Source organism: Coffea arabica, chromosome 1e (assembly GCF_036785885.1).
Source record: "Coffea arabica cultivar ET-39 chromosome 1e, Coffea Arabica ET-39 HiFi, whole genome shotgun sequence".
Classification (NCBI taxonomy): domain Eukaryota; kingdom Viridiplantae; phylum Streptophyta; class Magnoliopsida; order Gentianales; family Rubiaceae; genus Coffea; species Coffea arabica.
The window spans coordinates 53,844,184-53,913,017 of record NC_092311.1 but is presented as its reverse complement, the minus strand read 5'-3'; the positions used below and the strand labels follow the sequence as shown (position 1 = coordinate 53,913,017).

Below are 68,834 nucleotides of genomic sequence, written 5' to 3'. Positions count from 1 at the left end.
GTTCGACTTCTACATTGTGCTTTGTCAGCATGCATTAACTTAAGTTATTTACTTTTCCGTGCCTTCACTCTGAGGTTTTTTCATTTCTCTAAAAATCTTTGTTTGGCTCTGACTCCCTTCAGGAGGCAGTTTTTATTAATATCAGTTGCAATTGTTTTTCTTTTCATGGTGACAGAAATTATGGGGTTTTGCAATTCACATATATGAGCAAGCATATATGCTATGCAAAGATGAATTGTAATTGGAGGGAAGGGCTTGATTTAGGTTGAAAAATGTAATTTTCTCCTTTTGCTAAATGCTACCATAACAGCACAGTGGTAGAGCCTGCCCCTAATGATTTCAAATCATTATGCCTGGGCTTTGAGGGCTCTCAGCCACATGAATAGTTCATTGTTCTTATTGGAATTCTAAAAATTCCTTAAGTAGAGAATGCTGTAAAAATAAACGGGCCATGGGAGACTTTTGAAGTATTGTAAAATAAATGGACCTGCTAATACCTTTATGTTTTTGTCACTACTGAATACTGCCCTTGTCTGGACGTCTTCTGATCCATTAGTTTTCATGTTATCTCAGCTTTTCATAATTCAGGCTATAGTGGTAATTAGGTAATGTGAAACTTTCTCAAGTGGCCAGAAAAGTATTTTACAGAGCTAATCTAATCAATCGATTGTTGCAGGTCAAAGATTTGCTTTGAGGGAAGGAGGGAGAACAGTTGGTGCTGGTGTTGTTTCAAAAGTACTGACCTGAGGTATGCATGCAATGGAACTTTTATGTCCTTTGAAGAGGATGAAACTGAAACTCTGGTTGATATATTTTGAGAAACCTGACATATTGGTCAGTGCATATGTAGACACGTTTTTCTTGGCTATGTGAAAACGATTGAGCAGAGATGAACGTGATTATACCTTTTCAAAGGCTCCACCATTTGTGGTTCTGGCTTATTGGTCAACATAGTTGTGATTGCTTTGAAATGTGATTGTCTGTATCATTAATAAGCAATTTTCTTTTCTAACAGTACTCATGGTCCTCGCATTGACTTGAGCAAGCGGGAAGATTGTTAATGCCGTCGTGTACTGCGTGCGATGATGGCATGTGTCGATTGAAAAGTTAAATGCGTGGATGTTCTACAAACTATCCTATGAAGGGTGAAAACTGAATTTCTAATTTATTAAGTTATTAAATTATTAAGTACCAAAACATTTAGGTTATTACTTATTTTTGGGAGTAAATTTTGTAGAGGAAATTTAGTGCTGTTTAATTAATTTAGATGTTCAATTTTTTGATATTGAATGCTATTAAATATATTAAAGTTCAAATTTATTAAGTTTAAGTATTCAATTATCCTAAAAGGCCTCTATGTCAACGAGGGACCAAGTCACCAAACCGCATATAGAGGCCCCTGTGTCAACCAACAAGGACCAAACGGTACAGCAGTAGGCTCCTAATTTCTAATCCATTTTTGGCCAAGAAGTAGCGTGGCAGTCGAGTATTGCTAGTGACCGGACGCCAATGAAGTAGCATAATGATTTTGGACTCTAATGAAGTAGCACAATGATTTTTTACTTGAGGACTTCGGTGTGTACAAAATCTTCAGCATTTATAATAGGGTTATTATCACCTAATTTTTTAAAATCATATCGCTACTGTCAATTTACTCTGCTGTTATCTTTTAGTCATTTTATTCTCGTAGGTAATTCAATTCAACATATTAACAAATTTTAGATAACAATACCTTTTTACTTTATAGCATTATTACTTTATCCCTTTAACTTATATGTTCTAAAAGAAAAGTTGGCCATAGATTGTAAATAGTGAAACAGATATTACAACCTTTCAGTTAAATTTTTTTCTTCAAAAAAGGGACATAGTCTTCCAATCTTCAAACGAGTATTCAATTATCCATTCCCTTGCGAGATAAGATATACTATTACAACTGTCAAAATAAGAAGCAACTACGCATCCAAAATCTTGAAAGCCAGAATAGACGACGAGCCCAAAAAGTTCCATATACATGATGCAATGTCCTTTTCCCTAGTGTTACACATGCCGAGCAAACTGCAAAATTTAGTTGAATGATTAGATGCGGATTTACATTGTTTCAGGTAAAGAGCAACGAAGTTGGTCCCTGCTAATTCCTTCGACAAACTGGACAGACTGGACTTCTAAGAACTTCCAAATCGAACTCATACGAGCCTAAGAACAGCCACGGTCATTATAGCAGCAGCTCGGAAGTATATGTCTTTTAAGCTTTTGTCCAACTTATTCATAATCTCCTCCTCTCTCACATCCAACTTGTTTGAATTCTTGATCGAAATAACAGTGTCTCCCAATCTATTTACCGCCCAAGAAAGCCAAACAAGTCCAATACCCAACCCGGTGTTCAGGAGTTTGGATGCACAGAAGGGTACCCTAGCACAGGCTACTTTGCAGACAACTGAAAAGAGAACAGCAAGACCAGTTCCAGCAATGCTAGCAGAAAACTGTGTGAGAGCCTTTGGCAGTTCGGGACCTGATTTTTTAAGTGAAAGGATTGCAGTTCTCCCATGTAGCTTCTTGTCAACGGTCAACGAGAGAAGGCTTTCGCATGCATGGAACAAGTTCTTTCTGTAAAGTTCCCGCTCTTTTACAGCTTTCATATTGCTCTTTTTATTCGAAGTCGCCTTATACTTAACTTTCTCAGAACTATGAAACAATAAGATGTCAGAGAGAGAAACCAAAATATAATTGCGCAGGATCAGGCCCACGCTCATTTAGGCTAATAAAATCAACACTACCTCTTAAGAATGATATAGTGAAGTTACGATTTTCAACTAGAAATAAACACACCTTCTTCGGCATGTTTTTACTTCCTAGAAGACCTACAGGCAGCCCAAATGCAAGTATTTACATTTACGTTTAGTGTAGTTTCACATATATGCATAATCATATGTTTCATGAAATGATGCACATTGCATGTGAGCAGAAAATGAAGTGCATGACATCACGAAAATAGATATTTACTACAATTCATAGTGGTCAAACTTTCAAGAATCTCAGATTTTTAGTGAAGCTATTGGAGTATGCTCTTACTGGGATTTGTCTTGATTGACATTCTGGACTAACAGGAAATAGTCTGAAATGGAAGGGTCATCTCAAAAATGAACAAACCATCCAGACCTTCTGTTTACTTAACTTATAGATTCTTTAGTGTAAAAACCTGAAGCACTGGAACAGTTAACTACTAGTAAAGGCTTAATGACCAATGCATTATGACACGCATTCAGGACAAAGCATCGATTGCAAGCTGTATGTCAACATGTGAAACTACTTGTAATTTATTCTGATTGCACAAGTAATACTGTTGAACTGAAGACTTAGAATGTACATAAAAAGGTACTATTGATAAATTTTTGCAGTCTGTAATAGGTTTTTTTGATTATATATGAGATGTATTCTCTTGAATTTGGTGGTTACTGAAGTTTCTCTCACATCAGAACTAATTTGTCATTTCCATTTCACAAACTTTGGCCTTAATTAACACATTTAGTTTCATATCGTTAACACAAATTAACACAAAAACCAGAAAATAAAAAAGTGAAAGCAAAGTGCACAACTTTGAATGGCTAACGCATAAAACTACCTCTTCACAGTTCCAAACTTTGGAGGTGATCCAGTAATATCATTCCTTGGTGCTTTTCTGGTCCGCCTGTTTCATAAGTTGATTGCAGCACAGATCATAAATTACAAGCAAGAATATGGGCGATTTGTAAAACTCCAGTAGGAAGATGCAATAAAGTAGATTAAGGGGGGAAAAGGAAAAAACTCACTAAATTGTCAACATGTCTCTAGAATGATAATAAAGTTTGCAGAATATCAGAACACTAATGTCCTATAGAAAAACTTAGTTACGAAGTAAAAGCAGCTATTGGTACCTATCAAAGTAAGGGACCACCATTTGTTGCTTCTTCAACTTAATCGAGTTCTTTGACAAGTACAACTTAGAAAGAGCAGTAAGTATATCCTCCATCTCAGTCCCAGAGCTGGCAATTGAAAGTCGGTCATCAGGATGATACGGGTCATAAGTAATTTCTGAAACATGGCCCACATCCCCCGCAAAGAGAGGTTTCTCAGACAAAGTTTCACTACTTAGTGAGACTAGAGAAGGCTGAGCCTCGGAATCAAGAAAGGTCCGCCCATAAAAAGGTAAGACGGGTTCTTGAGGCATATGCAGGGTTGGTGCTTGAGGTCCCACCAAATCATAGAATAAAGTTAAATCTACACCACCTCTTTCTTCTTCATTTAGTCCAGACATGAGGTATCTCAGGACCCTCTCACGTATGATGCATTGATTGACAATCCCCGAGCTGAAGAATAGAGAGTTGGCAGGAAGGTCTGTTGTCAAACAACACAATGATACAGATCTAATTAAGCACCACGCAACTGCAAAGGCTGCCAAATCTAATCAAGTGCATGATATGGGAGTAACATGTTTAATCAAACTATTGGCTGAATTACAAAGATAATATCATGCATTAAAAGGCACCGGTTTTTGCCAGGGAATTTAGTACGGTACAGTGCATGAGTCCGTCCCGCATGTACTTAGAGGAATAGCACTGCTGTTTATAATGTTCAATAGAGACACATACGACAGGTTAAGCAAGGCTGAAGAAGATAATGCGATAGTGAATAGTATACCTTGAACATCAATGAGTAGAGGTCTTCGAGGAGTTGAGTCAGCCCTGAAGAATTCATTACTGTCCAACATGCCAGTCGATGGTTTTGATTGATCCTCTGTCCAATGCAGCCTTGGTTTGTAATACCATGGCTGCAAAGAACCCTGATAGGATCCAGTGTTTGTCAGGAAAGGTTGATAACCCTGTGAAGAAATCAGCAGACCAAATCAATAATCCGCTTTTGCATCAATAGTCACTACAACATAATCTGATTGTCATCAAATACAGATACTGTTAATCTGCAAGATTTAGATCTATACAAATTTCAATCCGGGCTCACAGATGTTTATGGGTGGCAATAGTGGTATAAAAACAATACAGGAAGGAAATTTGTAAGTGATAAGCACCTCTTATCCACTTGACAACTAACAGCGTAGCAACCTACAATAAACCAAAAATTTTGAACATGTTGAAACTAGTAATCAAGTCCAGCACTGGGAAGGGAGCTCAGTGAGTTGAATTTGAGCTGAAATAAAGCAGACTTTAAACATAAATTGCAAATCAGCAGTTCTCCAAAAACCCATAGGTATTCAATAATAGTAAAAGAACATTATGAGAAAAACCAGCAAAATCATAATAGGCCAAATAAGAGTAGGAATGAATATGATTTTAAACATAAATTGCAAGCCACCCACTGGCCAAAATTGGATGCCTGCAGATTCACCGGCAAACATGAAAACGGGCTTCAACCCAACAAACAACATCCAAAAGGAACCACCCTTTAGCGTTAAACACAACACACTCAACCACCAGATATCAATCTGTATTCCCAATTCCCATCTTTTTAGCCATCTGGAATTACACATAGTATATATGTATAATCAAAATTTCAAGAAGAAAGCAAGAAGGGGGAAAATTTTGAGTAGAGGATGATAGGCTTACCTTAAAGACCCTGCCTAAGCCTCCTTGTTCAGTTGGATGGACAAATAGCCCGGGATGGGAGCCATGTGAAGCCACCAAGCAAAGCTCTGCCATTCCTCAGAAACACCCACAGTATTCGGGAACCCTTCTTCTTCTCTTTCCAATAGCTTCTGATATCAAAGTCTCTGCCTTTTTGCTTTGGATTGCTCTGTCCCTCCCTGGGGTCTGAAGACTCTGAACAATCCTATCTTGGACTCATCCTCCCTCGCACCTCAAATTCCTGTGGATTTTATTTCAATTTTGAACCCTCGGATAGGAAATAATAACGTCCGCAATGTTTTCTTTAGGAAATAATAAGCAATAACCCTCAGACGAAGTGAAGTCATATCATGGACAGGAGAACCTCAACCTGTGACCCAAAATGGCTCATGTGGGGGCAGCGGAAACTGTTGCCAGGTTGGATTCTGAGTCCAGACAAAAAAAAAAAAAAAAAAAAAGGATCCGATTTGGTTTTTTTTCCCCCCTTTGTTGGATTAACGATTACCGCTCGATGACTTTTCTTTGGGGGTCCAGTTACGTTTAAGACAAATTTTTTTTTTTTTTTTTTTGTCAACACAGAGGTGTCCCGGTCAATCCTTACGGGGTCCGACTAATCCCCTGCGATCCGGGAGAGGAGGCCCCACTCCACTCCGGACACGGTAACTCCAGGCAGACTCGAACCTTGGTTGCCCAACGCCGGACAACGCCCCTAAAGAGGAAAGCGTGACCAACTGAGCTGCCTGGGGCAGTTACGTTTAAGACAAATGCAAGTAGAAAATAGGGCTCACACTTGGTAGACCTATGTTCAAAAATACAATAACTCAAATTGTGGCAAGTTTTCTCGTCTAGTGGTGCAGCACAATCTAGACTATTAGACATAATCAAGATAGGATCATCAAAAAATCATCACAATTAGAGTGTTGACCGCTTTTTTTTAGTTTTGCAATAGTCCTTCCTTGTTCTTGCTTGAATATTTTTTATTTAATTTTCCATAATAATTAATAATATATTTTAATAATATATTTTGATTTTCAAATTAGATAAATCATCATTATTTATCTATAAATTTGTTGGAACAAAAAAAAGGCTCGGCTCAGTACTGACCGGGCTAGGCCGTGTCAATAAGAAGGGCCTTTCAAACAAAATCAATGCAAGGGGATGAAAATAGTGTTTACTCAAGTTTTGGCCATAAAGTAGAAACTAAACACTCTGTTCTTTATTATTTTATCATGGATTTTTACTAATGCACTTGCATTTGGCTTCTCACGCAAAAGCATGACACTTAATGTGATTATTATAGGTTACCTTTTGGACAGCATTTCCAATTTAATAAATTAGTTATATCACATAGGTCATTGATATTCCTTGTTTGATTTTGATAAGTATAAACTAAATCAAAGGTCCCGTTTGGCAAGTGATTTTTTGGGCGTTTGTCTAAAACTTTACTGTAACTTACTGTAGAGTTTTTAAAACAAATTTTTGAAGTGTATAACTTTTTGAATATTTTTAAGTGTATAGTTTAAAAATTTTGAAAAGTTTTTTTAGGTTACTAGCTAAAGTTTTTAAAAAACTTGTAGCAGACAAACTTGGTAAAACATTCAAGTGCCAAACAGGGCAAAAATTAGTTTTGAGTTATCGTACAATGTCTATAAAATAATAAAGCATATGTGGAGTTAATTTGGTATTAACTTTATCCATTAATCCTTAATTACCAAAATAACTACTAATTGGCATAATTACCTGAATAACTATCAATTCGTTAAAATTTTTTATAAATATTAATTTATTCTAAAATTGCACACACATGAGTGCGCCTTTAACACTAGTATAAAATTGAAGCACCACTATGTAATATAAATGCATATTTATCGTATGAAATGATAACTTTTGTTGATTTTGACTAGCTTCTGCCTCACTTTCAATAATTGAATTTTGCAAAATCTAAAGCGCTTAGATAACAACGATGTAGATGTAAATGTGATAAAATTTGGACAATTAAGATTCATCCAAATTATAAATTTAAGAAGATAAATGACTGTTATAACAAGAATATCATGTCTATTAATCACAAAATAACATATATGTATTAGATAGAATAATCAATATTGGTAGAATATATGCTTCTGTAAAAAAAATGTTTATGGCGAAATATTTCACATACAATTGGAAAAATCATTCAAAACGCCATTTTAACTTTGCCAAATGAATTTTTTGATCATTCATTTTGAAAATAATGATAACTTTATATCCATCACAAAATCATGTTGGTAAATTTTGATTTCAACCTAAATTTTTTAGTACTTTTTACCATAAATCCGGTCCCGTTTGGCAATGAGTTTTTTGGGTGTTTGTCTAAAATTTTACTGTAACTTATTGTAGAAGTTTTTTAAAAAATTTTTAAAGTATGTAAATTTTTGAATATTTTGAAATGTATAGTTTAAAAATTTTAAGAAATTTTTTGAGGTTACTGTAATTAAAGTTTTTAAAAAACTTGTAATAAACAAACTTGACAAAAAACTCAAGTGCTAAATAGCGCCTCTATCACATGACAAACACATAATCATTTGTTTAGCGGCAAAAAAGTTAGATTCCATTTGTATTTAAACAAAAAAATTAATTCATATTTATTTTTACCTCTAAAAGAAGTTTTGACCCAAATCATATTCTTTTTTTTTTTCAAAAAAAGTGGAATCTTATCTGGTCTACATTCAATTTTGTCACTAAAAGAGTGGGATCTAATCATTTTTTATATAAAAAATATTCATGTATGGGTCGTATGATAATTTCCAGCTAATTAAATATTAAAATTTTAGATTAAAACCACATTTTACTAAATTGAGCTTTTAAAGGACATAAAGTTAACATTGATGATCAGGCAGGCGGCGATCACTGCTACTGGCTTCGTCTACGGAGATGGAGTGATGGACGCATTCGGTCATCTCTCCCGCGAGATTAACTTCCCACCAGAGTCGTGAGATGATGATGCACGCTTTCAACGGGAAACTCGTAAGTTTCGTTTTGCTTTTGACTAGAGGGAGGTAGAAAAGCATGTCGGGGGCAGAGAGCGACCAATCACCGGCATCCCAGCAGTCACCAGGATTGAGGCCGTAATACGTTCTATCATACACCTGCCTGTACCTGATCTCACTCGTCGAGTTGATAAGTCAATAATTTCCCGACAGCTTCATCTATCAATAATTCAATATATGTATAGATTCTCCCACTTACCAGCTTATCAACGGTTCTTATTCTCCTTCTCCCATTTCCCCTTTCTCTTTGTTTTTTACTGCCTCTCTCTCTCTCTCTCTCCGCCCCTCTCCGTCCTCCCAGCGAGAGAGCCGAGAAAGTGCATTTCGCCTTCCAAACTGAGCCGAGTCTCTCTCTAATTCCTTCCTTCCCCTTCAATTGAAATTGCAGATTTTTAGTCAACGTAACATATCCTAGATTTCCTCACCCAATTTTGCAGATTAAAACCTCAATCAGTAATTCTCACTCCTCATTTCATCCTGATTGCCCTTCAAAACCCTAGATCTAATTTCAATTCTTCCAAATTCCACCCGAATTTTATATTGCCTGCTAATTCTACGAGTAATTTGCGCGCATGGTGGGGATGGGAAGGGTTTACAATGGAGAAACCTCCAACCCGTCGTCTTCCACAACGGCGTCAACATCGCCGCCGCCGGTGACGACGTCGACGTCGATCACGGAGACTGTGAATGGAACGCACGATTTTAAGATCACGGGGTATTCCTTGTCCAAGGGAATTGGGATTGGCAAGTACGTAGCGTCTGATATTTTCATGGTGGGAGGCTATGCGTGGGCGATCTATTTCTATCCTGATGGGAAAAGCGTGGAGGACAATGCGACGTATGTTTCCTTGTTTATTGCGCTAGCCAGCGAGGGAACGGACGTTAGAGCGCTGTTTGAACTGACGCTTATGGATCAGAGCGGGAGAGGGAGGCATAAGATTCATAGCCATTTCGGAAGGGCTTTAGAGAGTGGGCCTTACACGTTAAAATACCGCGGAAGCATGTGGTTAGTTTTGGTTATTTTTAATTAAGTGCCTCTTGTATTCATACTCATTTATTCTCATGGAATGTTGTGCATTTGCTTGTTAATTGGACAGAGCCTGTGTTTTTGGTTGCATCTAATTGCTGGGATTTCATGGCTTCTCTCACCCTTTATCCCAAAATTAATTTGTTAAGGGAAAAGGTGGTGGTCACCTCATACTAACTGTAGCTGATGATTTGATCAATTTTTTTTGATCTGACTGTGTTTGATTGAATATTCTTCCCCAACTTGAAAGTAGTAAATGTGATGATTTTGTATTTCGTGGGAGGAGTCTGAGGCCTGACATTATTAACTCTACCGGGAAATGACAGACATTTACGTAATAGCTTTTAAATGCGTAAGGTCTGTGTATTAGTACTGACCCAAAAAATGTTTCCCAAGTCCATTTCAGAGGGTTTGGTTTCTTCTTTTTATTTATTTGTAAACATTTGGCATTAACATGATAGGTTGACTCTGTGATTTTGAAGAACAAAATACGTGCTTTCCTTTGTTTTTTTTGTTTAAACCTCCTTTGGCTCTTTGGGCAACTGCTTGCTACTAATTTCCACTCAGACTGTTATTGCAGTAGTAGGTTTTGGATTTCTTTAGCTCACTGTCAATCTAATGCTGTTGTACAGCACGATCACAATAACATTGTGCCATGGCAATTTGTTTTCCAAAGCATAAGCACTACTCTGTCTCCACTTGGATCGTGTATTGGTAGATTCATCATCCTTTCTAGTTCCATTTGAAACACATCCTAGCTCTCCATGAAACGCTTATCTGATAGACATGCTGAAGAGTAGCCGTCGAAAGTTTGACATTCATGGGACCGCTTTGCCATTGAATTTGAGGCAGTATAATGCGACTAGATGATGAAACTAATGTGTGATCATTTTTGGTAATTACACAAATTTTAGGACTGCGGGAATAGGACAAATTGATACTTGGATGGGTGTATGATTGTGTTAGTTTGTCTGTGGTTCCAACTCATATCAATGGTTCTGCTTGGGTTTTAGTCTGAGCTATATATGATCTTCATTATCAGCTCACACATGATGAAGTGCCTTGTTCTTGATTCCAATATTATATAAACAGAAGTATGTTAGTAGTTGTTTAACTGTCATTGCATGGGGAAGAGATATCATGCTTGCTTTGTCATGATTCTACTTTCAAAGAACTGTGGCACGTCTTGTCTTATGATGGGGCTAGTGATGAATGATTCTGATGTTTTAAGAGTTGGAGTCTGTTGGCTGCATGGGATAGAACTCTCATGGTTTCGTTTTTAAAGTTAATCAATTTGGTTCTAGAATCCTCCTCCATAGCTTTTATTCTGTTTGTTTATCTCTCTTTTTTTCTTGGGTATGACTGGTAAATTGCTTTTGGTTTAATCATTTAATGGTTTTTTTATTGTAGGGGCTATAAGCGGTTTTTTAAGAGAACTGCACTAGAAACATCAGACTATCTGAAGAATGATTGTCTTCAGGTTCATTGTTGTGTTGGTGTAGTTAGATCCCAAACTGAGGGACCCAAAATCTACTCTATACCGCTTCCACCTTCGGACATTGGTCAACATTTTGGGCAGCTACTGGAATGTGGAAAGGGAACTGATGTAAATTTTGAAGTCAATGGAGAAAAATTTTCTGCTCACAAGTTGGTTCTTGCTGCGCGCTCACCTGTATTTAGAGCTCAACTATTTGGCCCAATGAAAGATCATGACACACAATGCATTCGAGTTGAAGACATGGAAGCTCCTGTTTTTAAGGTCTAGTGCCTATAATTCTTCATTGTATTTTAACTTATTCTTTTGACAGGAAATCATTTGTCACCAAGATTTTTTTTCTATTTGTCTACATGGTACTTTAAATATATTGTACCTTCTTTTAAAGAAAGAGGCCTCCTTTTGTGTTTGATTCCCAATGCAATGTCTTCTCTCTTTGAACCAGAACTTAGATTTGTGAAAGAACAGGCTTATGATAGCCCGCCTATCATTATCCTGTTGTAATTTGTACAATTTGCCAAAGTTTATTTTGTTTGGTAAATGTATGGTGATAATTTGGTTGTTCTATTTATACGATGCTAATAAGAAAATCTCTGGAGCAATATTTTCTCTTGAATTTTGCTACCACGATCCCTACCCAAATCAGGTTTTCAGAGGTCTGAATCATCATAAAATCTGCCATCCATTGATGATGGAGAGTTATCTTATTTGATGCTTAGCTTTATCTGATGTTTCCATGCTTTTCTGTCAAATACAAACTTCTAATGATGTATGTATTCCGTACTAGAAAATAGGATTGTGATAAAAGAGAAGAGCTCATATTCTGCTTCTCTCCAAGTACAGAAAATATGCTACATTTCCTTGATTCTGAAGGTGCTGTATCTGGTGAAGACGTCATGACTCATGGATTACTTATCTTCTTTTTCTTTGGTTTTACAACTTATATGCCTGCACGTTGTCTTGATATTTGCTATATCTTCAGCCTTGGTAGTACAGGAATACGTTTATGTAGGTAGACCAAGATAGTGATACTTATGCGTTTGAAAATGTGCCAAAGTCTCCAACAAAGGCACATTTGGTGTGAACACTAGGACACAACTTGTTTTTATGTGCTTGGCCAAAATCTGACTTGTTTTTATTTTAAATTGACAAAGGCTATCGAAATAAATTTGACTTGTTTTTATGTGTTTTTATTTTGTCAATTGACAAAGGCAATCGAAATCAATTTAAAATAAATCTTTACTCTATCCCGGAAATCTAGTTCACGGAAATATTCTCTATGGAAGGTGCTTTATGAAAAATAATGCAGCTTTACATGGATTTAAAGGGTGCCATATTTGACTTTCTTGGTTGTATGCCTGTTTAAGAAAAAAGGGCCTAATACCTTCCCATTTTCCCGTTAATGAATCAATTACTGCTTAGGTGTTCTGTCTATGATGGGGTAAACCGTGCTTATCAAATTTGTTGAACTTTTTTTTACCTTTGGAATGTGCAGAATATAACTTAGTGGCTGATGTGGATCTATTTTGTTTTCTGAAATTTTCTGTTTCCAAATTTATAGTGACAATGTCAATCCTTTGAAATTATGCTTGTTGAAGGACCTGATTATTCATTTTCTTCGTTAAAGTCAACTGAACAGAGCTGTTGCCTTTGTTTTTACTTACAGGCTCTACTTCATTTCATATACTGGGATTGCTTACCTGATATGGAAGAACTTACTGGTTTGAACTCAAAAGGGGCTACAAGCTTGATGGCTCAACATCTGCTTGCTGCTGCAGATAGATATGGTTTGGATAGGCTCAGGTTGATATGTGAAGCTAATCTCTGCGAGGATGTTGCCATAAATACTGTTGCTACTACGCTGGCCCTTGCAGAGCAGCATCACTGTTTCCAGCTGAAGTCTGTATGCCTAAAATTTGTTGCCATGCCAGAAAATCTTAGGGGTAATTTCTGTCTTTATTGGAAAGCATTATGATACTTCTCATTTTGTGCCTTCGTATATTTTCAAATACTTGAAATGTTGTGAAGGGGTATAGAGTCAATTTATTATAGGCACTGCCGATGTGCATACATCTTTTTACTAGATTGTGAGGATGAGTAGTTTTCTAAAAAAACAATGCTGCTTGATTGGTTTGCTCTCTCAATAAGTGAAATTGGCTCAAGTATCTGGCATGTCTGAATGGTTGTTATCTGGTGTTAATCAGTCATTAGAGCAGTTTTCTTTGTATGCTGTTGCCAACTAAGCTGGGGTCATGTGCAAGAACAATTAATTCAATAGCTATTTATAGGTCCTAATCATCTACTGCCATTTAACAAATCTGTTTCTGGGGAGGCTATTTGTCATAGGAAATGAGGACAGTTTTGTAAACCTGTTTTCAGTAATTGAAGCTTGATTTAAGACAGATAAAACAATTTAAAAGTTCAAGGTTAACTATCTTGAATGTGTGTGTCTCTTGATGGAGATTTAGTGAAGACTGATAATTTGGTATTAGTTGAGTTTCATATGCATAGTGAGACTTTTCTGTACAAGTTTAACTAATCTGCTCAAGTTTGTCTTTTGCAGCTGTTATGCAGACAGACGGGTTTGAATACCTAAAAGAAAGTTGTCCGAGCGTGCTCACAGAATTGTTGGAGTATGTAGCTAGGATCAATGAGCATTCTGTCAGTGTGAACAAGCAATTGACTGATGGTATATTGGACGGGAGTGATGTCAATGGTCGGCGGGTGAAGCAGAGATTGTAGTAGATCTTGCAATTCAACCATCCTCTGTAGGTTAAAGAGAGTAGTTGAAATCAGTTTGCAGGGTTTAGAGAGACAATTTTCTGAATGCAGCTTCTAGATTGACAAAGTTGTAAATGTAGTGCCTTCCCTGTGTATGTGTCATGATCTTGTTACAATTCTGGAGTGTCGGTTTTCTCGAATATCAGAATCTTTAAACGCATTACGTTGTGAGTTTGTAGATGTATGGTTCTCTGTAATATTAGGCCATAAATTTAACAAGCTGTTGACTCTTTTAGACGTGGACAAGTATTTCTTTGGCATCAACGCAATACAGTGCAGACGGCTGCAGTTATTCCTAGTCGGCTGCGCTTTAAGCTTGGCTGTAGGTGTTCATGTATTCCTAGTCGGAATAATCAATCTCAACGTTATGTTGTTTAACCACTATTTCCTCTCGATGACAAGAGGGGGTGTGTTTTGAAACTGGAAATTTAAGTGAGCTTATTAAGAAGTTGCATGAATGAACTAGGAATCAAGGAACCTCGTGTGGTTGGCCTTTCTATAGCTTTTGTCCGCTTGATCTTAGTCGGGACTCGGGAGCCAAAACATTTGTCCTTCTATTGCTCGGTGGAAAACCATTTTACAGCAAAGGAAGAAGTAAAATGACTTTTTATTTTGGAGAAGTTACATTTACACACCTCTATCTTAAATTAATACCTTCAAGGCTTAATTGAGTGCATTGATGTCTTTTAGCATTAACACGTAATGCCGGGATTTGGGATTAGGGGGTGTAATTAAACATTCTCCTTTTAATACTATCTTTTCCCACTCAATTACAGTGGTATTCCGTGAACAACAATGTCACCATTTTGGGAATTCCCACTTTGATGCCCGTTTGAAGCTTAACAAGTAGAGGGTTGGGTTGGGTTGGGTAATAAGATATGATTGATTATAAATAGGAGATTCTAAATTCAAAACATCTTACTTATTAAAAAGAAAAAAAATATATATCACAATAATGGCTCGTGAGGATTTGATTTAGTATTAAACAAGATTTTCACTTTGTTTGCAATTTTGGACTATAATTTTCGAATAAAAATTTTTATTTTTATATTGAACACATTTTTCAATAATTTTTTATCTCATATAAATCAAATTGTTATAATATATTTTCTTATAAAAATTCAAAAGTCGCAATCCAAAAGAGACCAAAGGGAGGGGTTGAGTGGTTCGGGAAGGAGGGCGTGTAATTAGGGATGGCAACGGGGCGGGGTTGGGGCGGGGGACCCCTCCCCCATCCCCCGCCCCGCTACCTACAAACTCCCCCCCCTCTCGCCCCGTCCCCCGTCTCCCACTCCTCCCGCCCCGCCCCCGCCCCGCCCCGCTTCCCCCGCGGGGTTAATAAAATTTTTCCCGCTAGGTTAATAAAATTTTATTATAGTTAAATTTTAATAAATAATCAAGTACTAAAATATCAACACATCATCAAGTTATTATTCATTTTAATTTTACAATTGAAACTCATAAAAACAATCAAACAAAAATTATTTGAATACAATCCAACATGATGAAATAAATACAATTAAAATAGTTAAGTTTTCACTTTTGGTACAAATACAATCACTAATTCATTATTGTGTTTGTGCTTTTTTTTTGAGAAAAAGTGTTATTCTATTAAGTGTAATTATAAATTTAGTATAAATGTATTAGTAAATTTAGTATAACTAATTAATAAATTCTATTAGTAGACATCTCTAATTATTCGTATAATTGATAATATTAATTATATTACATACACTAATATACATTATATAATACATCTAACTAATAATATCATTATCATAAGTTTATAACTAATTAAATTACATATTATATATAATTATATATTTTTTTTTTGCGGGTGGCGGGGCGGGGATATACTCCCCCGCCCCCCGCCCCGTTTCTAAACGGGGGGAAAAAATACCCCCCCGCCCCCGCCCCATCCCCCGCCCCAACCCCCGCCCCGAGAGCCCCCCGCGGGGCGGTTGCCCGCGGGCATCCGCCCCCATTGCCATCCCTACGTGTAATTGAGAAGTCTGGATCCTTCCACTTACAATTAAATAGAGAGAGAGAGAGATATTGAATAGGGAAGAGACCCGTCATTTGGCAAATTATGAGAGATAAAAAAAAAAAGGAGAAAGTACCATTGAGATCTTGTTTTGGAGTGTGGTGTTTTTGTTAAAAAAAAAGAAAAAAAAAAGCACCTTTGACAGCACTTTTAGGTCGGTACGAGTTGTGATACTTTTAATAGAAAGTAATTTTCGATGCTAAAAGTATTTTTGAGTTATTTGGTAAACATCATTTCATAAACAATTTGGTGCTTTTAGAGTAGTTTTTTGTGCTTAAAAATATATATTAAATTTATTATTTCATCCTATATTATGAACTAAATAAAGAGATAAATAAACTTAAAAATTTTAAAAATAGCACATTATCTAATACGATAAGTACTCACTAAACTATGTACCCAAACAATATATTTAAAGTACTTAAAAACTCAATAAGTGCTTATATTAAAAGTTCTATCAGATGAACTACTTTTCAATAAGTTATCTCAATTTCAAATGAGCCTTTAAAAGCTTTATCGGGAAAATATTTTTCAATAAAATACTGCAATTCCAAACAGGCCCTTAGCTGAAATTTAAATTTAGTACTTTTAGAATTATTTTTGTATTTGAAAAAAATAAAACTTTAAATTTAATCATTTCATCCCAAATTTAATAAAGATATAAATATATTTTAAAAATTTTAAATTACGCATTCTCCGATACAAAAAGTATTTATCAAAGTATGTATCCAACAAACGTACATATTTAAGGGGGGAATTCTGACAAAAAAAGACAAAGACGTAAGTCGGGGGGGAATTCTGGGGTAAGTGGGTCTTAGTTAAGGTCTAGTAGAAGTTTCCCTTCCTACCTTCCCGTTGTCCCACATCGATTCTAAGGGGTTTGAGGGTTGGGTAGTTAAGTCCCCAAGGTTGCCTCAAGAGTTGCCGGCTTTTGAGGTGGACTTTGGGATTAGGTTTAATTGTTTTACTTGAAAAAGTCTGACAAAAAAAAACAAACGTACATATTTAGAAGTGGAAATGCATTAGGGTACATACTATCGACTCAGTTGTCTGTCTGGTGTCTTCAATTAGCAAATCCTGTGAGGTTAGCCCTTGACTAAAAAGTGGATTCAACTCTTTATTATATTTAATTTTTGTTGAGCTCCACTGTAATTTCTCATAATTACATAAACCTCCCTAGAAATCTTCAAAAAACCTCTTTTTTTTTAAAAAAAAATTTGACACGATAATTTTCATGCAATTCTTGCTCCACCTCTACACAAAGGGGAAGGGTAGACGCAAAAGGGTCAATGAAGGACCGAGAGGAGAATAAATCGCCTACGGATTAGTTTGTTTGGATAAGAGTTTATTTGGATGATTTATTTGAGATATTTACTGTAGCACTTTTTGTGATGTGATGTATGTGAGATAAAAAGATGGTTGGGAAGATAAAAAGGTGATTGGGATTTGTGAGGCAAAATTTTTTTTTCCAAAATCTCTTTGTCCAAACAAACTCGGGGTTTTGAACAAAATTTAGAAAATTTTGAATTTGAAATACAAATCGGGGTTTTGAAATCCCCCGTTCTATGCCCCAAGAGTAATAGCCAATAGGCCCAAGGACTTAAAATCCCTCATGGTGGCCAACCCAGTCCGCCCCACAATAACCTGCCTAGAGAAAAATCGTAGTACTAAACCAGTAGTCTCCCCTTTCCTTCCCCGAGACCCTTTCCTGAGAGTTGCTTTGCTGCTCAGCTTTCCTTGTTCAGCTTCAAATCTTCCTGTCTCAAGAGTTCGTCCCGGCCGGAGCACAGATAAACCAAAAGAATCAGAATGGTGATACTATTCTATTTCCAATACATACTGTTCTTTGAGGCTATCTCTCTTTTAAATTTCGTTTTCAAATTTTTGATGCTTCAATAAGAATTTTAATGCTTTCCTCAAGGACTGTCTTTTTCAATTGTTGTGACGTGGATTCGTGTTTTCTTGCAGTTGTTTTTCTCCTATTTCAAGGATTTGGTAGGCAGAGAAGTCACTGTGGAACTAAAGAATGATTTAGCAATTCGAGGGACCCTCCATTCGGTCGATCAGTACCTCAATATCAAGCTTGAAAATACTAGGGTTGTTGATCAAGAAAACTATCCCCACATGGTACAGGCGTTTCTACTCTTTTCTTCTAGGGTTATGTTTCTGTTGTGGGTTTTAGGGCTTTTGATAATTTCGAGTGAAAATTATTCAATTTCTCGTTTGATTTTGATGTTGTGCTAAGAAATTTTCTGTTCAATGCGTGATTTGTATCTCTCTTTGATCATCTTTTGCTTTGTTAAAAGTGTTACGAAAGTGTATGAATCTAACATGTGATTTTGGAATCTTAACAAGGAATCAACATGAGAAGGATGTGGTGCCATGGTTTTCTTGAATGACTTTATAGTTTAAGTAATTTTTGAGTGTGTTGTAGTCTTTAAGGTTTTCGGTTTTCTTGTTGTGACTCTGGGTTTTGTAAATGTATTGTTCTTTTCAAGTGCTTCTTGTACTCGTTACTTTCCTGAGGAACCTGATTTTTCATACAAGATGCATAAAAACTTTACAAACATGTAGTGTGTTTTTCAAAGACCAAAATATATTACAACTATTGGTCCTTTCTTGTACATCAATCTGTGAGCTTATGAATAATTTTTGAAAATTGACTAACTTTTGTGATTGGTTTTGATTTTCTGGTAAAGGTAAATTTCATGATCTATTGTTCTTCATTTCAAGTGTATTGACAAAGGTATAATGGAAGCTGAATGATATTTTGCCTTTTTGTGCTTCTCTAATCCAAGGAGTAATATATAGTTGAAAATGTTAGAGGTTTCATGGATGAAAAGGTCGAATAATTTTCTAACAAAACTTTGCAGTTCTAGTTAGAAGGTTTATCGAATACTATGTGCTATAGCAATGTTAGATGCACATCTTTTCTGATTGAAGAATAAAAAAGATCACGGTTTTAAGGAATGCTGCAACAAGGGGGTGGGTTGGGGAGGCCTTATCAGTTGTGTCTAAAAGTTTTCAGTCAGAACTCTCAAACGTTTTTTAGTCCACTGTTGGAACTAACGGTCTAGGTGTTTGTGGCTGTTTCCCGTGTCTGATTTGGTTCTTCTATTGTTATAGGAGATTCACTATTCTTCTCTGCCACCATGTATGAGAAGTTAGTCTGTGGATGGGTCTGAACAAATTATTGTCATCTCATTATATTGTTTATGTCTCTGCTTCTACTGGGCTGTATTTGGCAATCTATTCTTGTCAGGACAAATACGGAATTAAACCTACTGGAAGTACAGAGCTGGCTATTGCCCCTTGTGTTAATGTAATGACTAGTAAGTCTGTCCTGAATGAAAAGTTTAGATTTCATCTCATATTGTTATAAGATGATTATAGTCACTGACTTATGAAGATAATTTAGAATGAAAAAATGGTAAGCGTGGCTCCTATTGGGAATTGGAAGCAGTGGACCTCGTGGTTCCAACAAGGCATCTGGTACGTCCACGATTGGCGGCCTTTAGCATGTTGGATATGATGAACCTTTAGTGGCATTATGATACTCTTCTTCTTGGTTTGGCAGCATCCAGGACAGGGCATACTTGTGTTCGTGTCAGAATTTTTTTTGAGATGCACCCATAGCTGTTATTGATTTAAACTTATTTAGTGTTTTTTTTGGAACTGTTAATCCTTTCCCTCTATCCAATCAAGTTCTCAATTTTAACACGTTCAGATCAGTTTAGATATCATGCCCCTTCCTAGGCCATATTCCTCGCGTTCTCATCTTACATCTGGATTGTTCTTAAATTTTGCTTGACATAATGTTGGAATTATCCATTCATCTGGTCATTCAATTGCAGCTTTCGGTGAGGAACTGCTTCATTAGAGGGTCAGTGGTGAGATACGTCCAGTTACCACCAGAGGGAGTTGACATCGAACTGCTTCATGATGCAACTAGAAGGGAAGCTCGTGGTGGCTAAAGATCTAGCAATGACATTATTGTGCATGAGCCTTGGATTGAGATATTTGACGTATCAGTTTTATGGCTTATATTTGTATTAGCAAACTTCTCAATTGTTTACTTTGTAGAATGTGGTTGGTCAGAAATGTTTTGGAGTTCACCGTACGGGATATTTTTAAGATGGCCTTGACATCGTTTATATTTGATAAGTTGTTTCTTGGACGGTGCTAGCTTTTGTACTTGGAAGCCGCCTCACCTCCGGGCACCCTGGTGGCTAAGCAGTTTCTTCTGGCGGGCTTGTGAGCAGAGCCATAAATATTTTGTACAGGTGGAGAATAGACGTTCAATGACCGCAAATCCTTAGAAACAGAATACTTTTAATTTGAAAGACTAGGAATTGCTGCAAGAGAATGGGAAAAGAAATAATCACATGGAGTTGTAATGTGCCTAGTGTGCCTGTTTAAAAGGGGCAAAAAAAGAGCGAATTTTAGGCTCCAAAAATGAAGCAGAGAATTTATATTTACATTTTAATAAAAGTAAATCGAGAAAAATTATCTGTAACTGAGATTTAGCCCAATGGACTCGCGGTTACATATAAAGTTTCATATAAGCGCGTTGAAAACGAAAAAAGCGCCAATAAATCCAGTCGCTGAATATTCTGGATTGGTCCCAAGATTTTTACAACTCAGAACGGGGCCTGCAAGTCCAGTCCCAGCATTCTTGAATTCATCCAAAAATTTTAGTTATTTGCCACCCAAAAAAAAAAAAAAAAGGAGGAGTTTTCTTTGAACTGAGATGATAATTGGAATTACTTGTTCAAAAGGGACTTCCCGGTGCCCATGTTGACGGTATCACTGTGATTTTCTTTCCTTCCCTCGTCAATCCAATATACGTACTAATATTATCATAACTTTTTTTTTTAAACCAGAAATTAATAAATTTCCTTTCTTTGCGTAATTTAGGGAGGATAACAGGCCTTTGTGTCCATTTTCTCTAATCGAAATCTAAAGATCTCTCATGGATACTCTAATTACGTGGCTCAAAGGAGATAGAGACAAATAACTTAATTGAGGTAGGCAGATTCTTTGTCGGTCAAATAATCATGCATGTCTTAACTGGTTCCTCAAAATCTGTTTTCTGATCTTTTTTGGACATTTTTAGGTTCTTTCCCCGTAGAGAAACTTGTAAGATTTTCCCCTTTTTTCTTTTTTAAAACTAAAATGTTAAGCATATGTAAATTTTGCATTTATATATCCCATCAATGCTATAGATTCGCTGCCTCTGCATTTTCTTCCATCCTCAAAAACTCGTCGCAACCTTTTTGTCATCGCTCTCTCCTATTCCCCTCCAGAGTTTTTGGAACAGATTTTAATAACTCTCCGCTTGTCTGAAGCGAAGAAGATCACCAAGAATTAAATTAGTCTCTTCTGTTAATTCAAGTCTTTGACGATGGATCAAACTCACGTTCTTTATCCGGTACTCAGATCACTTTAATTTAATTTAGCACATTTTAGCATGTTACATTTCTTCTTTCTTTTTGGACGCTTTAGTATAAATAAATAATAACTAGCACTTTTATTTTAACCCACAGATCATTGTTCTTAGAGTGAACATAAATTGCTGCAAGGACTGCCCTGAGACGCTCAAGAAAGCATTATGGAGTATCAATGGTCATAGTAGTTCTTCTACGTTGTTCGCTACAATACCTTTATGTTTTGTATCTTTTAAGATTGTTTTCCAATTTCCCAATCCGAATTCAATGTTTTTATATATATATATATATATATATATATGGCTACCTTAACTAATTATGCTTGTGTTCGAGATCTGAAAATTCGGCTGTGTAATGCTATCCAGGAGTCTATTCGGTTGCAGTGGATCCAGAAAAGAAGTTGGTGTATGTTGCAGGCAAAGTAGACCCAAAGTTACTGCTAGATTCCATTGCAAAAATGGGGAAAAGTGCGGAAATTTTGTCCTGCGAAGAAGGGGCCAACAAAGACAAGAGACAAGCTTATGATGACCACTTCTTCAACCGTGGACAAAACTATCACGGGAAGGAAGACTACAACTTCCGACGAACTGGGATGGAGCAGAAGCAATCTGGCTGTCGCCAGAATTGCAGTAGTAAGAAAGAAGGAGATGATGTTGACCTTGGTCGATCAATCCTTGGTTTTGATGATTAACAAACCAAAATGTAGATTTGGGCTTATGTTTTTATGTGAGCAATTTGTTAGAAGAAGCAAAAACAGGGCACTCATGTGGGACGTCCGAAAGGAAGCTATCGGACGTCCGAAAGGATGAAGAACATCAAGAAGGAAACTCTGTCGGACGCTCGTGAGGAAGCATCGGACGTCCGGAAGGATCGGACGCACGCATCGGACGCACATCGATCGCATCGGACGTCCGAGAAATTTCGCAAAGATTTGATGACTCTCTGACGACGTTCGGACGCATGGTTCGGACGTCCGACAGGTGGTTTGGACGCAGGGTTCGAACGTTCGACAGGTGGTTCGGACGTCCGACAGGCCAATGGCTAGTTTTGACAGCATTTAATATTTGACCGTTGGAGAGCCTTTTGGAGCCATTTCTCACCTTCTATAAACACCCCAAAGCACAAGAAGACACAAGACTTTTGCCAACACAAAATACAAGCTTACAAGTGAGATTTTTGAATAGAAAGATTCTTTGTTGGTTGTATAAGGGGTTGGGAAAGTTGGGTTGTGAGATTGCTGAAGTGAAGGTTACTCTCTAGGAGGAGTAAAACCTTGGTGAAGGTGAACCTATCACTTGAAGTGGTAAAACCTTGGTGAAGGTTGCCTCATTTGTATAAAATAGTTCTTATTTGGGTGAGTGATCTTTCAAGTGTAGGTTGTTGAGGGTTAACTTGAATAGTTGTAAAACTCCTTGGCTCAACCAAAGTGTGTTTGGGGTGAGGAAGGAGTGAGCCTTCACTTGTACATCTTGGTTAGCATCGCCATCTATTGAAGAGGCTATTGGATTGATATTTGGCCGTGAGGAAGGAGTGAGCCTTCACTTGTACATCTTGGTTAGCATCGCCATCTATTGAAGAGGCTATTGGATTGATATTTGGCCGTGAGGAAGGAGTGAGCCTTCACTTGTACATCTTGGTTAGCATCGCCATCTATTGAAGAGGCTATTGGATTGATATTTGGTTTGCATTTCTTATCTTTTCTCTTTAATTAAATTTTCTTTATTGTGCTTAAATTTGATATATCTTTGTGCATCATTGTGAAATTGTTTGTACTCATTGGGTTGCACCAGGCCTTACAGATGATGACCACGAATTTGAAGATTATGTACCGCCCAAATTTGATCCACAACCATGCAGGGATCCTTTCTGCAAACTTCACAACAGAATACCCATTTTTCATGAGAAGGTACCTGCGTGGAACAGTGCCGATCATCCCCACCACTCTGCCCGATTTTTCCACGGAGGAAGTCCCATGTTTTACCATGGGAGTCACCTTGATGACCACTATTCTCATCCCAGAATGTCACAACCCGGTTATGGTTTCTTTGGAGCTTCTGGATATGGTTCCTATGGAGATGATAGTGGTTGCACAATTATGTAGATAGGCTCTTTCTATCGCTAACTCCAGATTTTCTCCTTTTTTTGTGATTTGGAGTTATTGGCAAATAACAGGAACGTGCGCTAGATCTTTGCCTCTCCTAGAGAGCCCTAATGTCATCTCTAACTACAAAACCTGTTTTATGCACATTTTTCTTTGTATATACTTCGCTTGTATACCTTTTTATTTGGTGTTCTTTTTTTTTTTTTTTCCGGCAAGATAACAATTGTATAACCTATTCTGTCTTAATCTATAGAGGAAGAGAAGCCTAAGGAGGCTTGTATGTAGAAGCTAGTAGGTATGTAGACCTGATTAGAACAAGAGGATGCTATAGCATCACCTTTGAATTTTTTTTTGCTGCAGGTGTGGTTTTGAACTCCTACCTATAGTCTAAGGAGGAATTTATTTGGTGTTCACTTTCAACTAAGTTTGTTCAAGCCTGTGTTTCAATCATATGCAACTACTAGTTTGAGAAACATGGCATGTCTTGAAACAAACAACACACGTACCATGGCATGTCTAGGACTTTGAGAATGTTCTTTGTTCCTTAATTCATACTAGCACAGCTTATAAGTTAAAGCTAATACTGCTAGTTTTTGGTTCCTTATTTAAATTCCCACCAGATGCTGCATGATGCCTTGACGTACTTCACCAACCAATTCAGCATGTCTTGATGGGCCTCTTCTGCACTTTTCACAGCCTTCTCATCTTCATCATCATACCCGACGGTCCACCCGTGGGAAACACCAGGAAATATTTTGACAAGCTATCAACCTAAAATCAGTTTTTGCCATCAACACCAACCCCCCCCCCCCCCCCCCCCCCCCACACCCAAAAAAAAAAAACAACAATCATTGACAAGTTTTATGTCCTGTGTGTGTGTATGTGTGTGTATATATATATAGAGAGAGAGAGAGAGAGAGAGTATATTTCTACTGAGATAATTAACATTCTTCAAACTAAAAACTCTGCATTATTATCTTTCTGATTAGAAACTATCACACGTACTAGGGAAGGTACCTATTAAAAAAATTGGGAGATCTCGATACGCAAAAAATCAATTATGGATACAACCTCCTCATTGGCTCCCGGACTAGCATTTCCTTGAATCTTTTCATAATCACCGACCATTGCATCTAAGGGAAGTTCGCGGACAAAAAATATATTCATTTGGAGTAGAAGATACGGACCTTCAAATTCTTGTATGTTGCTAAGAATCTTTTTTCCTTTATACTAATGAAAGATAATTAAAGAAACTTGACTCAAGTAAGAATGGGTGCAATTAAGTTTCGAGATTTGTCCAGAGATTTTGTTTCTCATAATATATAAGCTCCAACCGTCCTTCTCTCGTGAAACATTCACCTTATTAATTCCTCTCGACCGATCTCGCGATTCATTCGCCTTATTATTGATTCTTATTTCTTGCTGTTAAGCGCACAGAAAATCCCTGACACTCGAACAAAGGTACGCTCTCGATCTGCTGCTGCTTTTCGTCCTTCTCAATATCGCTTGATGCATGAGACAGCAATTGGACTAAAAGAGTGAAAAAACTTCTTGTTACATCGCTTTCATGCATGTCGTCCATACTCTGCAAATGCTGTCACGACAGGGATGGTAATCATGATATAGAATAAAGACGACGTAGTTCTTGTTTTTTTAACCTTTCTTTTCTATCAATCATTGTTTAACATACGTACCATACCTTACTGAATCTGGGATCGATGAAGCAACCATTTTAATCGTTGTTGTACGTTGGATGAATTTTGGAACAGTCAAAAGGCCAACCAATCTAGAATGGAGTTTGTCAAATGATGAACGAGTGAAAACAAATACTACATCATTCCGTCTGTTAACTTCTTAATTGATGATCAAGAACAAATCTAGGGATGGAACTGAGGCCGGAAAAAATCCACTTGAAATTTTGAGTATGAAGCTTTTTGTAACATCATTTATTCGATGAATTTGTGAGTGACTCTTCACTAGTGCAATTCGATGAATTTGGTGAATACTACTTGTTCTAAAATGACGCATTCGTGGTTTTTGCATGTTGGTGTATGCATCTAATTGGGGTAGTTGCTGGTGCCCCTGAGATTGGTGCAATGGAGCCTTATGCGGATGCTGTAAGTTGTAACCAGACGACATTTATTTTGTAATTAAAACTTGATGTGTTAATCAATACGTACTAACCTCCATATATATATATACTTGTACGCATAATTATAACAAAATTTCAATTTCTGTATTGGCAGAGTTGTGTGTTGAAAGTAAACGTACATTGCGAGGCATGTAAGATGAAGGTGGTCGAGGTGCTGAGTTCCATCATCGGTAATGATCCCTTCACTCCAGTTAGTTGCATCATACGTAAAATTAAGTTATGCTAATATATATATATATTAAAAAAAAAGTAGTATTCCTATTTGATAATTTTAATCTGATCAACTTTTGTCATTGAAGATTTTTGTAGTATACTAGTATAGCGATCAGACTGGTATACGAAAAGAATGGTAATTCATCACTTTAACCACATGAGATGACATAGAAATATCCTCATGGGTTATGGCAGCATCTCTTTCTAACTATATATATGTATATATATGTGGTGGCAGGTGTGTATACGGTGGAAGTTGATGCACGAGAAGGGCTAGCAAAAGTGTACGGCGAGGTGGATCCAAACATACTTCTAATGGCATTATCAAGAAGTGGGAAGCATGCGGAGGTAGCATGGGTTAGGCTGAAGCATCCTGCGCTCAGCAATGACTGCCATAATTCCGGCTGCCATGGCAGGTACACGGGAAGGGGCCCGTCATGGTATGATCAGAATGGTTACTGCCATCTAGGCCAACAACCCTTCTGCCCAAGGAGGAGGGCAATGGCAGATCATCAGGATCCTTACCAGCGCCACCATGGATGTGGTGGTTATGGTTATGGACCGTACGCTTATCCGCCGGGCGCTGATGATACCGCCCCTTACTGCAGCGTCATGTGATTTGGCTTCAGAGTTTGCACCGCCTGCTTCTGGTTCCTGACATCCTTCCCTTCCTTAATATGGTCTAGTTTTTGGAGACCACACTTTTTTGGTTTGTTGGTTTGATGATGGACTTGGATTTAAGCTGTGTTCCAGACCCAACTCCCTGTAGTTGGGTCATGGGTGTTTGTTTTGACAGGTCAAATATTAGCATTTAAATTGGCCTGAAGTAAATTGATATTTCCACTTTGGATCCTTCCATTCATTTAAAAAAAAAAAAAAAAAAGAACTGTATCAAACGGCCGCCCAATTCTAGTGTCAAATCGTGGCCGCGGAATCGAAGACGAGAGAGCAACTGCAAAACCGCTAAATCTAAAAACCTTTCCTGGCTTCAAGTTCTTCAGACAGATTTCGAAGCGTCCAAATTATTGAGGAAAACTGCTTTGATTTTCTTTCTCCATCATCTTTAAAAGCATTTTTAGGTTGATATTTTCATGGAGTTAGACGAAGATCCTCCTCAACAAGTCCTAACAACGACGACAATTCCCACAATTAGGTACTCCGGCTGTGAGCGCCCTACCTATATTTTTATGCTCCGTGGAAAATTTTATACCAAGCATGTAACTTTTGTGCATAATCTTCCAGCAATTTGGTCTTCTACATTTATTGCCTTTTTTTTTTTCGGTCTTCGACATTTATTGCTTTTGGTTGTTGATATTAAGAATTTCTCCCAAATAATATCTCAATTTGGGATGCTCCGACCTGTTTCCACGCCGAAGGGGGACTGGAATTTAAGTGCCAGGTCAAATTTACCACCTTCTGTGGCTTGCTTGTATTTTGTTTGTTTAAAGTTACAATTGCCCTTCTAAAATTAGGATTCCTGGTTCTCTGTAGTTTTATGTAGTAACTTAAGATGCCTTGCTCGTGTTTACTTAGTCTGTTCGAGGGAGATTCCAAGCCTCCCAAGGGGAATGGGAAAGGGGAGGACTTGAAATGCCTTGCTTTATCTAAGTTATTTAAACAGAGAATGTCTGCAGAATCTGGCAATCGTAGTCATTCATGTAGTTAACAAATTATTAGGGTTCCCTGAGAGTTAACAAGATCTTAACGAATGGAAAATCTCTGAGTCATTATGGAAGAATGCGGACTTTTTTACTATTAAAATTTGACCTATTGTATCTGCTTTATTTCAGAATCTTTGCTCTTTTCGAGGTCACCTTAGCCTTATTTTTTGGCCCAAAACTCTCTTTTCATATCCAAAAGATGGTGTCCCCCTTAATGCGTATTAATGATGTTTGACTGCTGGGGACCTTTTCCCAGGCATAAATGTGCAGCATGTTTCAAGCAGTATAAGAAGAAGGAGCATCTCATTGAACACATGAAGGCCTCCTACCACTCTATTCATCAGCCTAAATGTGGGGTATGTCACAAGTATTGTAAATCCTTCGAATCTCTGAGGGAACACATCCACGGTAACATATTATGCAATGATCATGGAGATTCTCTGATTGGAATTTGAAGGTCATTCAAGCTGGTTAGTTGTCAACTTTTTGTCCTTTAAACTTGTAGGTCAATTGTCTAAACCATCTTGTTCAAGAATATTTGCAGAGAGGGGTTGCATACTTTGCTTGGAACTGTTTGACAGTGTGGATGCTCTTACAAGTCACAAGTGTCAGTTACCTGCTCCTGATCCTCTTGTGAGTTGGATTAGAAATATTTACTTGTAACTTATTATTTAACTCCAGAGAGGTCTATAGCTTATGTTCCATAAAGTTATCTGTTATCATAATCTCAATGATGCTTATCGCGGAAACCATTACATAACTTGTTAACAAATGCTATCAATGAATATACATCACTGTCTCAGTATGGTGTTGCAGGGAATGATGAAGTTGCCTTGTGTAGAACCTCAAATTAATAAGTTAGCATCGGACATCGAAAAAGGCATTGGGAGAGGTTACGAAGCCATTGCCTTAGATTGTGAAATGGTAGGTGGTGGAAGCAATGGGTCACTTGATCTCTGTGCGAGGGTGTGCCTTGTTGATGAATATGAGAAGATACTTTTCCACACTTATGTGCTACCTCAAATTCCTGTGACTGACTATAGGTATCTTTATCCATAATCTTTTTGTTGTTTTGAGTTTTATGGTTTATGGTTGTACGCTTTGATCATGTTCCTCTGCACAATTTGCATAAGGTTTGAAGTCACTGGTATCAAAGAGGAACACCTGAAAGGTGCCATGCCACTCAAGGAAGTGCAAGACCAAATTCTACAGATTCTCTGCAATGGGGAGTCGGTTAAGAGCATATGGTGCAGTGGCGGACAAGCCAAGGTTCTTGTGGGTCATAATCTTGAGCACGACTTGGACTGCTTGAGAATGAATTTTCCTGATCATCTACTGAGGTTTTTTTAATCCAAAATTGCTATAATTTTGGATATCGAGAATGTTTGGTCCTTGATTATGACTGAGATCTTATCTCATGTTTTCTGCAGGATAATGGCTACATTGATTAATTCTTTAGCTCTTCCTTAGTACATGTATAGTTTCCTGAGCAATTCAAATCCTCCAATGCACTCTACAGTTGTTTGCATGTATTTATAACAAAGAAACCAGCATTTTCTGGACAAACTGCAACATGTTTACTTGTTTAACTTCAATTGGTCGTACATGACATTCAGCATATTTTATTACTTGTTTTCATTGCTCCTGAGATTTGACTTTTCCATATTGTTGTTGGAATCCCTTTTGACAAAGTTTTGAAGTCTTGTCTTATAAAATTTAATTGTGTTATTAGTTTACCATGCCAGAAACCGTCAACTGCAAAAAGGATGAAAGACAAGAAAAAAGTCAGAGAAAGATAGGAATAGAGCAAAACTTGTAGAATAGCATCCTTTATGGCTTTAAATTGGACTTTTGTGACATCTTTTGTATCACTTTTCAATTAGAAAATGCTGAAGTTGAAAATATATAAAATGCGTGCTTGCATAATTTGGGAATAACCATTATTAAAGCGGTTGACATAGTCCAAGGGTTGTGCTTGGTTGTTAATGAGCTCCATTTTTGGATCATTTATGTGGGCATTCTGACCCTTGTACCTAAACTTTGAGGGGCAAAAAAGAACTACTGTCATTTTTTTTAAAAAGAAATTCTATATTCTATTCACTGCTTCGTTTACTTTCACATACTTATTTTCCTATCTGTTTCTTTGTACATGCAGGGATACTGCAAAATACCATCCCTTGATGAAGACTAATCTTGTCAGCCACTCACTCAAGTATCTTACAAAGACATTTCTAGGGCAAGTTTCTTAGCTTTAAATAATCTATCAGTTATTGTTTGGGTTTTCTTTCACATAACAGCTCTTAATCTCAGCTTTTTCTTAACTATCATTGGTGTTTCACGATGATGCTCTGTCAAAATTTCATGCTGAAAGGCAATTTCAAAAAATGAAGAATAGAAATTTCATTTTTTTTTCTCACATTGGGCAGTCAGTGTATGCCTAAACATGGAATCTGGTTAAATATTTTTTTTCCCTTTTATTTAGTGTGAAACCTTATTGCGTCCGAAATGGATTAAAAATCAGTTCATATAGTTAGCTTTTTAGTTATGCTATACAGTGTAAAAACAAGAGCTACCTGCATTATTGTGATATAATGAGTTTGAAGTTCTTCTGTTGTATGCTGTATAACAGGAATGGATCATATCAAATTTCTTTTTCTGGATCTGCAATGCTTCTGGATGTCATTAAACTCTGTAATACGTCAATTATCTTTCTTAGAGAGTTTTATTAACTTGTTTATTGTGTTCGTTTTTGCTTTACAGGTATGATATCCAAATTGGGGTGCGCGATCCTTACGAAGATTGTGTCTCTGTGATGAGGTTGTATAAGATAATGCGCTCCCAAGATCACCGGATGGATGGGATTGGGTGGTCGTTGCCAGTTCAAGACAATTTCTGTTCAAGCACTGTTTATGATTCATACAAACTAAATGAACTTGAGCAAATGACGCCAGTTGAACTCTTTAGGATATCCGGGTCAAACTATAAATGTTGGTGTTTGGATTCAAGCCAAGCCTTTGAACATGCTTGCAATACTTGCGTTAAAGCTGAAATGTCAAATTCTTGGAGGGAGTGATGTTTGCTTTCTCATTGTACATTACTTTGGTCATTTTAGAGGTTAGTTATTATGACTGGAGAGTTTTTGTTGATGTGCATTAAGTTTATGAGAGACTTCTTTCATGGATGCCGCGTTTTTTTGGCAACTGTTCTGCTTTGGTGGTAGAGTTCATCGTGTCAAGATATACAGTTTTAATTGGATTTGCTGAACTACTAGTTAATCTAAAATTCCTTATGTTGTTAATTTTTTTTTTTTTTAAATTTCGCTTTTTGATTGAGAAACTAAAAGATGATAGTGAAAGCGTATAAATTTTTATATCTGAATTGTCGGTATGACAACTGATCCGAGTCAAGTGATGATACTTTATAAGTTTCAACTGATGATACAATCAAATTTGAGTTACTTTTTTTAAAATGACTCATTTGTTTAACAATTTAAGTTTTAGTCTTTCTTTTTCCTTTTATATCATATTGACGCCTTTGCATTTTTTGAGGCTCGTCATTAGCTACGTACCAAAATATCACATGTGGAAACTTGGCGATTGAACTGATGCGCCTCTTTTTTCCCAGTTCCTACCCTCAACTGAATGTTACGCCGCCACTGGCCATTTGGTCCGGTGGTCATCCCCTTCTTTGGGGATGCTAGAGGTCAGGGGTTCAACTCCTGTCTCCCACGACTTGTCACTCTACGTGGCTGGTCTTTGTCCCCGCGGAATAGCTCGAGCGATCCGCTCCCCCTCCTTAGGGTATGGCAACTGAGTGTTACGCCGCATCAGCAGCATAACCTGGGAAAAAATAAAATGGTCCTCCAATTCATCAGGAATTGGATATCCTGGTTGATTTGTTCTACTTTTTTTTTTTTTTTTCTGGGTTGTTCTACTATCCTTTAATAATATGTATTACAAGTAGCAGGGGCTACAGCACCGTTTATCAAATATTTGCCGCACCACTTAAAAAGTAAAAACATTATTATTTTCTTCATTGTTATTTTTGTTTTTGAATTGGGGTAAAAAATTATTGTACGGATATATGTTTTAAGGGAGATTAGTGATATTTTGTAAATCTCAGAGGATGGCAGTAAGTGAAAGTGTAAGAAATCTAGGGAGAGTTTTCTCAAATTATCCCTTGACATTTCTTTAGTAACGGCTGAGTATGAAACCAAGCAGCAAGATCGAGAAAGAAATAGCCAATCAAGCTTATACTACTAATAATAAAGTCGTAGTGCTACTGTATTATTCCCAGGCCCCCCAAAACTGACTTTTCTTTTGGAAACCCCAACATCAGGTGGCTCCCCGGCACACACAGCACGCACAGTCACAAGTCACGACAGTGGACTAGAAAAAGTCTCCCTCCCTCTCTCGCTCACACGGCCCGAATGGTACGCTACTCACTTCTGGACCTTCTTCTTCATGCTGAGATAGAGCACGCTTGACCCAGATCTGTTACTGTAACCTTGGAATTTTTTGGCGTAGAACAACTCGAAAGAAATACTCATAGTGCTATGATGGCGTCGGAAGGGGTAGGGTTTGTTGAGAATCAGGGACATGGAGGGAGCCCGTGGGAGGGGGTGATGGAGTTGACCAAGTCAGCGCAAGACAGGAACATGGACCCTCTCATGTGGGCGATGCAGTTGTCTTCCACCCTCACCTCCGCTGGTCTCTCCGTTCCCTCACCGGACCTTGCCAACTTTCTCGTCTCTCACATTTGTTGGGCCAACAACGTTCCTGCCGCCTGGAAATTTCTTGAAAAAGCTCTCACCCTCCGAATCGTTCCCCCTATGCTCGTCCTTGCTCTTCTCTCTACCAGGTGCTGAGCTCTTATTCCTCCCATAGTAACCCCCTCCGTGTATGTGTGTATGTCTGTATCTTAGACCTTTATTATCTGGATTAACATTTTCCTCCATTTTTTCTAAAAAAAAATTTCTGCAGGGTAATTCCGAATCGAAACAGGTATCCTGCGGCATACAGGCTGTATATGGAGCTTCTTAAAAGATATGCCTTTTATCTGCCATCTCTTTTGCATGGCCCCAACTATCCGAAGTATGATTTCTTTTTGTCATTTTGAAGCTTGTCCTGCTTTCTGAAAATTCGCATAGAATTTCTAGGCTCTGATTTCTTTGTTCATATGGTTTCATTAATTACTACTTATTTCACATAAATGAAGCAATACCGTCTGTTAGCTGCTTAATTAATTGGCGTTCTCCATCAATTGCAACTTCATGAGGAACTTCACCCTCACACAGGCGTACGCGTGTGTGTCTATATATATATATAGCTAATAGTTCTCGTGAGTAATATATTTTCCTGTCACGGCTATACAATAGTCAATGCATGAGTTGCAGTTATTCAGTTTACATTGTTGATCGCTTCCTATACAAGAGGGTCCTTTCTAATTATGCCATTGATATAACTACAGAAACTCACTAGTTTGCAAATGCAATTTCAGGATTATGGAGTCTATAGACAATGTTCTTCATCTTACCCAAATGTTTGGGCTTCAGGCATGTGAACCTGGGCTTCTTGTTGTTGAATTTGTGTTCTCAATTGTATGGGAGTTGCTTGATGCATCACTTGATGATGAGGGGTTGCTCGAAATCACTCCTGAAAAGAAGTCCAGGTGGGCAACCAGGAATCAAGATATGGAAATAGATAATCATGATGGCATTCAGTTGAAGACTACAGAAAATCAGGAAGCCATGCCGAAAATGAATACTGTATTGGCTATTGAATTAATTGGGGAATTTTTCCGAAATAAAGTATCTTCCAGAATTCTCTATCTGGCAGGACGGAACATGTGAGAATCTTATCCTTTTAAATGTTCTATTCAAACTTCTTGTGCAGACCTTTGTGACTTCCTTGTACAGTTGATCATTACTGGTGCACAGTTTAGAATCTATTTCCCTTTAATCTTCCTGCCTGGGGGAGTGAGAGGGGGAGAAAGGACATGACAGTTGACAGTTGAATTTGTTCCTTGAATTGTATTTCTATAAAATATGGTAATTGCAGTTGTGGTGCTTATATAGCATCATGATTGGCATCTAATTACACTTTGGTCTTTCTATTTTTATTAGGCCTGGGCATTGGGAATCTTTCATTCAGCATTTGCACTTGCTCACAGGAAAATCAACTGCTTTGAGAAATTCGAAGAATATTTCCCCAGAAGCTCTCTTAGAATTGACGTCCAGTACACGTAGGGTCCTATCACGGGAATGCAAAACAAGTTCACAGCAAATGTTCCATGCAGTAATGGTCTCTGGATCGCTCATATCTTCTGCTGGTCAGTGCCACGGTACAAGTCTTTCAGCACTTTGGCTTCCAATTGATATGTTTTTGGAAGATACCATGGATGGATCACAAGTGACAGCTACAAGTGCTGTTGAAACTCTTACTGGTATGCTTCTTTTATGTATTCAAGCTCTGGTTATGCCAAGAACTAAGGGGGACCTGTGTGTTACATACTTCCTGGAGAATATAATAAACTAGATCAAAATTCCAGGTCTAGTGAAGGCTATTCAGGCTGTTAATCGGACAACTTGGCAGGATACATTTCTTGGCCTGTGGATTGCTGCTTTAAGGCTTGTTCAGAGGGTAAGAAGGCAGAGGATGAGAAATTAGGATTTTGCTGCTTCTCTGGCTAGGGTTTTTTTTTTTTTTTTTGGTTTCCTGAACCAGTTATGGTAATATAAAATCGATACCATTTTTAAACGTCCTTTCATGTGCTTTTGAGTAGAGCTGTTAAACGAACCGAGCTGTTCGGTAGCTTGGTTCGTTTCGACTCATTTGTGTTCGTGAAAGGCTCGTTCGAAACCTTAAACGAACCGAGTTCGAACGAATTTTTTTGTTCGATTAATAATCGAGCGAACACGAGCATGTTCACGAGTTTTAACGAACGTTTGCGAACACGAACATAATTATCATTTGACAAATTTTAGGGCTAATTTTATAGCTAGACTTTTATATTTGGAGGGCAAATTGCTTTGTTTTATTTGTTGTTTTATGTTAATGTTAATTATATAGTTAATGAATAATAGAATTTAGTCACTTAGTGCTTTAATTGTTTTTGAGAATGATTAATGATTTGCATGGCATATTTAAGGCTTAAAATAATTTGGATTCGAGCATGTTCGCGAACTGCTCGTTTATGTTAAACAAGCCGAACACGAACTCGAACTCGAACACGAACTTTGCTTAATGAGCCGAACACAAACACAGGTTTGGAGTTCGAAAATTAACGAACGAACACGAATGTTGTTCGAATCGCTTAACGAACAGAGCTCAAACATGAGATATTCGGTTCGATTCGGTTCGTTTACAGCTCTACTTTTGAGGCTCTTTGGTCTGCAGGAGAGCAGTATGTTATTTGTGGAGCATTCTACTCTAAGCTTGTAATTACTTATTAAAAAGTTATGACAAATTGGACCATTTGGCTTATTTCAGATGCTGTGAATTGATCAAGTCTTCCCTTAACCATGTGGACAGGGGTAGAGCTACAGTGCTGTGAGGGTGGGCAATTGCTGCCCCTCAACTTTCAAAAATTTGAGTGTAGGCTAGGAAAAGTTTTAATAATCTAAATTTTGTCCCATAATTGCATTCCCCTCCCCACCCCAAAAAAAATTATACACACACATAAAAGTCTTTAAATCTTACCATCAAAAACGATAACCTATGTATTATAAAAAATAAATGCCACTTGGAAACATACAAATTGCAAAGCCTTTTGAAGACTAATGCATAAATTGACATATGATCTACATTTTTATTCATTGTTTATGTACATTTCTATAAATTTAGGCATTTTGTAGTTGTCTCAGATCTTACTATAATTTTTTGGATCTGTAAAAAGTTAAGAGAGCCATCATTATTTTCTTATATTTGTGAATGTGTGTATTGTGTAAAAAAATTGTAATCTCTCCTTTGATGGTTGCTTAAGAGTACTAGAGCAGTTTCATCCCCTAATCTTAGGGTCCTGGCTCTGTGACTGTAGGTAGACATTTTTTTGGCCATATAAGATGTTTCACCCTGGCATGCCTAGATAGGCATCAAGTTACCTAGTTAGCTTACTTGTGATTTAAGTGAATCTTTAAGGAGTTGGTTATTATTTTAAGCCATTCATTGTACCTCATTTGGAAGGTTCGTTGAAAACTTCTTGTACATGGTAATTAGTTCTCCTCCCGCTGAGTTTTCCTAATTCTCTTTGTTTAGGAAAGGGATTCAAGTGAGGCACCTGTACCACGCATAGATACCTGCTTGTGTTTGTTGTTGTCTATCACCCCACTTGCAATTGTGAACATCATTGAGGAGGAAGAAAGTTCTGGTGGATCTGAAAGCTGCCACCTTACTGGTTCAAGAAAAGAGAAACATCCAGTTGGAAAGCGTCGCAAAGATCTAGTGGCAAGCCTGCAGCAATTAGAAGATTATGAAGGCCTGTTGACTCCACCTCTATCTGTTAGTTCATTGGCTAATCAAGCTGCTGCGAAGGCGATGATGTTCCTTTCAGGTCTATCAGTTGGCAGTGGATATTTTGATGGCATAAGTTTAAATGATATGCCAATGGGTTGTTGTGAGTATCTCTTTTTTGCTTTCTACATGGTGTAAAGCAACTAGATTGTTGTTCGTAATGTTATATTAGATCCTACTTTCAAGATGCTTCACGAAATTTTGTTTCCTGCTTTCAAGATGCTTCACGAAATTTTGTTCTCAAAATTTTGATCTGCAGCTTTGTAGGATTTGTTGTAAGTGGAATTCCTTCAGTTCTATAGTTACATAATTGGCTTTTATAAGTGTTTGCAGTGTGTGCTTGACTTTTATTTTCATGGTATAAACCATAATAGATTTACATCCCTGCAGATATTGCTTGAATCTTTGAGTATAATGGGAAAGATATTGCTCAAGTTTATTGTTTATTGTGCTACCTTGTTGGTTCTTTATTTGTATTTGGATAGCTGGGAACTGAAGCCTGGCTCCGTGTTCCATTTCCATATCTGATAGTTTGCAACTCTGTGTAGCTGGAAACCTGCTGCATCTAATTGTTGAAGCTTGCATTGCTAGAGAAATTTTGGATACTTCATCATATCTATGGCCTGGCTATGTGAAAGGCCGCACCAACCAAATGCCACGTAGCATATCTGGCCAAATGCCTGGTTGGTCATCTTTAGTGAAAGGATCTCCTTTAACTCCTCCATTGGTCAGTGCATTGGGTTCAATTCCTGCTTCAAGGTAGGAGAAAAAGGGTTCTTAGAGGGGTTTTCTTTATATCTTACTATAATATGTTACATTTTTAATGCTTTGTAGCTATTCTTCTGTCTTCCATCTTTCTTGCTTTTTGTTGTCAATGAAATGAAATTAGGTGACGGTATGCTGTAAGGTCTTTTCTGCATTTAAGGCTGGATTATGAATATTGAACAAATCTGGAGGGAAGACGGTTGAGAAAGTTGTTGAAGAATAATAACTTTTCCATTAGGAGGTATTTTAGTTATACACAGACATTGTCTTGTTTGGTATACATTGAACTCCTGGCTGCATGACTGACAGCCCATTAATTATTAAAGGGATTTTTGACACTTCCGAACAAAGAAAAAGCGGTCAATTGGTACAGGTTTAAAGTGTCAGCTGTCCAGAGATATAGCTGATTTGGTTTTGTCTAAGCTCGACTGGATTCTTCTTTTATTATAGTATGAATTGAGATTACAATGATTCAGCTCTTCTGTTGGCACATACCTAGTGCAATAAGCTTGGCTCGTCTTTATCAAGCTTGAGATATTTTCTTAGTAGTATATGTCTATTTTTTGGTGGCAATAAAATTAGCTTAAATCATCCTTATTTTTATGTAATACAGTGGAAACTTTGAGTTACTAGAAAAATGTTAAAAATTTTGTCTACCTCAAAAGAGCCTCAAAAAATACAAGAAATTAATATCACAAGTGGAGACATTGCGGGATTGAGCTTGAGTTTTGGAAAGTTTAAGCAAGTCAAGCCTTTTGCAAGATCAAAGGGCTAAAGATGGCTCCAGTTATGTTATTTCAATTTTGTCCTTGTAAAGAAGATAATCCCAAGGTTCTAATGATTGATATTTGATGGCTACAAGTATTATATCTTTTCTTGAAGTCGCCTGGTCATTAGTTAGAGCCTTCTCTTTCTGTAGCCAAGTATATCAGATTCTGTTTCTGTTAATATGCCCAGTGATAAGGAAACTGAATTTAAGCTCATGGGTTTGATGGAAGCTTAGCAGAAATAGAGAAAGTATATGAGATTGCAGCCAATGGATCAAATGACGAGAAAATTTCTGCTGCTACAGTTCTCTGCGGGGCATCTCTTGTTCGTGGTTGGAATATACAGGTATCCTGTTGTGAGCTTATTGACCAGAGCTTTGTGAATTTTATTTAATTAAGTGCACAATACTTTTGAACCCCTCTAATATGTACATGTCATTACCTCAGAAAGTAAATAATATTGCCGAGTAATTTGTCTTTTTAGATGGTTCCTTAATTTGAGGAATGGCATCTCCTTTTGCAGCTAAGTTTCTAATTTATTATAACTTTAACTCTGTACTGCCCCATCGTAAACATAGTTTTGTTTCCATATGCAGGAACATACAGTTCTTTTCATCACTAGACTGCTCTCACCTCCTATTCCTGCTGATTATTCTGGCCCAGCGAGTCATTTAATTAGCTATGCTCCATTTCTGAATGTTCTTCTTGTTGGGATATCACCTGTTGACACAATCCAGATTTTTTCCTTGCATGGATTGGTAGGTGAAAATATTATGTACTAATGCTTTTGCTGAAATATGTAGTATGAATGACAAAATTTCTGAATTTAGCAGATCTGAGCTTGCTGAATAATGTTGTTGTATTACTTCTATATATTGCTGAATAATGCTTTTGCAGGCTTTCGTAAACTAGTTATTTACGTAGCTGTCCTGCATTTTGTAGCTTAAACATATTGGGGGGACATTACATGAAAATTAGTGGAATTTCTGGACGTCAATTGCAGCAAAAGCCTGCTATTGCTTTTATGTGGTATGATAACTGTGTAGGTGTTGTAGAAAATAAAAATTTGTTTGAGGAAATTAATGCAAAGATGCTGAAGCTTAAGGCTGCTCAAGTTTGGCTTGTTTGCTACATAAAGTCCTAGTGAATTTGATTTGTCTTCCAGGTTCCACAGCTTGCTGGTGCGTTGATGCCAATTTGTGAGGTTTTTGGTTCCTGTGCTCCCAATGTCTCATGGACTCTTACAACAGGGGAAGAAATTTCTACCCACATTGTCTTTTCGAATGCATTCACTCTTCTGCTGAAGTTATGGAGATTTGATCAACCACCACTTGAACATGTTTTTGGTGATGTGCCCCCTGTGGGCTCCCATTTGACTCCTGAATACCTTTTGCTGGTGCGCAACCTGCAATTGACGTCATCCGAGAATTCACCTATAGGGCAATCTAAGAGCAAGAGACTTTCAAGACTTTCAAGTCCATCTGATAGAGAACCCATAGTCATGGATTCTTTTCCAAAAGTAAAACAGTGGTACCGGCAGAATCAAGCATGTATTGCATCAACCCTATCTGGCCTTGTACCTGGAACTGTTCATCAGATTGTCGATAGCCTCTTGACCATGATGTTTAGGAGAATAAACAGAGTTGCTCAACCAATGACTCCAACAGCGTCTGGGAGTAATAGTTCATCTGGAACTGGAATTGATGACTTCTCCCTTCGTCTTAAAATCCCTGCTTGGGATATTTTAGAAGCTATTCCTTTCATGCTTGATGCTGCCCTCACAGCTTGTGGTCATGGAACACTATCACCTCGTGAACTAGCTACGGGTTAGTAAATTGTCTGAGGAACTTAACAAATGGGGACCTTTGTCATTTCTATTTATTGCGTCATGAACTATATGCTAGAATTCTAATTGTTTAGCTGATTCAAGAGTTTTATTGACATTTTAAAAAAAAATGCTGCTATATTTTCTTATAATTTTTGTCAATGCCTATTTATTTGTCTAACTCATGATGATAATTTTCTGGTAAGATAATATTTATTCACTAGAGCCCGTTCTATGCCATTGATAGAAGTATGGACAGAAATCTAGTAATCTGCCACAATCCATCTGTAATGGTTTATTGTTTGAGTTGCACAGTGATATATCGATATTCTCTCCAATGTTGACTAGGTATTTTTATGCCTGTCAAAATAGTTTCTTATCTCATTCATAGGGTGTTGGACATTTTCATGATTGCCCAATGAATTTTCTGCTTGTTTACATGTTCAATAGCTTGGACAGTTTTTGCATACCCTTGATTTTACAATACTCTTTAACTTCTGATAGACACCCTATGAGGCACATTAGGAAAAGTTCTGTCAGCACAGTGTACACCCAAAATTAAGTGACATTTCAACACATTATTCATTTTTTCCTGCACATACTAAATCAAAAAGAAACATGACCAAACTGCTGTATCCTTTCTTCCTATCACTAACCAAATATTAAGCAATCATTACCTTTGTAATAATGTTGAAAAGAACCCCTTTTTTTTGGTATTTGATTTCTGCCTTTTCCTTGTTCTTTTTACTTGGCATGCACATTTCTTTGTTAGGACTGGTCGTTCATTGCTTCTTTAAAAATTTCTAGATAGTTTAAATGTTTTTCTTCATAACTTATTCGTACACACTGTTTCTAGGGCTCAAAGATCTGGCCGATTTTTTCCCTGCATCTTTGGCAACAATTGCAAGTTACTTTTCTGCTGAAGTGACACGAGGTGTGTGGAAGAATGCTTGTATGAATGGTTCTGATTGGCCAAGTCCAGCCGCAAATCTAGCCAACGTCGAACAGCAGATAAAGAAGATTTTAGCTGCCACTGGTGTTGATATACCAAGTTTACCTGTAGGTATGTTCTTGGTGTACTTTGTCTTAGTCATTCGACTCCTTCCTCTAGCCTAGAAAGTGTTGCATAAGATAGTATTGTTTATTGAACTAATTGACTTCTGTACTGTTGAAACGCAAGTTAAAAAAAAGTTGAACTATGTGTCCTGTGCGGTTATTGGGTACTACCTGGTTTTAATCTTTCAATTAGTCAATGGGGAAAAAGGCCTAACAAGTAGTTCATAAAACTGTCTTTATTGACATTTGTTTTGCAGTTTGTATGCATAGGCTGGATAGTATAATGGGATTAGAGGTTTTTAATGACTTAGTTGTCAGTCTCTTGCCTAAAATTTTGGTTTCATTGCAGGTGGCAATTCTCCAGCTACCCTACCTTTACCCCTTGCAGCCTATGTGAGCCTCACGATAACCTATAAACTTGAGAGAAGCACTGACCGTTTCCTTAACTTGGTCGGCCCTTCCTTACGTAACCTTGCCATTGGTTGCCCTTGGCCATGCATGCCCATTATAGTTGCTCTGTGGGCCCAAAAAGTGAAGCGTTGGAATGACTTTCTGGTTTTCTCTGCATCCCAGACAGTCTTCCATCATAATAGTGATGCTGTGGTCCAACTCCTCAGGGCGTGTTTCACAACCACTCTTGGGTTGAATTCTTCTTCTATCTCAAGCAATGGTGGCGTGGGAGGTCTTCTTGGTCATGGATTTGGCTCTCATTTTTATGGTGGTATGGATCCTGTTGCTCCTGGAATACTGTACTTGAGAGTCCATCGAGCTGTAAGAAATGTCATGTTCATGACTGAAGAAATTGTCTCTCTCTTGATGCAATCTGTTAAAGATATTGTAAGTAGTGGTTTACCTGCAGAGAAACAGGAGAAATTAAAGAAATCAAAATTCAGCATGAAATATGGTCAGGTTTCTCTCGCTGCTGCAATGACTCGTGTCAAGGTTGCGGCTTCATTGGGGGCTTCAATAGTTTGGATTACAGGTGGACTAAGTTTAGTTCAATCCTTGATCAAAGAAACGTTGCCATCATGGTTCATATCAGCCCAAGGGTCAGAAGCTAATGGAGGGGAACCGGGAGGAATGGTTGCCATGCTGGGTGGTTATGCTCTTGCATATTTTGCAGTGCTTTCTGGAACTTTTGGATGGGGAGTAGACTCGTCATTGGGGGCCTCCAAGCGGCGAGCAAAGATTCTTGGAGCACACTTAGAATTTCTGGCTAGTGCAGTTGATGGGAAGATATCACTTGGTTGTAACAAGGCAACATGGAGAGCATATGTTTCAGGGTTTGTGAGCTTGATGGTGGGTTGTACACCAAAATGGATGAATGAGGTGGATGTAGATGTTTTGAAGAGGCTAAGCTGGGCACTTAAGCAGTGGAATGAAGAAGAATTGGCTCTGGCTTTGTTGGGAGTTAGTGGGGTTGGTGCAATGGGTGCAGCTGCTGAATTAATCATAGAAACTGGATACTGAATTTTGTTCCATCAACTAGTCGCTGAAGTGTAGTTTTTTCCTGGTAGATACTTATCTAACCCTAGTTCATCTAGCTGCTTTAGAGTCGCTGCCATGTATATCATAATAGAGCAACAGATATTGAAGCCCTGTACATAATAAAGATACTCTATTTTTGCGCCTCTAAAAAGGAGCCGCCTGGGTTTGAAATGGAACGGTATCTTAATTTCTTGTCCTAATTTATACTGCAGTTTTCTTATCATATATTTTACTTGTCTAGAGTTTGGAACCAGGAACTACAACCTTCGTTCCTGATTGATTGGATATTTGTGGCACTGCAAAATAGTAGCGTCATAGGACATTCACAATTTTGATGACAGGCTTCGTTGACATTCTCGGCCTCTTGGGAATGAACTCAAGTACGCAAAGATTGCCTTGGCCGCTTTATTTATTATTTTTTGTATTATTACTTCATGTTTGTGGAAATGGGAGGGGAGATTTCTTTCTTTTTTTCCCCACTTGTGATACTCTCTGAGTCTTGACAAGCTCAGAGAATTGCTATGACTATTCGAGAGGTATATATGACCGTACGACGGGCTCACAAAGTGAATTGATGAAGCATCTGTTAAGTAAAGTTTGACAAAAATGACAAAATGTTTGACAACGTTAGCTCTGATTGCAATCATTATGTACATGCACAGTTAATGCCATATCTATCAACAAGTGTACATCCAAAACTGTTTCTAGCAATCACAAACCCTGGTGCAAGTAAATCATTATCGCATTCAAAGAAGAATCAAGATAAATTATACTGAAATCGCATATGAGGGAAGTATCTCAAACTGATGTTTCAGGAATGCCATCGGACCCAGTTTTACTATCCCTACGGGAATTTCTCTTGGTGGCAACAAGTGGGTTATTCTCCTCATCATCAACTGCTTTCGGCTTGTCAAGCTGAACACACTTGAAAACCGGGTGTATGTAAGCATCATGGAGGTATGCTTTCAGATTTAGGTTTGGCTCCGTGGCCCTTTCCAATGTATCCTTCACCATTGCATCCTGCATTCAACAAATCAGATGCCATCACCTTAAGAAACAACTTTTAGCCCTATACACAACCAAAAATAATATAACAGAAACATTATTATAAGAATGCGGCCAAAAAAAGAGTTGTTACTGGAACACACAGTGATTATATGATCAGTCACCGCTAAAGATGATTTTTGAGTATTTCTGAATAGCTATGGAAACACAATATCAGATTGTAACCTGTAATGGAAATTTTACAAATGCTGACTCAAATCGCCCTTTGCAAAAGAGATGGAACCAAATTGTCAAGACTGGAAGTACAATCAGCAATGGTGTTGAATTGGCAGCTTTTTTGGTGCTTAACAGCCCCATCAATAGAAGCTGCGATATTACCAAAGCAACAATTATACGACGATGCACATCTGGCCAGAATTTTGCCCCACTCTCGTATTTTTGGTCGTACACATTGATGATCTTGACATGAGAAAAAATTTTGAATTATATTCACTTCTCCAGAATACAAAATGTTAAGAAGAAGACGAACACAGTATGAAAAGCAATGACCAATTTGTATTTATCACAATTATTTTTCTGCATCCATTGCTGTATTTAGGATAATCATACAAGCATTTAAGAAAGACATACCTGATGACGGAAAACCACATAAGCAAAGGCAAAAAATATGATGATGAATGGAAGGAGTATAGGTGTGACAACCGAGTACACAAGTCCCAGTAAAAAGTACAACTGTATGCGGGGTTCTGAGGTAGCAAAGTTTATTGAACCAGGATCCATGGCATCCTCCCTGTCCTGCTCCGTTTTGACCAAAAAAGTATTCTTCAAATGGAACATAACCAATGGAACCAATCTAAGGATCTCTGCAGCAATGCCAGCCCAACCATCAACCATTATGTAAGTGATAAAGAATGTTGCTTTCATGGGAATAGCCACACCAGCAGTTTTTGGTATCCTGCAGCCACACATTACATATATGTTTGCAAAGACTCGATCATTAGAATCGATCAAGGTCTCAATCAGTGAGTCATTAGATGCTAAGGAACTTATGATATCAGATGAGTTAAAATGAGCTTATGACCACCCTGTGACCTTATATATGAAGTAGGCTTAAACTGGATCTTATTCATAGGAATAACATCTATATATTTAAATATAACTGGAAGAAACTCTGATTGAGACAAATTAATACCCATTTTAAAATGAAAGGGAACATACTCCGTTGGAGCCTGCTTGAGAAAACTCTGAAGCTGCTCAAATGCTGCTCCTGTGATGATGCTGCCAAAGAAAACATTAACAAGCAGAAACAAGTGGTACTTTGCAGCAGATCTTCTGTCTAAAGATGAAAGGGATGTGAAGCCTTCTATTTTCGACATGGTCATGAGAATTGTTGGAAGAAGAATCAGAAATATCTTCAGAGCAATTCCTGGAAGGAAACCTTGAATGACGGACTTGACTGTTTTGCTGTGACAGAAATTTCTAACATTTGATGAGTATAAATATGGACCAATACCAAAAAAAGAAAGTCTTTAAATATGAAATGGAAAACAAAAAGATCTAAATTCTCTTCTCTTAGATTAAATTTTATGGACGAACATGGAAAGCATCATTAATTTGCTATACCCACACTAGACCTGCAATACAGAGGTTAATTTGTTTTTTAATGAGGAAGAAAAAAAAATCACATATGAAACAATCATAACGTGTACATGCTAAAAAAATTTACTTACGCTTCTATTAATGGCTTCAAGAAAGGAAGAACTTTTTCAATTCCTTCGATATTTGCCATAGATTGCACAAATGCAATAGGGATCATAAAGAAGAAAGTGAGGAAAAATAATACAACAGCAACCAAAAGCCTCCGAATGGTGAGTCCAACATATGGCATTGCAAGATTTGCCCAATGAACATCACGTGGTTCAGGAGCCCATTCTGTCAGCCAAATTGTCGGATTACTGGACTGCTGGGTTTGTGCACAAACTGCTGCACCCCATCGGGATTTGAATGAAACAAATGCAGCAGGAATTATGGCCTTAGGATCACTCATGACTCTCTCTCTTTCTGTAGCTTCCTAGTTCAACATTGAAGGATTTGTAATCATGATAAGACAGAGATGCAACATACTAATATATGCTTTCATTATGCAACTGTTGTTTGTTTTTCCACTCTCAATTTGGCATTGGGATTTCTCATGACAATCCATTTCTCTAGTTTCATTATCCAACATAACAGGACAATTAGGAGCTACCAAAGCCGAGTATAGGAAAGCCTTCCAAAGGCCTGTACTTTAATATTCTACTCCCTCCGTCCCAGAATTTGTGTCGCGCTTCGAAACTTGTAATTTTTATCAACAGTGCAAGACTTTTAAATGATTTGTGTTTAAGTTCCGGCAATACCCCTTGACTTTCAATGTTTCCATACGTGATTGAATGATAAAGGGGTCATAAGTTGTGATAAGACATGTGGGACCCAAAAGAATAAAAAGTCTCCACACTACTTTAGAGGAAAGTGTCATGCACGATTGTTGTTTGCATTTCATGTGAGAATCACGATCTATCAAGTGCAGTGTTGGTACTTGGAAAGTGCATAATTGGGCCCACTAAAAGAAAAGAAAAGGCTGTCACATTGAAGGGTATGGAGCGGAAATGTGTGAGAGTTTTCATTGCCAATTTTAGTAAGTGACAATCATTTTGGGACGGATAAAAAAGGAAAGTATGACACTATCAATGGGACGGAGGGAGTAGTTTCCATGAGCTTTAAATGCATTAACCTTGTGAAGAATCTAATTGCTTTAGTAGATGATTGAGAAATATAGACACATACAGTCTAAGAAAATCAAGGCTAGAAGAACATTTGCTTTTTTGTTAAGTAAACCATCTTAAACCATGTCCATGATACTTAGGGTCCATACAAATTAGGTGTTTTTTAAAAATTTTATTGTAGTTTTGTTTTTGTATATTAAAACCTTTCATTTTAGATGTATATATTGGGGGTATTTTTAAAATTTAAAATTTTATTGAGATATTTTTAAAATTTCTTTTTCTTCCCCACCATAACCACTTACCACCCCCTTCCCCTAGCTATCACCAGCAGCACTGCCCCACCCCTGCCTCCATTCCCCTCCTCTTATCTCCTCCATCTTCCTCTTCCTCTTAGACTAGTCACGACTGATGACCATATCTGGTTGCAGGCAGGAAGGAGAGGGGGCAATGAGGGGAGGTAGGGGTAAGAGAAGGAGGAGAGAGGAGGAGGGGGAAGAGTACATAGGTGGTGGTGCAAGCACTGGAGGTAGGGCTGGTGGAGGCATCAGTGATAGCGCCGAAGAGAGGAAAATGGAGGGGTAGTGGAGGCGAGATGAGAAACAGGGAAGAGGAGGAAGAGAGAGATGATGGTGGCGGTAGGAGTTGAGGAAGAAAGAGGTGGTACGATTTTTATTTTTTTTTTAGTGTTTTTTAAAGTGTATTTGACATTGCATTTGAAGTGTGTTTTTTTTTTTTTGTGAAGAACTGTATTTGGAAAAAACTCCCAATCCAAACAGACTTATGCTAATTCATGATTCTTGTATTGAGACAGGCCATTTATTTTACTCAAAGAAAAAAAGACATGGGGTATTTATGAGTGAAAGAAACTTACCTCTTCACTCAACTTTTCAATTTCAGCTGTATAGTAGTCAATGGCATCAACAGTCTTTCCCCAAAGTCCCCAAAAACCTGTCTACACGTGTCTAAATGTGAGGTCATGAACTTATTGTCATGTATCACTTGAATAAGCTATATAATAATAATGTTTACATACAAGTTGACCAACTAGCTAGCATCTTAGCATACGGATAAAATACCTTTGTTGTCGGCTTTTTTTTGGGGTTTCTCTCGTACTTGGTTTGGTAGTAAGTATGCCAATTTTGATAACTCTTCTTCTTTTCCACCAATTTTGCTAGTTTATTTGCATTGTATACGACCTACGTAAAATTAATAAAACATCTTACTTCAGAATGTTGCAGAAAACATGACATATGAAAATGTCCAATATTTTTCATTAATTGAAAGCAAAAGATTATAATGTTGTTTTCTACAAAAAGTTTTTAATCTCAATGTTTAGTCCTCAAAAAAGACACATATTTTCCTGATTCAGATTATATATGGAAGGCAAAACAAAACTCTAATAGATTGTCCAAGATATTAAACAGTGTTTTTGATAAGCTTAACACCTGGTGAGAGAGATAATGATCCGGATGATTTACACAAAAGAAATGTTCAACGTGTTCACTAACTGACTCATCAGGATCTGGAGGTACATTTCTCACAAGAACCTGCAGCAATATTTGGATACATTAGCATAGATAGATCAGAAAATGACCTGCTCCTGAGAGACTATTGTAATCCATTTACAATGAAAATGATGGTGACTTGCAGAGGAAACAATAGCTGCAAGCTTAATTTGATACTCTGATGTATCCACATACATGGGCCTTTTATTAGAACTGAATAATTTAGGTATACAAATTTCAAACTTGATATATCCAACTTAGCAAGAAGATTGCATAAATGAGAATGATCAGTATTCTTTTAGATCATCAGCAGTCTAATGGCAACAGTAAAGGCCAGAGCACATGTGAAGAAGTCCAACCCATTAAGAAGCCTCAACTCTACCTATTCCTGATTGAAGAAATATGTTCTCTAGATAAAGCAAATATATGTCCAAATTTGAACAAGTAGTTAAATTGACATGACTCAGCCTTGTGGTATCAAATGTTACCATTGCATTCACAACTGTGTTAAAGTGAGCAAGTAATATGGTAACCATAACATTCAAAACGACCTGCCTTCTATTTGATGATAGAATGAAAAAGAAATATTATGGAGACCAACAAGACCAACTTTACAAAAAATAAGATGCTGCATAGTTATTTCAGAAGCTTAATGTTGTACTCTGTCTGTTTCTTTCACATATTGAAAACAAAAGAATATCTAGAAGAGGTAAAGACCTTAAGTTCATTCATTCCCAAGACTTACTAGTGTGGGACTTTATCAGATACCCAGACATACACCTCATTGAAACATGTATAAGACAGCCTTCTATAAACACGATGCAGTTTAACATGAATCAAATATGTATGCAAGACGGTTGCCTATAGAAGAGTTTCCTCCCTTAGCAAATATATTACTAGTATGCTATACCCCTATAAGTTCTTCCAAGTGAACGACCAGTTTTATAATGTATTTCCACCAGGCTCCTATTTTTACCAATCTGAACCCGTGAGAACATGAGAAACTCAGACCAAAACATGGTTAGTCAATACAACTTGTGACCTACTCACAGTAAACTGATCTGGACGACGACCTTCAGAAGCAAGAAAATGCAACCTCAAGGTAGACACAATCTTGTATTCCTTGTAAAGAACATAGCATGTCCAGAATGAGAAAGTATATGCCATTAGTAGATGTGCCCACAACCTGAAAAGAAAGAGGGATATGTTGTCCTTGGTGAGAATATCCCATCAGCATAACTATCAAAATAAGAATATCATAGAAGCCATCAAATAGCATCCATATGCCAATCTCAATAAAGCAGTAGCATAGCCAACAAACATGCAGCACATTTTGCAGTACGAATACCTAACATTTTGGAAGTACTTGTTACATAAAAATCCACATAAAGGATAATGGTTTATCTGAAACAGAGACTAATAGTTTGAAGGATTAGAGGTATGTTCTTTGCAGTTCAGGATCTCAAGAATTAAATCTCACAAAGAGAGTGCATGAAGTAATGTAACCATAAGTAGCTGCATATGATTTAATTGTACAGGAGAACCAGCTCTCATATGCTTTACAACCACAATCCATCAATTAGAGTTGACAGTAGACATTAAATAGATTTGTGTTTTTTATTTGCTGATTTACTGCATCATGATCTGACAATAACCTACTCATACACTGAAGTGCTTACTCAACAAAAAGTTGGAAAATTTCCCTGTTCCACCATCTTGATACCTGGAACACCAAATACAGAGAAGAGTCCGAGAGGGACTGACATAGTTTAGACTCTTACCTCTCTGATCCTGAAGGAACATTGGATATGGAAAGCTTGTCAATATTGCTGAATGTTAAGTTGTGAATATGCTCTAATGTTTTCCCAGTCCAATTGACAGGCACCAGGACAGCAAAACCAAGTATGGCTATTGGGACAAAGATTTTCAATCTGCATTTAATTTGTGAATTAGAGAAACGTTAAAAATAGAAACTTATCTTTCTATACTGCTTCAGAACTTGCTGATTCCATTCCGCAAGATGCTAATAGTATAGCCTTGAGTCTATGAGCTCTTTGTTATACTAATTACGGTATCGTGTTATAGGCTTGAATATTAGAAACTCACCCAAGAAGATAAATGCGAATATATACAGCTGAGTCGAGCCCTGCATGATCTATAAGCTCAGGTTGTGGCATCCGTAATGCCGCAGGCATCCAAGTCCAGAATTTCAAATACATTCTTATATCCAAATTGACAAACTTCTTCATAAAAGGTCCCGAACTTCTAGGACTTGCCCTTATACCTTTGAGATACCATTTTGGGAAATAAACTCTATCATTAATTGGTTGCAGCCGTAGAAATGCAAAGGCCAGAAGAAATGCCAACGCAGAAAGAAGATTGATAGCAGCTGAAACGCTAATATCTGAAACACTAGCCATAGTGTCCTTCAATACTACTACGTATCACCTGCAAATTTGAGAAAACAGTTGAGACATATCATAATCTAACCTTAACAAGGGGATAAGTTCGCAATACAATGCAACTGCAGCAGACAAGCCCAGTTCTACAATCACACTAGACATTCTTTTAATTAATTTATTTCCACCAGAAGCTAATAAGGCCTCAAACCTCATCAGCCATGAAAACATGAAAATGGTGACTCTAATTTATGGCCAAGTCAAACCTCAGAAGTCCAAATTCAATTGCTTCAAAATGGTATTTCGAAAGAATTGAACAGAACAAGCCATATTATGAACTTCATTCAACATAAATAGGAACTCTGACATACCTGAAATGTGTATTTTGAACCCTCTGAAAGAGAAGAAATAAACGGCCCCCACTTTCTTTGGCAAAAAGAAAATGTGGACTCAACCTGTAAAATGCTTCGAATATTACACCTTATTAATTATGGCTGATAGTACATGCAATGATCGTTCTTGTGAAAAAATACGAGTGGTCATGCTGATGCCTCTGCAAGATAGTTGTTTGGTACAGTATAACTATTTTACTCTTTCAATCAAAAGTTTAGAATCAAATTTGATGAACGATGCAATGAACATAACCTCGTAAAGTGAATGCAATAGAGTACATGTGGGAGGACAGACTGGCTTCAATAAACAATGGCAGTCTTTCATGAAAACATAAAAACTGAACAAGTCCATAGTTTCAGGAAAATCAGCATAAATATTAAAGAACTGGACTAAAAAACAAGAGAGCATAAGAAAACTCGCCCCTAGAAAGCCAAACCAACTTTGGGATAAGATTCTCGGCTTGTAATGAATGAATAATGTTCATAACATCCGCCTTTCCACCATCCAAAAGCGGAATCTTGCTACAAAAATTGAGTCTCTTTTCATTGGAGACGAAGAGAAATGCAAGATTGAGGAAATTAAAGGGGGGAAAAAAACAAAATTAAGGAATGTAATGAAATGAGGAAAAGGTTTAACTTGACAACGGAAAACAGTGTAATTAAAAAAGGAAGAGCAGAGGAATGGAATGGAGATCAAGGTTTTTTTCGTTTAAAGAAAAAGAGGCGGTGATTTTGGGTGAAAATGATCTCTAAGTGAAGGTTGATGAAATGGAAGAGGGAAGGCGGCATGCAAATGCATCCGACTGATTCATGCACCGCGAGGCCCTGGCGTGAAGGACTGACGAGTATTTATGTGTGAAATTTTGCTTTTGCTTTTTCTTTAATACCCCTGACTTTTTGTGCCTTTTACCCCTAACCCGTTGGTTAATTGTTGGATTTACTATGTGATTTGTTCCCCACCCAACAACTAATAGACCATTTTGTCTCATTCATCGGTACTCTTTTTTGTTGATTATGACACGGGGGCTGAGGATTTTCAAATGCTTACGCTTGATTCTTTTTGTTTTTGGCTCGATTTCCTTCTTCTATTTCTACTTTATAAATTTCTTTATTTTGTTTTTTTTTCTTAATGCGAGAATCTCCTAGTAATTGATTGATATTTATTTTCATTCCCAAAACATCTTATTTTGTAAATTAATGAAACACCCTGATAATATTTATAGTAGAATGAGGTTATCATTAGAGATGTGCAATCACGTTAAATGAAAAATAAACAAAAAACGAAAAGCACGTTCTGCTGTTATTTCTATTTAGAGACGAGTTGTGAGCGTAAGGAAATTAAAACGTGCAACGAGAATTTGGCAATTAGCTAAAGAAAAAGGATAACTGATCATATGACATCCTCAACTCCTCGTGTTGAAGTAAAATTTATCAGTATATATGAATAAGAAGATATTTGCAATAAATTGAAAAAGGTGCATAAATTTATTTTTATTCTTTTTTCCAATGTTCCTAGTTCTTGATAAACGAAACAAAACCAACTTCAAAGGGGAAGCAAAGTGCATTGTGTCCATACCATTTCAAATCTCAACGCAGTTTCCCTCAAGTTGTAGCTGTTTTATTCATGGCACATCTATTAATGAGATTCTTCTTCGATATCGATGCACCAAGAATAATTTACCAGCAAAGGAAATTATTAAGCATCTGGCTTAGGTTTGCGTTTTGCTAGGCGCCCGTGTTCATAGAGACATTACCAGCCTTTTTATTTTCCTTCTATTAACCCCATAAAAAAAAAAAAAAAAAAGAATCCTAAACAAGAGACGATAAACACGGCTGGTAATTGTCGTCCCATTGGCCCAACAGGCTAGTGAACGCACATTTCAAATGATCTGTGGGGATATGTTGGGCCACAAGGACAATAATATTATTCGCATTCCATTCAGGCAATGGCATATCCACCAGATGGCCACTGGAGTGGGTCCGGTGGTGTCCAAGCCGTAAGGAAATGGGCTAGCCCAATTCTGTCAAAGTTCATGCCAACAGGCGTTAACGCGACGGGAATTCCTGTCCCGGTTGATGATCTGCTGTAGGTTGATGTCTGACTTGCAGTTGATGACAGAGGGACGTCGGTTTTTTCTTTAAAAAAAAAAACTCGAAATCCCACACAAATAAAATAGATGTTTGTACAGTAAATTATTTTTATAAATTCATTCACTTACATTATAAAAATATTTTTTAATCATCATTTTTTTTTACATATAACACATTAATAAAATATTACAATAAATTTTTTCAAAAATTATTTCAAATAATCTCCCAGACAAACCAAAATTACTAGTGCTTGCATGGTTATTAAAGTGGTGGCTCACACAAATTGATTCATTTGATAAAATTGGATCGATTCATTATAGAAGCTGGCTATCGATGTTATATATACGTAATAACGGACTTAATTTTGAAAGTATGCCTGTCACGCGACAATAGGTAATTTCTTTTCAAAGAAAGAAACTACTTTGACAGGTGGACCGCAGGGCAAACAATCACCGCACACCGCGCACGTTAGTCAACTACCCCTTAACCTAAACATCCGCGGCGCAGGCGCAGCTTAGCAGTTAGCACCTGCCAATCCTCCTCAGCCCCAAAAACCATTTCTCATATACCGTACTAGTAGTGTACCTGCTGCTGCTGCTGCAGTATTCCATTTTATTTTGTATTTTTATTTTTATCCGCTTCTCTTCCACAAAACTCTCTTACAGCCCCCGCCCCTCCCTTCCACTTCCTTTCTCTAACAAGCTTATTAGGGTTAGGGTTTTAAAGCCCCCCAAACAGGCTTTCCTTAATTTTATATATTTTGGGTTTCTCAATTCGACATTTTCTTTGGTCGCCGGCAGGTTATTTTTTCTTCTTGGGAGCGAATGATCTTTCAATGCCTGGGCCACGAAAGATCAAATCTTGTGTTGCAAAACCTAGGAAGTTGAAAAGCGCTTGCTTTTTCTATAAAGAAGTGGGTGATTTAGGTGTTTTTTCATCCACAAAGACCTCCAATTCGTCTTCCTTTTTATCTTTTACTCTCCGCATGCCCTTAATTTGATTCCCACCTCTCTGATATTTTGGGTCCTCATGGCGCCAAGTCGAAGAAAAGGTGCCAATAAGGCCGCAGCCGCCGCCGCGGCTCGCCGACAATGGAAGGTTGGTGATCTCGTTCTTGCCAAAGTTAAAGGTTTTCCGGCCTGGCCTGCTACGGTATGTCTACTGCTTATATGTTCCAACTAGCTTTTTGGTTCAGACTTTCTCTTTCTCTCTTCCCATCCCCCTCCCCCCCCCCCCCCCCCAAAAAAAAAAAAAACTTAGCTCATATTTTTTTAGTCTCCCCCACTTAGCTAGTAAGTTTTTTCTCTTGTCATAATTTCCTCGAGATTTTCAGAATATGGTTTAGATTTCGTTGATGTGTGTTAGTGGTTGTGGATCTGATGCCAAGTTTAATTATTTGGTCCCCTTTTCACTGCATATGGCTGTTCCTGGTTCTGTTAGATGGAAAGAGTGGTTTTATTCGTGGCTTACTTGGTGAGGCTGTATTTGCTTCATAACTAGTTGAATTGAACATATAATTTTTCAAGGAAAGGGTAGAGGGAACTCCACATTTTATGGTTCTATGCGTTTTGGACTTAGAAATGAGTCTCGTAAACCTTGGGTTGGTGGGGATCTCGCATCTGTATTTTTTCTTTGGTAGGCCCAGTATTGTAACTTCATAAGGAGTTGTCCGAGGACTTATTCTGGCATTGAGTGAGACTGAGATTTCCTATACAACATAAAAATGGTAGAACAGGATGAAATTAGGAAATTTAGTTTATTTAAAACTCTGGACCATGGCAAAATTTCACTGCTGCAAGGAGGGCCTATGAACTACTAACAGAAGCGCAGTATGGGTCAAACCAAAAAGCACAATAAGGCTCAACTTTTATTCTGCAAAGAGATGTCTGCTCCTTTTTATTTGTTAGATGAGCTCACTACTACTTTTATGAATTTTTCTAATGATATTACTTTAGGTGTCACTCCAATTACATTTCTCTAGAAATGCTTGCTAGCTAGTACTTGAACATGTCATGCTTTATCGGTTTAGCAATCTGGCAATCTTTCAGTTTCCTCCCAAAAGAATTAATTTGATGCCAAGAGGCTGTGGTTTCTTTTTCCTTGCTTTTTTTTTCCCATTTGTTTGTTTAGGTGATTCTGTTGGCTTGTATCATTTTCATTTAGAAGGAGAATCGTGTGAAAAGTTGACTAAATATATCAATCTATCTAGATCAAATGCTTTTGCTAAATGAAATGCCTAGTGTCATTTGGTGTTTCTGCATGTGAGAATTTTGAATTATTGTTCCATCAGTGTGTTCAAGAAGCATAAACTTAAACAGGAGTTTAGCTACAGAATGTTTTGTTAGCTTTAAGGTGACAAAATATGATAGGCTCTCTCTCTCTCTCTACATTAAAAGGGTTGAAGGCAAAATACAGGTCCCAACACCAGTATTTAGCTGTCCCATTCTTCAAGTAGTCAATTTTATTCACGCTGTAGTTGATAGTGAATTTTGGAACATGGCAAGTCATTTCAATTGCAATTGTAATATATTCCTCTTTTTGCGCCTGGCCTAATTATATAGACGATAGTTATTTTATACTTGTTAATTTGAATGTTGTTTAATCCTCTTCAAAAGAATGAATACAGTAGAAAGAGTAAATTGACCCTGCTTGGTTGCTGTTTGCAGGTAAGTGAGCCGGAGAAGTGGGGTTATGCTACGGACTGGAAGAAAGTACTTGTCTACTTTTTTGGAACTCAACAGATGTGAGTTCTATTGCTTCTTCTCTTGTGGCTATTTGGTTTTCCTGTTAAATGGCATTACATACGTCAATGGTATTACATTTCAGTAAAAGTCTATGTTGTTACATTTGTCTAATCTGCACATGATGTCTGTTTGTTCATGCATTGGGTGGCTATATGCATAAAATTTTTTGGGCACTATCTAGAGATAACTAGGTAAGTATTATTCTTTTATCTGTTTGACATTTGAGGTTTCATTTTTCATCTTTGTTTTGCCCCTTAAGCTTGGAGGCCACTGTATATCTCTTGAAATCTAGGTAATTGACTAACTTACGAATCATTGCTAAGCATTTTAGTGTTAACTTTTTTCCACTGCTGGGGATAGTCAAAACACCATTTCTTGGCCTTGGAGCACCTAATTGAAGGATTGTTGCAAGGGTCGTGTAGTCCCTTGGTCTACATCTGGTCCATAAGTTAATCCATGATGTAACTTCATTGTTGATTTATCTAGAATAACTGATATAGAACTTAAATAGGTCCAAGTTTGTCAGGTTAGAAGTCAATTTGGGGTGGCTGAGTTTATGTGCTGATGGAAATTCTTAAAACATTGATAGTTCCAAGTGGCCTTTGTTCTGTCTTTCTCTCATTCCTTTTTTCCTGTTACTCGGTCTGCTTCTTACTCCAGTTGACCTTTAGGACTATCTCACTGGTTAACCCAGTATAATTACTTGTCTCTCTCCGTACTATATGTCCAAGACATAGTACAAGGATGACATATTGACACAACAAGCAGGAGACACTTACAATTAGGTGATGTGCAGATAGAATGTTGTTTCCGTGGACTTACGTGTGCTCAACAGATGATCTTTTTGGAGTTTTTTTTGGGTGTTTGATGCACTTGTCTTTTGTTATTAGATTTCTTAAAATTCAGCTCCTAATCCAGTCTTTTGCTCCTCTCAGTGGGAATAACATGTTGTGGTTTTGCTTTTTTGGGTTTGTTTGAATTTTGTGGTGAAATAAAAAATTTGGAGACTTGAGGGGCATTATTAGAGAAAGTTAGGGCTTTCTTATTTTTAGTTGATGGCATGGTGGAATGGTGGGGATTTAGCATCCTTTCTTCTTCCTTTTCTTTGGATGGATCTAGCCTGTTGGCTATGGCAGCTTTCACCTTATTGTTTGATTGACTTTTGCCCAATGTAACAAAATGTAAAAACCAGCTCAACATAACAAAATGTTCAAACCAAATAAACTAAGCATGCACACCAAACACATGACAACAAATAATGGTATCAAAATAGATAAATACAAGTGAAGTTGTAGGCCAGGATTCAATTATTTGTGTTAAATATATATATGCAACATTTTTTGATATTTTGTTTTTTCTCTGTCGTTACAGAGCCTTCTGTAATCCTGCTGATGTTGAAGCGTTTACTGAAGAGAAAAAGGAATCTCTTCTAGGCAGACGTCATGGAAAAGGTTCTGATTTTGTTCGTGCTGTGCATGAGATAATTGAAAGCTATGAGAAGCTGAAAAGGCAAGATCAAGTCAATAATGCAAACACCACAGTTGAAGGTACGCTGGCCAGTGAAAATAACTCTGGGGAACTATCAATCAAATCTTATGCAAATGGTGAAGCTGCTGGTACAACATTTCATTTATGTCAGAAAAAGACACATTCTACTGCAGAAGAAGATGATGTGGGTGTGAAATCCAAGAGTGGTACTGCTGTAAATGGACAAGAAGATTTGCCAGACAGAGGAATGCCTGAAAATGAGGTTGTTACAGAAATGGCCTGGGCAAATACTGACTCCTACAGAAAAATTGTTGAGAGCAATAGGTCACAAAAATGTTTCACACGTAGAAGGCCTCCCTCTGCTCGACGGGCTAGAAGCAGGGCAGATTCTAGTAAAGTTAAAAATTTCATAACCCACTCTGGGGTCACAGCTAGTGTATTTCGGGATGGATCTGGGAGGAGAAATAAAAGGATTAGAAAATCACCTGATGTTTTAACTGGCCATGATATGGATTCGCATGATTTGATTTCAAATTGTAGTATTGAAGGGAATGACTCAGAAATCTTGACAGCGGACTCTGATTCACTGAGCTTGAATGAGGGCAGCACTGTTGAGTCTGAATGTAAGGATACACATCCCGACTCTGTTATTGAACTTGCTCAAAGAAATGTTGAGAACCAAAGGCTTGACTTCCAAAGAAATGGCATCCATAAAAAGAGAAGGATGCCTAATAGAAAAAGGCCTAATTCTGAGGTTGTCGAATTCAATGCTAGACCAGATGAAAAGGTAGATTCAGATGCTGATCTTGTTAAGGGTGAACGTATCTTGCCTGGAGATCAAGAGAGATCAACTGAAAGATTCCCCAAGGAAGATGGTGATGAGCACCTGCCTTTGGTCAAAAGAGCTAGGGTTCGTATGGGTAGGGCATCATCTACTGGACGTGAACCTGAAACTTCATTAGATACTGAAGAGAAGCGGCCAGACGTTTGTAATAGCCTTTCGGATCATGTCCATGTGTCATCCGATCGGGAAGGAGATGGTTCTACAGATCAGAACCCTTCTACTGTGAAAGGAGATGTAGAAAATTCACCACCATTAAATAATTCTCATGCCATGAAGTGTCACTTATGGGAAGTAAGAAAGAATCAACACTTCGGTAGTTCTTTAGATGGTGAAGCTGCTTTACCTCCATCAAAACGCTTGCATCGTGCATTGGAGGCCATGTCAGCGAATGCAGCTGAAGACAATCAAATAGCTTCAGATGGACCATCAACAACAAATGCTGACACTAATGGATTTTCTTCGTCGTCAGATGACCACACAAAGTTCTCTCTGGAAAGACAGTCAGTCAGTCAATTTGGAGTCAGTTTAGCAGAGGAAAATCTTAGTAATAATGATTCTCGGGATGGTGTCTCTGAGTTTTCTGTGCAGTCTGACTTGCCAATAGAACAAGTTAGGATATGTTCGGGAGTGGTGGCAATTCGCTCCAGTGATGATAGCTCAAAGAGTAAGTCATGCAAAGATGATGTGGATTATTCTGATGGTAAAAATCTTTTAGAATCTTCTTCTGGTGACCTCATTGATGCTGCTTTAATTTTAGAATGCCCCAAATCTTTGTCAACTAAAGAGGCCCATGTGAGTACTAATGGTTCACTGGATGCGGTCTTGCCATTAAAAGGTGGTTGCACAAATGGAAAAACTGATTTGGGCAAGTCTCCGGAAACTCTTGATGATAAAACATCCCTGTTAAGTTCTAATCTTCTAGCAGCGGAAGATGCCACCATTCAGTCACCACGTAGTGCTACCAATATGCAAACGGATAATGCAGATGCCAAATTTGATGAAACTATGAAGTCGTGTCAATTCATATTAGAGGACAAGAAACAAGTTAATGAATTGTGAGTGTGCCAACCATATTTTGATATGCTTTCTTATCTATGATTATCAACTGAGTAATTAATTACCTTTCTTTTTTGTACCGAGCTCTTGTATCCTTTTTAACTATCTCGCTGTTGTAAATATATTTTTGAAGTTTTACAATTTTATAATTTTTTTCCACACTGAATTGATTATGAATTTTTCCATAGGTTGAAGGATGTTGGAGCAACTGGACCCACCATAAGGGATTGTGATTCTATGTTATCTTCAGCTCACATGGATGTTATGACTAATGGCAAAGAGGATCAAGATCACTCTCACTCTAATTCTATCTCTGATGATCATTCAGGGGATAAAACAGTTTCAGTTACCCAGTCGTCATCATCTCTGACTGATGGTTTGGACTCCATTATACGTGCAACACCGCATAATTCAACCAGCAATGCACCTGTATCAGTTAATAATTCTATCCAAGTTAATGGTTCTTGTAGCCCTGCTGTTCATTCCCATCATGAGACTCAAAAATTTGCTGAGAAATGGAACTACAAAGAAGCTAATGTTGCTCTGACATCTTTTGAGTCTATTCTTGGATTACTAACAAGGACAAAGGAAAGCATTGGTCGAGCGACGCGTAGTGCCATTGAGTGTGCAAAATTTGGTGTTGCTGCTAAGGTAGGTTTTGTTCTTCGCGTCATTTTCCTTTGTCCCTTTTTGGCTGGCCTTTTAGATGGAGGACATTTATAGTTTGTGTCCTCTTTATAGATATACCAAAGTATGAAATTGAAAATTATGCATATTTGCAGAAGAAAATCCCCTTAATGGAATTGAATAGTCCATATGAGCTTTGACTGTTGATAGTGGATACTTTTTTGGGCAACTAGAAGAAGCTATTTAGACACATTTTAGCGTCAGCAAAAAAAAATGCCATGGTTGTTTTTCTTGCGGCTTTGCTTTGCAATTGAGGTGTTGTCTTGATGCTTCTCCTGATGTATTTACAGGATTTTAATGGGTTATCTGGTGCATTTTCCCTATTCCCTAATCAAGCACCATTTTAGTTTCAGAAAGCAAAGATCTTGAGTGTGTATTTGGTTATTTTTATTTCATTATGCTACCAGTAACTGTCAAAATTTTAGTCATTTAATAACTGAAAGGATCAGTTTAGAATTGTAAGCAAGCTCAAAAAAAACCTTGTTCGACCTTGTTCGACTTTTATAATGCATTTCCTTTCAATGATTTATGAGTTTGTACATATATAGTTCTGGATATATGCTAGTTATTTGTTTTGGTTTTTAAGGTTCTTTTGGAAGTTCATAATTGAGGATTATTGTCATGGAGTGAAATTAAGGTTGCATCAGGTTAGCAGACTTACTGTTAAACTGCTTGTGCTATTTACCTAGTGTGGGAGAGGATTGTTACGAATATAGAAAAATCCTTTGTATGTGTTTGTGAATCAAGTATGTCCCAGTTAAACTCAGCTGGTTCTGCTGAGCTATAAGTGAAAGATATGTGATCCGGTAGGTTGTATGAAACAATACAATCTAGGTTATCTTGAGTCCAAGATCAGAAAAATTGAAAACAAAAGCTCTAGTGATGAGAATTTTTTCAGGATTATTCAATTGGAAAGAAACACAATTAAGTGGTTTATGTGAGATAAGCATGAATCAGAAAGAATATTATATACCTAAAAGTCCTCTTATGCCATTTACTCTAATTTTCATTGGTCTTGGTTCATGCATGTTCCTCTTTGGCCTACTTGGGATGATGAATGTTTTTATGATACATGAAAATGGAAGTGTGATTATCAGGCTTGGTTGGTCATCTTGAATGAACTTGTAAAATCAATTCATCCTTTTACCGCCAGGAGTGTTGGTTAATTAGGTGTTCAATTGCAGTAGCAATTTATTCATTTTTTTTTTCAAACTTGTTAACAATTTTGGTGACTCTGAGGGATTCTTAGATTGCAGTATTCATGGAAAGATGCATTGCTACTTTGGGCTACAAAAGTTTGATAAACTTTAATGCTTGAGTCAAGTTAAAGTTATAAGTTTAAATTTGGAAGGCTTTAATTTAGGTTTATTGGACTAATTTATTGTTTGGTTTTGGTCCTGTCATTTCCCAGATATTTTAGATGAGAGACTCGTTCTAGTGGATTTATCATTTAGTGAAAGGATGTCTGACTGTCTTTGAGTTTGAAACTGTTGGGTTCCATTGCTCATGTTGATATATTTATATTGAGCATTTGGTTCTTGTAAGCAGATGATAACAATATATGTTCCTCATTTGCCATATTTTGTGTGACCTGAAGGCCTTAAGAGATGTTCAATTTTCAAGGTTTTTTTTTAATTAGAAGCTAGAGATACAAAACTTCAAAAAAAAAAAATTTTAATTCCTGAAATATGGTTTGCATGTTAAGAACAAGGAAGGTTAATCAAATGACAAATTTTCCTTGAAAATATATAAGTTTTATACAAACACCCGTGTTGGAAAATTTGTGGAAAAAAAGGAGGGGGGGGTCCTTGGGATACTCTTATAGAAAGGGCATGCGTTTGAGATATTTTTACAAAGGATATGTATGGGCTTTCACACCCTATATCCATTTTCATTGTGTAAATTTAGTAGTTTGTTTTGTGCATATACTCTTCGCAATGAATAGCCGAAAATTGTGCACTTCATTAATTAGCCATCCAAGCATGGCCTTTGTACAAATCCTTTTTATATTTCCTCTCTTACAAAATCATTGATGCAATAGATTGGTGATGAAATTGTTAAATCATGTGATTTTATAGTTCCTATGACAATTCATTTCTTCCGTTGTTAAATTGCAATGCAGTTCAAATGGTGAATACTACTCCATCCAATCAAAAGTCCATGTTGTAGATGGACCCTGCACAACTCTGTATGTTTTTCAAAATAGTAGAACATACAGGCATATGACGAACTGGTTTGGCTAATTCTGTATGTTCCAATTTTAAAGTGAAAAAAGGTGCATGTGGTATATTCAATTTTGTTGGGGTCTAAATTATTGTATTTTGTGATAATCAATCTATTAAAGAAATATATGTATCCTAAGGTAGGAGGATGTACTGTATCATGAACATGAATGTAATGCATAGAAGATTAAATGTGTACATTAAATTTGAGTATTGTTGGTAGTTTCATCCTTTGATGTTGGTGGAAAACTTAAATCTCTCTCTCTTTCTCTCTCACTCATTCACTCTTAGGTGGTAGAAATTCTTGCACGGAGTTTGGAACGAGAATCAAGTTTACACCGAAGAGTGGACTTATTCTTTCTAGTTGACTCTATTGCGCAGTGCTCAAGGGGCTTGAAAGGTATGTTTATCTTTTTATGAATTTCGATATATGGTGATTTTTTTTCCAGTTAAGACTTCCATTATTACATTAATTGCTGTATGTGGGTAGTTGGGCTGAAATGTCAAAATTTCAGGTGATGTTGGTGGCATATATCCTTCAGCGATTCTAGCAGTATTGCCACGTTTATTGTCAGCTGCTGCTCCTCCTGGAAGTAGTTCTCAGGAAAATCGTAGGCAGTGCTTGAAAGTGAGTAAGATTTCTTCTTTAATTGATGTTCTATGTTGTGAACAGTTATTTGTACATGTATTCTTGAATTTTAGTTCCTAACATTGCTGTGATTTTACTTGAAAGGTTTTGAGGGTCTGGCAGGAAAGAAGGATCCTCCCAGAATCCATTGTTCGCCACCATATCCGGGAACTCGATTCTCTCTGTGGTTCATCTTGTTCTAGAGCGTTCTCACGTCGTCCTTTACGAAATGAAAGGGCATTTGATGATCCAATTAGAGAAATGGAGGGCATGAATGTTGATGAATATGGAAGGTATGGCTCCTCCATCTCGTTTGATATAAATTTTTATGCATTACAAACTATTTAGAGGAAACGACAGGGAAGTAGTTTAAATTTTACTATCTTCAATGGTCTATTAATTCTTGTGTTACTCGTTCCTTTTTCTTTTTATTTGTTTATTTCTGGGGTGAGCTACTGGATTGTCATTATTCAATCTTCTTCTGTTGTTTCAGCAATTCAAGTATTCAACTTCCTGGATTCTGCATGCCTCCTATGTTGAGGGATGAAGATGATGGAAGTGATTCTGATGGAGAGAGTTTCGAGGCAGTCACTCCTGAACGTGACACTGAAAAATCTGAAGGAAATATGAAGCCTGTCCCTGTAGTTGAGAAGCATCGTCATATCTTGGAAGATGTTGATGGTGAGCTTGAAATGGAGGATGTGGCTCCCTCTTCTGATGCTGTTGTTTCCACTAGTCATAGTGCGGGAACTGATATTCTGCATGCATCACATCATTCAATTGGAAATCCAGCTTCTGCGGTCTTTGCTCCTCCATTACCCAAGGATGTTCCACCAATGTCTCCTCCTCTGCCAGTATCTCCTCCACCCCCACCTCCACCCCTACTCCCAGTTCCTCGAGCGTCTCTTCCTCTTCCATCTGAAAGGCCTGATTGCATTGCAAATAGTCTTAATTCTAAGCTCTTTACTTGTTCACAGGTAAACTCAGATTCAGAGTATTAGTGTTCCTTTCATATTTGTTCTCAGTTTTCATATGGCTGAGTTTTATTGACAGGACATTTCAGAATTTCTAATTTTAATATCATGCAATATGGATTTGCAGAACATAGAAGATGACTTGCAAAAATCTACTGCAGATCAGTCTATTGCACCAGGATTCAACCTTTCGATTTCTGAGACAGCTCAATGTTCTTCACATGGCCATATTGATTTTCATTCTCAGGTGCCAAAACAAATACCAAACTCAACTAATTGTTCATTCAGTAGCCCACCTGTCTCCCATCCACCAGTTCGAACAGTAAATAATCCACCAGCTGATGGTGCATTCAACAAGGGTTTCCATTTACGTCCGCCTCATCCTGCTCCATCTAATCAGTTTTCCTACATGCAAGTCGATCATCGAGCACAGTCGAGGGATATCCCACCAGCGTCCCACCCCACCAGATTCCATTTACAGAACACTGATAATGGAAACTTTTACAGAGATTGTGATAGGATGAAATTGGCACCACATGATATTGGAGAGCGGTGGAGGGCTCCCCCACCTTTTCCTGGTAAAGATTCTCCTTAGCTTTTATCGGTGTTCTGAGTTGCATTCTGTTTTTCCTTCCCCCCTCCAATTTGCATGGCTGGCAGTAGTAAGAATTAAGAAACTTCTTTTCAGGGCCACGGTATCTTGAGGGATCAAGAATGCCTTGTGCACCCGCTCCATTTTCCAGCCAACTTGGTGAAGCAGCACCACCAAGCAATCATTGGGCTTTTCCTCCCCGAGCCATGAATCATATGCCTCATAGGCCCCCTTCTGGGGGTCCAATACCTGTGGCAGCTAGAGGTATTTTTTCCTGCACTTTTTCCTAGGAATATCACACCATATTCCCTTTACAATTACTGCCTGATGTCCTTTTTTACTCAATTGGAAGCCAACATTTATTTGAGTTTGCTTGAGGGAGGGTATAGGGAGATTGGCACAAGTTTCTGGTAGTGAAAAGATTCTGATGGGTGATGAGAAGTGAAAATGGAGATAAAAATGTATGCAAAGGTTTAAGGAGAAAAGTAGTAACAGGTTGTCCATCAAATTTACTTGAAAGGCAGTAGACACATGGTAACATGAGATTAATAGGGGTTACCATGTAGCTTGTGCCATATAATCCTGCGGAAGGCGGCTTTCTATCCTTTTATTATTTATTATATAGACTCTATATAAGGCCAATTTATGCGAGTTGGTGTAGGTAGGGCTGATTAAGCAAGAAGTTTGTTCAAAAGACAAGGAAACTTTGAAGGTTGCATGCTGGGGAATGGTTTGCATTACTTGTATGCAGCTTTTATGAAACTCTACAGGAGGGAACCGGTTTGTATTGTGTTTTTGGCCTAATTTTGGTTTTCTCTGTATTACAGGTCCCAACTGCTGGAGACCGAGATGAGTAATCATCAATGGCTTCAAGTGAATGGTATATGGTTCCGCCTTGTCATCTTCCTTTGAGTATTTTGGTATCTCTGGTTCAATTAGTTAAAGAAAAATGAGGAAACCTTCAATTTGTTGGGATATTGTTGATAGGTGCAACCGGTTTCTTTTTGCGGCTTGTTCAAAATATGGAGAATTTTTGGCTGATCTGTACCTTGTATAAGATATGTACCGTTGATGAGGAGGATGTCCACGAAGGGAAATAACAGCATAGCCATTACGTGACTGTAAATATGTATTTATGAATCCCCTCGAGTAATTGGAAAGGGAGCTGTATCCCTGAGGCTGCGAGTTTGGTACCTTAATATATAGTTTTTTGAAACTCTGGAAACTTTTAGTAGTCCTATTTATTTCAGTAGCGTGGCATAGGACTTGTCATCAACTTTTTGGCAAAAATTATAGGACGACCCTTTCTTCTTTTCCTCGTGGCTCTGCTTAGTCTCTGTAAAAATCTAAATGTTGCTTGTACATTCCAGATAGTATAATTTCGTCCCAGCTGATCAGAATGATTGAAGCTGGAGATTCCTCGATGTCACAAACATTTTGTTCCTTGTGGAGTGTAATATTCTTGCAATAGGAAATGGTACCAACTGCCGGATTTTCTATTTTCCTTTCCCCGATGGTTGTTATTTTTTTTTTGCCAAAGCTGAGAAACTCAGACTTTTGCGTAAATAAACCTAGATCCCCGAACAACCTTCAAAAGCCGGCAGTCTACCCAGAAACCCAACCCTCCCATTTCGATGTGGGATAGGAAACCCCACAGGGTGCCCCGCTGCTAACAATGCAATCATTTCGATGGTTGTTATTCAATATCTATATTTTGAGAAAATCTTAACAATGCAATCATACCGCAACTTTGTTTGTTGAATACGTTAAGAAAAGTAATGCCCCATTTATTTTTGTTTGCATTCCAACCACAGCCGAGCCCTGGAGCCTAGCTTGTGATTTTGTTCTGAACAATCTTCCAGAATGTGTTGATAGGGATGGTTTTTAGCATTTAAACACTTTGCATCCGCTGAAGGTGTACAAACTTCCCAGTGTTAATGGCATTATGTCACTCTCATCTGTGCTTAATTTTTTGTATGGACACTTTGTGTACGGTCGTAATGGATTGTGTTGTGTCATTATTGTATTTGGGTCGAAAAACCTCTGCTCTGGCTTTACTTTTTTCAGCCTCTCTAGTTCTTTAATTTCAAACTCTTTTTTTTTTTCCAACAATAGAGAGGAAGAAATTTTTAAACCTAATCCTCAACCCAATTCAAAAGGCAATTGTTGACTTTCAAGTTGGACCAAGAGACTTAAACTCTCGTCACTCAACCCTCACTGGACCGATATGGGAGAAAGGGGAGAGGGAAACACTCAGACTGACGCTAGCTATTACCACTCTCCATTTTTTTTTAAATTTCAAACTCTTTTGCTAAACACTTTTTGAGTGTTTCTCTTTCAATTGGATCATTCCCAGTGATGATGATGTCATCTACATATACAAGTAGAGCTGTAACACTCCACACAATCTATTAAATATTTTATGCGGTTAAAATCATTTTGACATAATTCACTGTTTTACAAGATTAACATCTATATTATATATATAAAGGCTGAGGAGGGGTTTGGGATTAATATTTATCGTTGCTTTATGAATTTTCTTTTTTTTCTTATAAAAATTTATTTTAACTGCATATAATTATTTATGACTATTTATACTTTTAACTATTTAAGTATGTGTTTTCAATATAACTACTTCTAAGCATTATAATTATCAATATAAAATTATTTTATGAAAAAATATTTAGAAGATTAAAGTTTGCTTCAGTAATAAATTATTAAAATATATTATCATAAATATTATGTATTTTTTGATTGCACACACACATTGAGTGTGCATTGAGTACTAGTACTAACCTATGCTGAAAACAACTCTTAACATCTTATTAACATATTTTTACCCATTTTATCATATAATCCATCCAATATTTGCTATTATCAAAATACACAATAAAGCTTCCAAGTCATAAAACAAAGTCCAAAATCTTAAAAATAAAGTTTTCATTAAAAGAATTAAATAAAGTTTAACATTGCAATACATAGTAAAACATTAAATTTATATTTTTCAAAATATCTGTTTGGATGGGAGTGTTTTTCAAAAACTAGTTTTTCAAATACAATTCCAATTTTTAAGAAGTACTCTAAAACGTAATCTAAAAATTAGTTTAAATTTTAAAAAATATCTCAAAATATATTCTAGAAACTCTTCTACTCTTAAATATCCCAAAATATTTTCTGAAAATATTCCAAAATATAATCTAAAAACTCTGGTACAACAAAATTTTTCAAAAATACCCCCAAAAACGGCTAATCCGAACGAATATGCATAATATAAGTTATAAATCTTCAGTATCTAACAAAAATGCAGTCTAATAGTCCCATATATGATAAGATATAAAACTTTTGAGTCCTTAAAAATTTTAATTAAAATATTCAAGCCAAATTTGATTGTAGTGAGTTGTTATCAATTGCTCAAAATAGTCTTTGTAGCGCTTAAAAACTATAAATTAGCCATTTTATTGGATAAGTGTGTCACCTCAAGGATTGATCCAACCCAACCTGTTCACATTCGGTTTGCTAATAGGTTAACCCACCAATGAACTAATTGAGGATCTGTTTGATAACATAAAAAAGTGCTGAATCTGAATTTTTTCAGACATTCAGATGTTTTGAGTGTTTGATAAATGAAAATCTATTTGCTGAACTTATTAAGCAGTGCTGAATCTGTTTGTATTTTTTTCAGCACAAGAATCCTAACTGAATGCTTAATTCTGATAAGAATCAATAGAATTACTTCAACTACCTTATCTTATCTACCAAATCTACCCTTGTTTGTTAATTATGTTCAAAATTCTTATCTAATTAAACAACATAATATTCTCTATCTAACGATTTTTAGTTTCTCTTTTCTCCCTTTTTAATGACTTTCACGTCTTCTCCATACTCTACACATAATATATTTCATCTTTTATATTAATTTGATTTAAAAATAAATATTGTCATTTCATACCTAATAATTTTAAACTAATTAAATCATAGATTCTATTTCTTTTTTGAATGAAAGGATATAAGGGCAAAATTGTCAAATTAAACTTATTAAGCATTCAGTTACAAATATTTATCAAACAGTATAAATAAGTTTAGTATTAAAATTCAGACATTCATATAGTTTTTTCAGTGCTTAAAATTCAACAAATTAATTGTTTCAGTATTCAGATTTCAGAATTCAGACTTCAGAATTCAGATTCAGTTTTATCAAACGGAACCTGAGTTTGGATCATCTTAATATTTGTTAATTGGGGGTCGTGTTGCAGTGTCATGTCAAAAATTGCCACTGCTAATTTGTTTATGATGACAAATTACAAATACAATAATGAATAAATTGTCAATATGCTGCTCTGATGTTTACAACAAAATAACAAGAGTCTATCGAGCTATTCTGTATGATGTGTTAATACTTGATCTTTACAGCGTGTTAATACTTGCCTCTTTTTCTTTTTCTTTTTCTTTTTTTGGGAGAAAGCCAAGGCTTAGCTCATCATTTTCTTTCTATATTTTTAAAATTTTTTTAAATTTTCTATATTAACTGTTTGGATGGAAGTGTTTTTCAAAAACTAGTTTTTCAAATACAATTCCAATTTTTAAAAAGTACTCTAAAAGGTAACCTAAAAATTAGTTTAAATTTTTTAAAATTTTAAAAAATATCTGAAAATATTTTCTAGAAACTCTTCTATTCTTAAATATCCCAAAATATAATCTAAAAACTCTGTTACAGCAAAATTTTTCAAAAACACCCCAAAAAACAGCCAATCCAAAAACAACCATTTTTTAGATGACATACTATTCCAAAATTTTTTTCAAGCACTAATATATGTATATAATTCACATAATATATAGCAATTACACAACGCATTCTCGTTTACCATCTCTAGGTGGTAGCATAATCCCGCCGGTGCTAGTCATCTCTGGGCGGGCAGTATAACCCTGCCATTGCCGGTGCTAATTTGTTAACCAGCGAGAGCAAACCCAACTGTCGTTAGCAAGTTTGTAAAGGGCATTTTTAAGGGTGCTCAATGAACCAATACGTTTAAATTCTACCCAATATATCTTGTGTACAAAAACAATAATAGAAATAGAAATAATATTAGGTTAAATATTTACATATAAAATAATAGAAATAGAATGCCAATCCTTGGATCAATGGAACTTCAATTATTGTTAATAAAATTAATTTTGCATTGATAAAAATTAGTCTACAAAATGAAAAGTCAATGGCAACAATTGCTAAAATATAGCAATTTTTAATTATGGGAAAATAAACAACTAAGTTCCCAAAATATTTCACTTTTATTGTTTAAAAAATCTCAACTTGTTAACCAAATTCAAAATAATTCTATTGTCAAAAATATTTTTCCTCAAATTAACTTTAATGATTAGATGTCAGATACAAATATGGTAAAATATCCCTCATATGTATGTCATGGATATTTGAGACTTTTAGTAAAAAAAAAAAAATTTGTTGTTAAAATAACA

At 37.1% G+C, this 68,834-nt stretch overlaps 9 protein-coding genes across 14 annotated transcripts in view; 7 read left to right on the top strand and 2 right to left on the bottom strand.

The window, feature by feature from the left end:
- The window catches only part of LOC113716925 (elongation factor Tu, mitochondrial), a 5,077-nt gene extending 4,317 nt beyond the window's left edge, over positions 1–760 (top strand). Inside the window, exon 12 of the mRNA XM_027241486.2 lies at positions 677–760. Coding sequence (XP_027097287.2) covers positions 677–747 — 71 coding nt within the window. The 3' untranslated portion in view covers positions 748–760. The remainder of the gene's footprint in view (positions 1–676) is intronic.
- A 1,110-nt stretch (positions 761–1,870) lies between these two features.
- LOC113716917 (uncharacterized) lies at positions 1,871–5,906 on the bottom strand. The gene is made up of 5 exons (XM_027241474.2): positions 5,595–5,906; positions 4,675–4,855; positions 3,912–4,371; positions 3,620–3,685; positions 1,871–2,682 (listed from the first exon to the last, which is right to left on the bottom strand). Exons 1-5 carry the CDS (start codon positions 5,685–5,687, stop codon positions 2,184–2,186), a joined length of 1,299 nt encoding a protein of 432 aa, XP_027097275.2. The 5' UTR covers positions 5,688–5,906; the 3' UTR covers positions 1,871–2,183.
- A 2,943-nt stretch (positions 5,907–8,849) lies between these two features.
- LOC113716898 (BTB/POZ and MATH domain-containing protein 2) lies at positions 8,850–14,242 on the top strand. Its single transcript, XM_027241444.2, has 4 exons — positions 8,850–9,647; positions 11,079–11,427; positions 12,830–13,106; positions 13,727–14,242. Exons 1-4 carry the CDS (start codon positions 9,214–9,216, stop codon positions 13,903–13,905), a joined length of 1,239 nt encoding a protein of 412 aa, XP_027097245.1. The 5' UTR covers positions 8,850–9,213; the 3' UTR covers positions 13,906–14,242.
- A 3,374-nt stretch (positions 14,243–17,616) lies between these two features.
- LOC113716903 (sm-like protein LSM2) lies at positions 17,617–20,165 on the top strand. The gene is made up of 3 exons (XM_027241457.2): positions 17,617–17,800; positions 17,957–18,115; positions 19,843–20,165. Exons 1-3 carry the CDS (start codon positions 17,798–17,800, stop codon positions 19,960–19,962), a joined length of 282 nt encoding a protein of 93 aa, XP_027097258.1. The 5' UTR covers positions 17,617–17,797; the 3' UTR covers positions 19,963–20,165.
- Positions 20,166–25,790: 5,625 nt separating this feature from the next.
- LOC140014194 (uncharacterized) lies at positions 25,791–26,936 on the top strand. The gene is made up of 2 exons (XM_072064617.1): positions 25,791–25,858; positions 26,140–26,936. The coding sequence occupies exons 1-2, from the start codon at positions 25,825–25,827 to the stop codon at positions 26,517–26,519; spliced, it is 414 nt and encodes a 137-aa protein (XP_071920718.1). The 5' UTR covers positions 25,791–25,824; the 3' UTR covers positions 26,520–26,936.
- On the top strand, positions 26,776–30,743 carry LOC113716893 (uncharacterized). 5 transcript variants are annotated; one of them, XR_011820978.1, is made up of 8 exons: positions 26,777–27,054; positions 27,819–27,970; positions 28,068–28,195; positions 28,379–28,605; positions 28,696–28,831; positions 28,993–29,037; positions 29,718–29,798; positions 30,323–30,381. XR_011820978.1 is itself a non-coding variant. In XM_027241429.2 (7 exons), exons 1-7 carry the CDS (start codon positions 26,993–26,995, stop codon positions 30,633–30,635), a joined length of 1,170 nt encoding a protein of 389 aa, XP_027097230.1. In that variant the 5' UTR covers positions 26,780–26,992; the 3' UTR covers positions 30,636–30,743. The 5 variants fall into 5 exon arrangements, 3 of the variants coding, with proteins under 3 accessions (XP_071920711.1, XP_071920708.1, XP_027097230.1); XR_011820977.1 differs by having other exon boundaries at positions 26,778–27,054; positions 28,696–28,902; positions 30,323–30,743; XM_027241429.2 differs by lacking the exon at positions 28,993–29,037 and having other exon boundaries at positions 26,780–27,054; positions 28,696–28,902; positions 30,323–30,743.
- A 1,097-nt stretch (positions 30,744–31,840) lies between these two features.
- Positions 31,841–42,173, top strand: LOC113716880 (mediator of RNA polymerase II transcription subunit 33A). Its single transcript, XM_027241415.2, has 12 exons — positions 31,841–32,422; positions 32,545–32,655; positions 33,062–33,409; positions 33,687–34,006; positions 34,112–34,203; positions 35,818–36,175; positions 36,621–36,831; positions 37,836–37,950; positions 38,201–38,362; positions 38,770–39,430; positions 40,286–40,492; positions 40,835–42,173. Exons 1-12 carry the CDS (start codon positions 32,118–32,120, stop codon positions 41,953–41,955), a joined length of 4,011 nt encoding a protein of 1,336 aa, XP_027097216.1. The 5' UTR covers positions 31,841–32,117; the 3' UTR covers positions 41,956–42,173.
- A 415-nt stretch (positions 42,174–42,588) lies between these two features.
- LOC113716871 (CSC1-like protein At4g02900) lies at positions 42,589–50,867 on the bottom strand. 2 transcript variants are annotated; one of them, XM_072064598.1, is made up of 13 exons: positions 50,458–50,867; positions 50,016–50,099; positions 49,352–49,693; positions 49,027–49,176; positions 48,296–48,431; positions 47,186–47,287; positions 46,817–46,936; positions 46,612–46,692; positions 44,709–45,049; positions 44,197–44,442; positions 43,609–43,933; positions 43,204–43,437; positions 42,589–42,993 (listed from the first exon to the last, which is right to left on the bottom strand). In XM_072064598.1, exons 3-13 carry the CDS (start codon positions 49,663–49,665, stop codon positions 42,772–42,774), a joined length of 2,271 nt encoding a protein of 756 aa, XP_071920699.1. In that variant the 5' UTR covers positions 49,666–49,693; positions 50,016–50,099; positions 50,458–50,867; the 3' UTR covers positions 42,589–42,771. The 2 variants fall into 2 exon arrangements, with proteins under 2 accessions (XP_071920699.1, XP_027097205.1); XM_027241404.2 differs by having other exon boundaries at positions 50,016–50,867.
- A 1,838-nt stretch (positions 50,868–52,705) lies between these two features.
- Positions 52,706–64,786, top strand: LOC113696297 (protein HUA2-LIKE 3). The gene is made up of 12 exons (XM_072064591.1): positions 52,706–53,279; positions 54,794–54,870; positions 56,243–58,258; positions 58,448–58,910; positions 61,460–61,568; positions 61,684–61,796; positions 61,902–62,089; positions 62,290–62,773; positions 62,898–63,348; positions 63,459–63,626; positions 64,190–64,242; positions 64,350–64,786. The coding sequence occupies exons 1-11, from the start codon at positions 53,157–53,159 to the stop codon at positions 64,213–64,215; spliced, it is 4,218 nt and encodes a 1,405-aa protein (XP_071920692.1). The 5' UTR covers positions 52,706–53,156; the 3' UTR covers positions 64,216–64,242; positions 64,350–64,786.
- The last annotated feature ends 4,048 nt before the right edge of the window (positions 64,787–68,834 follow it).

Excerpts from the sequence above, each read along its gene's own strand:
- LOC113716917 (XM_027241474.2), bottom strand. The coding sequence starts at position 5,687 with ATGGCAGAGCTTTGCTTGGTGGCTTCACATGGCTCCCATCCCGGGCTA. Across the intron at positions 4,856-5,594 it reads GCTTAGGCAGGGTCTTTAAG|GGTTATCAACCTTTCCTGAC; the intron begins GTAAGCCTATCA and ends ATTTCTTCACAG. Across the intron at positions 2,683-3,619 it reads AAGTTTGGAACTGTGAAGAG|TTCTGAGAAAGTTAAGTATA; the intron begins GTAGTTTTATGC and ends ATTGTTTCATAG.
- LOC113716898 (XM_027241444.2), top strand. The coding sequence starts at position 9,214 with ATGGTGGGGATGGGAAGGGTTTACAATGGAGAAACCTCCAACCCGTCG. Across the intron at positions 9,648-11,078 it reads AAATACCGCGGAAGCATGTG|GGGCTATAAGCGGTTTTTTA; the intron begins GTTAGTTTTGGT and ends TTTTTATTGTAG. Across the intron at positions 13,107-13,726 it reads CATGCCAGAAAATCTTAGGG|CTGTTATGCAGACAGACGGG; the intron begins GTAATTTCTGTC and ends TGTCTTTTGCAG.
- LOC113716903 (XM_027241457.2), top strand. Across the intron at positions 18,116-19,842 it reads AAGAAAACTATCCCCACATG|CTTTCGGTGAGGAACTGCTT; the intron begins GTACAGGCGTTT and ends ATTCAATTGCAG.
- LOC140014194 (XM_072064617.1), top strand. The coding sequence starts at position 25,825 with ATGAAGGTGGTCGAGGTGCTGAGTTCCATCATCG. Across the intron at positions 25,859-26,139 it reads GGTGCTGAGTTCCATCATCG|GTGTGTATACGGTGGAAGTT; the intron begins GTAATGATCCCT and ends ATGTGGTGGCAG.
- LOC113716893 (XM_027241429.2), top strand. The coding sequence starts at position 26,993 with ATGGAGTTAGACGAAGATCCTCCTCAACAAGTCCTAACAACGACGACA. Across the intron at positions 27,055-27,818 it reads ACGACAATTCCCACAATTAG|GCATAAATGTGCAGCATGTT; the intron begins GTACTCCGGCTG and ends ACCTTTTCCCAG. Across the intron at positions 29,799-30,322 it reads CTTACAAAGACATTTCTAGG|GTATGATATCCAAATTGGGG; the intron begins GCAAGTTTCTTA and ends TTTGCTTTACAG.
- LOC113716880 (XM_027241415.2), top strand. The coding sequence starts at position 32,118 with ATGATGGCGTCGGAAGGGGTAGGGTTTGTTGAGAATCAGGGACATGGA. Across the intron at positions 36,832-37,835 it reads GGTTCAATTCCTGCTTCAAG|CTTAGCAGAAATAGAGAAAG; the intron begins GTAGGAGAAAAA and ends GTTTGATGGAAG. Across the intron at positions 40,493-40,834 it reads TATACCAAGTTTACCTGTAG|GTGGCAATTCTCCAGCTACC; the intron begins GTATGTTCTTGG and ends GTTTCATTGCAG.
- LOC113716871 (XM_027241404.2), bottom strand. The coding sequence starts at position 49,665 with ATGGCTAGTGTTTCAGATATTAGCGTTTCAGCTGCTATCAATCTTCTT. Across the intron at positions 48,432-49,026 it reads GTTCCTTCAGGATCAGAGAG|GTTGTGGGCACATCTACTAA; the intron begins GTAAGAGTCTAA and ends CTTTCTTTTCAG. Across the intron at positions 43,438-43,608 it reads ATGTGGTTTTCCGTCATCAG|ATCATCAATGTGTACGACCA; the intron begins GTATGTCTTTCT and ends TCTCATGTCAAG.
- LOC113696297 (XM_072064591.1), top strand. The coding sequence starts at position 53,157 with ATGGCGCCAAGTCGAAGAAAAGGTGCCAATAAGGCCGCAGCCGCCGCC. Across the intron at positions 58,259-58,447 it reads AAGAAACAAGTTAATGAATT|GTTGAAGGATGTTGGAGCAA; the intron begins GTGAGTGTGCCA and ends ATTTTTCCATAG. Across the intron at positions 61,797-61,901 it reads ATCGTAGGCAGTGCTTGAAA|GTTTTGAGGGTCTGGCAGGA; the intron begins GTGAGTAAGATT and ends TTTACTTGAAAG.